General features: G+C 44.5%; 1 long non-coding RNA gene across 9 annotated transcripts; it reads left to right on the forward strand.

Annotated features, from left to right (window-relative positions):
- The first annotated feature begins 24,918 nt into the window (after window positions 1–24,918).
- On the forward strand, window positions 24,919–30,145 carry LOC119329121. Of its 9 annotated transcripts, XR_005159308.1 has the most exons (11): window positions 24,919–25,345; window positions 25,436–25,498; window positions 25,589–25,691; window positions 26,015–26,087; window positions 26,195–26,271; window positions 26,591–26,698; window positions 27,026–27,085; window positions 27,326–27,662; window positions 27,843–28,023; window positions 28,878–29,000; window positions 29,858–30,145. It is a non-coding gene; the product is annotated as an uncharacterized LOC119329121 (long non-coding RNA). The 9 variants fall into 9 exon arrangements; XR_005159305.1 differs by having other exon boundaries at window positions 25,436–25,691; window positions 27,319–27,662; XR_005159302.1 differs by having other exon boundaries at window positions 25,436–25,691; window positions 27,791–28,023.
- Window positions 30,146–72,089: the final 41,944 nt, after the last annotated feature.

The raw sequence follows: 72,089 nt of genomic DNA on the forward strand, positions 1-72,089 counted from the left end.
TAAATTGCCATGCTATTAAGAGACTTCAAAATAATTTAAGTGAAGCATGAGAGATCAATAGTTTCTTTAAAACAAATCCACCACCGTGCTCTAAAAGATCTAAGTGAAGCACATAGAGCAAAATTATAACGCTCAAAAAGATATAAGTTAAGCGCATAGAGCAAAATTACTTAGCTCAAAAGATATAAGTGAAGCACATACAGTATTCTATCAAATTTTAATTCATGTATGGCTCTCTCAAAAGGTATGTACATCAAGGATGATTGTGGCATACTAAGACACAAAGACACAAATAATACAAGATGCTCCAAGCAAAACACATATCATGTTGGTGAATAAAAATATAGCTCCAAGTAAATTACCGATGGAAGTGGATGAAAGAGGGGATGCCTTCCGGGGCATCCCCAAGCTTTGAATTTTTGGTGTCCTTGGATTATCTTGGGGTTCCATGGGAATCCCCAAGCTTAGGCTCTTGCCACTCCTTGTTCCATGATCCATCAAAAGAATTCACCCAAAACTTGAAAACTTCACAACACAAAACTCAAAATAGAAAACTCGTGAGCTCCGTTAGCGAAAGAAAACAAAAGATCACTTCAAGGTACTGTAATGAACTCATTATTTATTTATATTGGTGTTAAACCTACTGTATTACAACTTCTCTATGGATCATAAACTATTTTACTATCCATAGATTCATCAAAATAAGCAAACAACACACGAAAAACAGAATCTGTCAAAAACAGAACAGTCTGTAGTAATCTGTAGCTAGAGCAAGATCTGGAACCCCAAAAATTCTAAAAAAAATTGCTGGACGTGAGGTATTTATATATTAATCATCTTCAAAAAGAATTAACTAAATAGCACTCTTAAAATAAAAATGACAGAAGTTCTTGTGAGCGCTAAAGTTTCTGTTTTTTACAGCAAGTTCAACAAGACTTTCCCCAAGTCTTCCCAACGGTTCTACTTGGCACAAACACTAATTAAACATAAAAACACAACCAAAACAGAGGCTAAATAATTTATTTATTACTAAGCAGGAGAAAAAAGCAAGGAATAAAAATAAAATTGGGTTGCCTCCCAACAAGCGCTATCGTTTAACGCCCCTAGCTAGGCATAAAAGCGAGGATAGATCTAGGTATTGCCATCTTTGGTAGGCAATCCATAAGTGGCTCTCATGATAGTTTCATATGGTAATTTTATTTTCTTTCTTGGAAAGTGTTCCATGCCCTTTTTTAATGGAAATTGAAATCTAATATTCCCTTCCTTCATATCAATAATCGCACCAACCGTTCTAAGGAAAGGTCTACCAAGAATAATAGGGCAAGAAGGATTGCAATCTATATCAAGAACAATGAAATCAACGGGCACATAATTCCTATTTGCAACAATAAGAACATCATTAATCCTTCCCATAGGTTTCTTAATAGTGGAATCCGCAAGATGCAAGTTTAGAGAGCAATCATCAAAATTACGGAAATCTAGCAAATCACACAAAGTCTTGGGAATAGTAGAGACACTAGCACACAAATCACACAAAGCATAAAACTAATGATCTTTAATTTTAATTTTAATAGTTGGTTCCCACTCATCATAGAGTTTTCTAGGGATAGAAACTTTCAACTCAAGTTTTTCTTCATAAGATTGCATCAAGGCATCAACAATATGTTCGGTGAAGGCTTTATTTTGGCTATAGGCATGTGGAGAATTTAGCACGGATTGCAACAAGGAAATAAAATCAATTAAAGAGCAACTTTCATAATTAAATTCCTTGAAATCCAATATAGTGGGTTTAGCAACATCTAGATTTTTATTTCTTTCAATCCCACTTTCATCAATTTCATCATTAAGATCTAAATACTCCGAATTTTTAGAACACCTTCTAGGTAAAGGAAGATCATATTCAGTTTCATCAAGATTCATATTGCAAAACAAAGATTTAATAGGGGACACATCAATAACTTTTAGATCTTCATCTTGATTTTCATAGGAATTGGAGGAACACGCTTTAATAAAGGCATCTTTGGAAGCACGCATCCTAGCGGTTATTTCCTTGCACTCATCAATGGAAATTCTCATGGCTTTGAGAGACTCATTGATATCATGCTTAGGAGGAATAGATCTAAGCTTTAAAGAATCAACCTCAAGAGAAATTCTATCAACGTTTCTAGCCAAATCATCAACTTTAAGCAATTTCTCCTCAAGCAAAGCATTAAAATTCTTTTGTGAATTCATAAACTCTTTAACACTATTTTCAAATTCAGAGGGCATCTTATTATAATTTCCATAAGAGTTGTTGTAGGAATTCTCATAATTATTAGAAGGGTTACTAGGATATGGCCTAGGATTAAAATTCCCTCTATAAGCGTTGTTACCAAAATTATTCCTACCAACAAAATTCACATCCATAGATTCATTGTTATTCTCAATCAAAGTAGACAAAGGCATATCATTAGGATCAGAAGAAACACTCTTAGTAGCAAATAATTTCATAAGTTCATCCATTTTTCCACTCAACACATTAATTTCTTCCATCGCATGCACTTTTTTATTAGAAGATCTTTCAATATGCCATTGAGAATAATTAACCATAATATTATCTAGGAGTTTAGTAGCATCTCCTAAAGTGATTTCCATAAAAGTGCCTCCCGCGGCCGAATCTAAAAGATTTCTAGAAGCAAAATTCAATCTGGCATAAAAATTTTGTATGATCATCCACAAATTCAAACCATGAGTAGGGCAATTACGTATCATTAATTTCATTCTCTCCCAAGCTTGTGCAACATGTTCATGATCAAGTTGTTTGAAGTTCATAATATCGTTCCTAAGAGAGATGATCTTAGCGGGAGGAAAATACTTAGAGATAAAAGCATCTTTGCACTTGTTCCATGAATCAATACTATTCTTAGGCAAAGAAGAAAACCAAGCTTTAGCACGATATCTAAGCGAAAAAGGAAATAGCTTCAATTTAACAACATCATTGTTGACATCTTTTTTCTTTTGCATATCACATAAACCAACGAAGCTATTCAGATGAGTAGCGGCAACTTCACTAGGAAGGCCGGCGAATTGATCTTTCATAACAAGATTCAACAAAGCAGTATTAATTTCACAAGATTCAACATCGGTAAGAGGAGCAATCGGAGTGCTAAGGAAATCATTATTATTGGTATTGGGGAAGTCACACAATTTGGTAGTATCTTGAGCCATCGCGACAAACAAGCAATCTAACACACGAGCAAACAAAAAGGCAAGCGAGCAAAAAGAGGCAAATAGAGATGGAGGATAGAGAGAGAGGGTGAATAAAACGGCAAGGGTGAATTGGGGGAGAGGAAAATGAGAGGAAAATGGCAAATAATGTAATGCGAGAGATAGGGATTGTGATGGGTACTTGGTATGTTGACTTTTTGCATACACTCCCCGGCAACGGCGCCAGAAATCCTTCTTGCTACGTCTTGAGCTTGCGTTGGTTTTCCCCGAAGAGGAAGGGATGATGCAGCAGAGTAGCATAAGTATTTCCCTCAGTTTTTGAGAACCAAGGTATCAATCCAGTAGGAGGCCACGCTCAAGTCCCTCGTACCTGCACAAAGCGATAGCTACTCGCAACCAATGCGATTAGGGGTTGTTAGTCCCTTCACGGTCACTTACGAGAGTGAGATCTGATAGATATAATATTTTTGGTATTTTTGGTATAAAGATGCAAAGTAAAAAGTAAAAGCAAAGTAAAAAGGCAAAGCAAGATTAAAGTGATCGAGATTGATATGATGAGAATAGACCCGGGGGCCATAGGTTTCACTAGTGGCTTCTCTCAAGAGTATAAGTATTCTACGGTGGGTGAACAAATTACTGTTGAGCAATTGACATAATTGAGCATAGTTATGAGAATATCTAGGCACGATCATGTATATAGGCATCATGTCCGTGACAAGTAGATCGAAACGATTCTGCATCTACTACTATTACTCCACTCATCGACCGCTATCCAGCATGCATCTAGAGTATTAAGTTAAAAACAGATTAACGCCTTAAGCAAGATGACATGATGTAGAGAGATAAATTCATGCAATATGAAATAAACCCCATCTTGTTATCCTCGATGGCAACGATACAATACGTGCCTTGCTGCCCCTTCTGTCACTGGGTAAGGACACCGCAAGATCGAACCCAAAGCTAAGCACTTCTCCCATGGCAAGAACTACCAATCTAGTTGGCCAAACCAAACGGATAATTCGAAGAGACTTGCAAAGATAACCAATCATACATAAAAGAATTCAGAGAAGATTCAAATATTATTCATAGATAGACTTGATCATAAACCCACAATTCATCGGTCTCAACAAACACACCGCAAAAAGAAGATTACATCGAATAGATCTCCACAAGATTGAGGGAGAACTTTGTATTGAGATTCAAAGAGAGAGAAGAAGCCATCTAGCTACTAACTATGGACCCGAAGGTCTGAGGTAAACTACTCACACTTCATCGGAGAGGCTATGATGATGTAGAAGCCCTCCGTGATGACGGCCCTCTTTCGACGGAGCTCCGGAACAGGCCCCAAGATGGGATCTCGTGGATACAGAAAGTTGCGGCGGTGGAATTAGGTTTTTGGCTCCTCTTCTGATCGTTTGGGGTACGTGTGTATATATAGGAGGAAGAAGTACGTCGGAGGAGCAACGAGGGGCCCACGAGGCAGGGGGCGCGCCCCCCACCCTCGTGACCACCTCTTTTGTTCCTTGGAGTAGGGTCCAAGTCTCCTGGATCATGTTCGGTGAGAAAATCACGTTCCTGAAGATTTTATTCCGTTTGGACTCCGTTTGATATTCTGTTTATCTGAAACACAGAAATAGGCAAAAAAAAGCAATTCTGGGTTGGGCCTCCGGTTAATAGGTTAGTCCCAAAAATAATATAAAAGTGGAAAATAAAGCCCAATATAGTCCAAAACAGTAGATAATATAGCATGGAGCAATAAAAAATTATAGATACGTTGGAGACGTATCAATAGCTCATGTATCAACTAGGGTTGTCTATATCTTCCATGTTAGGCGGGTTATTCTCAAGAGGAGTGGACTCCGCTCCTCACTCACGAGAAAATGGCTGGTCACCGGGATGCCCGGTCCCATGCTTTATGGAAATCAAATCAAAACCAAAACTCCCCCGGGACTCTTGTTAGTTGGAGGCACTCGTTGTTTCGAGCAAGCCATGGATTGATGCTTGTTGGTGGAGGGGGAGTATAAACTTTACCATTCTATTTGGGAACCGCCTATAATGTGTGTAGCATGGAAGATATCGAGATCTCTTGGTTGTTATATTGACAATGAAAGTATACCGCTCAAAATATTATTCATATCTATTTCAAAACCGAGCTGTGGCACCTCTACAAATCCCTGCTTCCCTCTGCGAAGGGCCTATCCATTTACTTTTATATTGAGTCATCATCCTCTTATTAAAAAGCACCAGCTGGAGAGCACCGATGTCATTTGCATCCATTACTGTTAGTTTACATTGAGTATGACTTGACTGGATCTCTTTTACCATGAATTAAGATGTCTAGTCAGTCCTTGATCTTTAAAGGTGTTCTGCATTTATGTTTTGCGGTCTCAAAAGGGCTAGCGAGATACCATCTTGTTATATCATATTATGATTGTTTTGAGAAAGTGTTGTCACCCGAGATTTATTATTATTGCTCGCTAGTTGATTATGCCATTGATACGAGTAAATATTAGACCTAAATGTTATTGTGAATATGGTTAATTCATAATCTTTGCTGAAAACCTGAATGCTGGCTTTACATATTTACAACAACAAGAGCAAACAGAGTTTGTAAAAGTTTTTCTTTATCACTTTCAATTTATCAACTGAATTGCTTGAGGACAAGCAAAGGTTTAAGCTTGGGGGAGTTGATACGTCTCCGTTGTATCTACTTTTCCAAACACTTTTGCCCATGTTTTGGACTCTAACTTGCATGATTTGAATGGAACTAACCCGGACTGACGCCGTTTTCAGCAGAATTGCCATGGTGTTATTTTTGTGCAGAAATAAAAGTTCTCGGAATGACCTGAAAATCAACGGAGATTATTTTTGGAATATATAAAAAATACTGGCGAAAAGATCCACGTCAGGGGGCCCACACCCTGTCCACGAGGGTGGGGGCGTGCCCTACCCCCCTAGGCGCGCCCCCTACCTCGTGGGCCCCCTGACGCTCCACCAACCTCAACTCCAACTCCATATATTCGTGTTCGGGGAGAAAAAAATCAGAGAGAAGGATTCATCGCGTTTTACGATACGGAGCCACCGCCAAGCCCTAAACTCTCTCGGGAGGGCTGATCTGGAGTCCGTTCGAGGCTCCGGAGAGGGGAATCCGTCGCCGTCGTCATCATCAACCTTCCTCCGTCACCAATTTCATGATGCTCACCATCGTGCTACAGGTGTCTCCAAAGGTACTTGTTGGGTTGGCGTATTTCGAGATTAGGATTTGTCACTCCAATTGTCGGAGAGGTATCTCTGGGCCCTCTCAGTAATGCACATCACTTAAGCCTTGCAAGCATTGCAACTAAATGAGTTAGTTGCGTAATGATGTATTATGGAACGAGTAAAGAGACTTGCCGGTAACGAGATTGAACTAGGTATTGAGATACCGACGATCGAATTTCGGGCAAGTAACATACCGATGACAAAGGGAACAACGTATGTTGTTATGCGGTCTGACCGATAAAGATCTTCGTAGAATATGTAGGAGCCAATATGAGCATCCAGGTTCCGCTATTGGTTATTGACCGGAGACATGTCTCGGTCATGTCTACATAGTTCTCGAACCCGTAGGGTCCGCACGCTTAATGTTTCGATGTCGGTTATATTATGAGTTTATGAGTTTTGATGTACCGAAGGTTGTTCGGAGTCCCGGATGTGATCACGGACATGACGAGGAGTCTCGAAATGGTCGAGACATGAAGATTGATATATTGGACGACTATATTCGGACACCGGAATGGTTCCGGGGGTTATCGGATATATACCGGAGTACCGGGGGGGTTACCGGAACCCCCCCGGGGGTTATTGGGCCTCATGGGCCCAAAGTAGTGGAAGAGGAGAGGCAGCAGGAGGTGGCGTGCAGCCCCCTTGCCCCAATCCGAATTGGGAAAGGGAAGGGGGCGCGGGCCCCCTTCTCCTTCCTTCTCTCCACCTCCTCCTTCCCCCTTCTCCTAGTTGGAATAGGAAAGGGGGGCAAAACCTACTTGGAGTAGGATTTCCCCCCCTTGGGTGCGCCTCCTCCTCTTGGCCGGCCCCCTCCTCCTCCACTCCTTTATATACGTGGCCAGGGGCACCCCATAGACAACAATTGATCTCTTGATCTCTTAGCCGTGTGCGGTGCCCCCTTCCACCATAATCCACCTTGATCATATCATAGCGGTGCTTAGGCGAAGCCCTGCGACGGTAGAACATCATCATCGTCACCACGCCGTCGTGCTGACGGAACTCTCCCGTAAAGCTCTACTGGATTGGAGTTCACGGGACGTCATCGAGCTGAACATGTGCTGAACTCGGAGGTGTCGTGCGTTCGGTACTTGGATCGGTCGGATCATGAAGACGTACGACTACATCAACTGCGTTGTGCTAACGCTTCCGCTTTCGGTCTACGAGGGTACGTAGACAACACTATCCCCTCTCGTTGCTATGCATCACCATGATCTTGCGTGTGCATAGGAATTTTTTTGAAATTACTATGTTCCACAACAGTGGCATCCGAGCCAGGTTTTATGCGTTGATGCTATATGCACGAGTAGAACACAAGTGAGTTGTGGGCGATATAAGTCATACTGCTTACCAGCATGTCATACTTTGGTTCGGCGGTATTGTTGGATGAAGCGGCCCGGACCGACATTACGCGTACACTTACGCGAGACTGGTTCTACCAACGTGCTTTGCACACAGGTGGCTGGCGGGTGTCAGTTTCTCCAACTTTAGTTGAACCAAGTGTGGCTACGCCCGGTCCTTGCGAAGGTTAAAACAGCATCAACTTGACAAACTATCGTTGTGGTTTTGATGTGTAGGTAAGAACGGTTCTTGCTAAGCCCGTAGCAGCCACGTAAAACTTGTAACAACAAAGTAGAGGACGTCTAACTTGTTTTTGCAGGGTATGTTGTGATGTGATATGGTCAAGACATGATGCTAAATTTTATTGTATGAGATGATCATGTTTTGTAACTGAGTTATCGGCAACTGGCAGGAGCCATATGGTTGTCGCTTTATTGTATGCAATGCAATCGCCCTGTAATGCTTTACTTTATCACTAAGCGGTAGCGATAGTCGTGGAAGCATAAGATTGGCGAGACAACAATGATGCTACGATGGAGATCAAGGTGTCGCGCCGGCGATGATGGTGATCATGAAGGTGCTTCAGAGATGGAGATCACAAGCACAAGATGATGATGGCCATATCATATCACTTATATTGATTGCATGTGATGTTTATCTTTTATGCATCTTATCTTGCTTTGATTGACGATAGCATTATAAGATGATCTCTCACTAAATTTCAAGATAAAAGTGTTCTCCCTGAGTATGCACCGTTGCCAAAGTTCGTCGTGCCCAGACACCACGTGATGATCGGGTGTGATAAGCTCTACGTCCATCTACAACGGGTGCAAGCCAGTTTTTGCACACGCAGAATACTCGGGTTAAACTTGACGAGCCTAGCATATGCAGATATGGCCTCGAACACTGAGACCGAAAGGTTGAGCGTGAATCATATAGTAGATATGATCAACATATTGATGTTCACCATTGAAAGCTACTCCATTTCACGTGATGAGCGGTTATGGTTTAGTTGATTTGGATCATGTGATCACTTATAAGATTAGAGGGATGTCTTTCTAAGTGGGAGTTCTTAAGTAATATGATTAATTGAACTTAAATTTATCATGAACTTAGTACCTGATAGTATTTTGCTTGTCTATGTTTGATTGTAGATAGATGGCCCATGCTGTTGTTCCGTTGAATTTTAATGTGTTCCTTGAGAAAGCAAAGTTGAAAGATGATGGTAGCAATTACACGGACTGGGTCCGTAACTTGAGGATTATCCTCATTGTTGCACAGAAGAATTACGTCCTGGAAGCACTGCTGGGTTCCAGGCCTGCTGCAGGAGCAACATGAGATGTTATGAACATCTGGCAAAGCAAAGCTGATGACTACTCAATAGTTCAGTGTGCCATGCTTTACGGCTTAGAATCGGGACTTCAACGACGTTTTAAACGTCATGGAGCATATGAAATGTTCCAGGAGTTGAAGTTAATATTTCAAGCAAATGCCCGAATTGAGAGATATGAAGTCTCCAATAAGTTCTATAGCTGCAAGATGGAGGAGAATAGTTCTGTCAATGAACATATACTCAAAATGTCTGGGTATCATAATCACTTGACTCAACTGGGAGTTAATCTTCCTGTTGATAGTGTCATTGACAGAGTTCTTCAATCACTGCCACCAAGCTACAAGAGCTTCGTGATGAACTATAACATGCAAGGGATGGATAAGACGATTCCCGAGCTCTTCGCAATGCTAAAGGCTGTGGAGGTAGAAATTGAGAAGGAGCATCAAGTGTTGATGGTCAATAAGACCGCTAGTTTCAAGAAAAAGGGCAAAGGGAAGAAAGAGAACTTCAAAAAGAACAGCAATGTAGCGACCCGACCCGAGTGGATCAAGTCTCTGTGCTTAAGTGTCATCCCTGGATCAGTATGCTGACACACACAGTACTCGAGGATTTATAACAGAGGTAAATCACATGTATAAAATAACATAAATACTATTACATCAATCCAAATAGCGGAAGTAACAAAGGTTGTGGATTCCCATCAAGACCAACGGCAAAGTTGAGTGTAGAAATCGTAACCCTAACGTATCACTTACTCGTCGTAAGAAGTCCTGCAACATGAGACGTTGCAACCACAAAGGGTCAGTACATTGAATGTACTGGCAAATTTACACCATAGAGAATGATGAATAAAGGCTATCACTACATGCATATTTGGCTAGTGGAAAAGCTCTATGGTTATAGTTTTGCGTAAAGCCAATTTTTCCCTACTCCAAAGGAATAAATTTTATTTCACTACCATGGTGGTTGTTAAACATTGAGAATGGTTGACAGCATTCTCAATCCTAAGCATCATCATTAAAACCCAACCAATTATTTAAGTAACGTGATGAGATCAACAAGATAATCCAAGAACTAGATACTCAAGATGTCCATAACCGGGGACACGGCTAACCATGATTAGTTTATACACTCTGCAGAGGTTTGCGCACTTTTTTCCACAAGACTCGATCGCCTCCGTTTGGTTTCTCGCACTACATGGTGTTTGAGAAGACGGATGACCGAGACATAGTCTTTCAGAAGCGCTAGCACCTTACGATGGATAGACCGTTACACCTACTTTCCCCTGCATTTGCTAGTCTACCCTGTAAGAGTTCGCATGACTTAATCAACTATGCTAGAGCCCATAATAGCTTGTGGCTGCACACGGAAGTTTCTAGCATGAATAATCTTATGATCCCTTTGAGCCTGGGTGGCGGTCCAAATAAAAACAGGCAATCCTGGTCTACCCAAGTGCCTAGACAGGCAATCCTGGAATACCCAGGTGCCTCAATCCACCCAGATGTGTGTTTAAGTTCCCACCTTTAAGTAAACCATTAATTAACAATCTCACATCTGTCATGAATACTCTCAAAACCCAATTCACGTCTACGAGCATAGCATGGCAATGTAAGCATAACGTAATAATAACTCCCAAGGGTTTGATAATAAACACGTAATAGGTACTACCTCAACTACTTCTCATCCCACAATTTAATTAGATCCTAATCATGCAATGTTGGAGGTTTGATCTAATGCAATAAAAACTGGGTATGAAAGAGGTATGATCAAAGTGTGAACTTGCCCGCAATATTGATGAAGATGATTCGCACTCAAAAATCTTGATAGCTCTACTCGTCACACTCCGGTCAATCTATCGTAATCAAGCAATAGTAACCGCACATAAGCAATCACTCAAAGTATCAAAAAGATCGAAGAAGACAATTGAGAAAACATCAAACCAAGCAAATAACTCTTGCAACATAAAACAATTTTTAACAGTACCAAAATTATATGAATTTGGCCTTATCAGAAAGTTTAGGTCAAGAGCTTCGATTTGCAAAAAGAATCAACTCAAACGGAGCTACGAAACTGAAGTTATGATCAAACGAAGTTTGAATTCAAATATGATCTAATTTAAATTTTAAACTTTTCAAAAACATGTTTGAGTTGGATTACTGGATACAGGAGATCATAACGAAAAAAGTGGGCGTTGGTTTCATTGGATTTGGACAAACGAGTAAAAAGTTATGACTATTTGAAAAATCAGAGCCAAGTTGTTTTACGGAAGAAAAAATAGCTACGGGCTAGGGTCTAATGTATAAATACGTAGACTAATTGATAATCTAATTATTTTATCATATTAGTCTAAAAATAATAAACTACGGAGGTATAAGAAGAAGAAAAATAAAGAAAGATACCTTTATAAGGCAGAGAAAAGACAACTTTGGAGAAAGGAGACAATTTCCAAAAGTCGCGCCGGAGAGGACAAATATATTTTTCTTAAATGAATCTAGTCAAAACAAAATATTGATTTAACCCGAATCGGATGATTTTTGGAGGCTCTATGGATTTATATTTATTGATGGAAAAGAGGCTTAGGGGTCAAAGGCTAGGCAATGTGGGACTAAACGTAGACGAAAATATACGAAACAGAGAAGAAAAGAGGCGGACGGGCCTAAAGGCCTTCGGCCGGCCGAGCGCACGCTGCGGTGCAGTTTTATTTTTGTTTACAAAATTCGGCCTAAGAGGAAAAAAAAGGCTGGCTGGGCCTGGCCTATTTAAGAGAAAAACAATGGGGCGCCAGAAGCTACTATACTGCGCATGTAGCCGATAAATAAATATGGGCCGCACGTACAGTTTTTTTTAAATAGAAACAGAAGGAAAACTGAATAACAAAATAAAATAAAAAACTATATAGGCTTATTATATATAAAAAAATTCAGAAAAAGATTTTCTAGGACATGAACATTTTTCTGGCATTAAATGAAATACACACAAATTCTAATAATTCTAACAGTGCTCCTGCTCTAATAAGATCCAACAAAAATCATTTTAAAAATACCAAAATGAAATCAAATTTATTTCTCTCCAATTTTCTGTTGTAGGGAATCATGTTACCCTATTTTCCATGTATTTTATTTTTCAAGGAAAATGATTTGAATAAAATCCAAATAACTCCAAATTGAAAAATAATTTCAAAAAGACTTTGAATTTGATCCTTTGAAACTCCCAACTCATATTTCATATAATTTGAAGAAGTCATTTTATCTCCTCTCGTGAAAATCATTGAGTTCCATAAAGTTTCAGAATTGGAAATATTTTCCAAATGAAATTCAAATATTTTCAACACCCCTTGTCATTTAAATAAATGGAAGAAGTCATGTCATCTTCTCTCCAGGGTTTCGTGGTGAAAAGAATTTGAATTCACGGAGATCACGAATGAAAAATGAAAGTTCAGGAAAGTCCTTTTATTCCCTCTCATTTAACTTTCAAAAAGGTTTAGAATTTCACTCAATTTCACACAATCAATCAAATCTGACTATTTATTATAACATTCCAAAATTTAGAATTTTGGGATGTTACAAACCTACCACCCTTAAAAGGAATCTCGTCCTCGAGATTCGGAGAGGATAGAAAGAAATAGGTTAGGTTCGGGGTCTCTTCAAAATTTCATCAATCGTCTCCGGGGTCTGGGGTGCTACCACCCTTAGAAGCATGGTTACGGTTCCATCAAAACTCATATACTTCATCCATATTGTTAATAGTGTCGGTCTTCTCAGATTTTTAGGATAATTCCTTATCTGGGCTCTTTCGGTAGTGGCATAACCTTTTCCTCAATTCTTCTGTCTTTCATCTTGGTAAGGTTCTTCTGTGACTGGGTCTTCTTAGCTGACGGGTCTGGCACCAATACTAATCAACTATCGATATCTCATGGTGGTCAACAATTTATGATTTCTCCTGCAGGAAATGTGTCTAGTTGATCCTCACCGTATAACCTACGGTTGGCAAAAGCTGCCTTGTACAAGGGAAAAATTTCTTATACCATTCTAAGGTTCAAACAAGGTTTAATACCGTCGTCTCTCTACTATAGGTAAGTCACTCAGATTTACCATCCCATATAGCAAGGCGAATAATAAGAGTAAGTCGGTATGGTGATCAATCCATCCCGCACCCAAATCATTACCTTGTATACGGTTTAGCGAATCTCGCATTCTAACACTCGGTCATCCTCACAAGCATTGCAGAATTTCTCTTGTCGACGAACCAAGTTCGGATAAATCCATAGATTCTGCATGCCAAACAACCATTTAGCGTTCCTTTACAACTCTCAGGTTTTGCGTTACTCCTATAAGATCGTCTATTGATAAAATCGAACTTCTTCCAGGGTTTTCCTTCAGGAAGAATGTGCTTGCTTCTGGGCAGGTCCTGGGGCCTGTGGGTTATGGCCCATCTCATCACTTCTAGTCCTTGAACTTATCATCAGGCAACTGATCATTATTCCCACATCCTGCTTCCTAGCATTCTTAAATCCATCCAATTGTACCGTCTCCCTTCCTTCTATTTGTACCAAACTAAGACGTGATTACTCAGACTCATCATCGAGTTTCCATTGATCCATATTTCCAACATCATACCTCCTTTATATCCAATAGTAATTTATCTATTCATCCCCGTGGGATATCCCTCATACCGAGATAAAAACTTATACTTATGAAGTCCATATTCCACTTCGTGGAACATCATTATCCTTTCCAGGGTCAAGCGTCCTTACAGGAGAATATTGGCCATCTCTGCATGGCACTTCTTCAACTTGGAAACGTGAAACACATCATGAACTCCTGACAGTCCTTCGGGTGACTCCAACTTGTTGGCCACTTCTCCCATATGCTCCAAAACTCGGTATGGTCCTACAAATCTCGGGGCTAACTTTCCCTTAACTCCAAACCGTTTAACTCCTCACGGAGGGGACACACGAAGACATGCTCTATCTCCAATTTCATAGACTACCTCCTTGAGTTTTTGAGTCTACATAACTCTTATGCCTGGACTAAACTACCTTCAGTCTATCTCGAATCAACTTAACATTCTATTCTAACTCCTTTGATCACATTTGGTCCAAACAACTGACGGTCTCCAACTTCATCCCACATACTCTTGGGGTATCACACATATCGAGACAAAACTCGTATTCATTTTGTCCGAAATCCACTCAATGGAGTATCCTTATCTTTTCCAGGGGTCAACGGTTCTTACAGGGTACTACCACCCTTAAAATGCACAAATCTTCCATAGACCATATTTCTCATATCCTCAAAAATGGTCAAAATCCTTCTTCATAGAGTAACAACTCATAAAACCCAAATCTTTACCAACGATGCTAACTTTATTGATTCTCCAATGATTACAATCTCTTGCTTTTCCATTACATGTCTCAACTCAACACCTCAATATAAAAGAAAGTGTTCTCACTTCTACTACTCCATTTCTTTTGTTGCAGACTCAACTATCTAGCACAAGTTTCCTTCTCCTTAGGGCATTCTCTGGCAAAGTGCCCTGCTCCATTACAACTAAAACATATTACTTCTGACAAGTATCGAGGTTTCCTTTTTGGGCAATTGTTGAGGTAGTGCCCTGACTCCTTGCACCTGTAACAGATGATATGACTCAGGTCCCTCCTGGGCTCCAATCGGTTTCTCTTCCTGGACTTTTCCATTCCAATCAGGGCTTCTATTTCCTGTGGGTCATATTCTAATTATTTTATCATATTAGTCTAAAAATAAAGGTATAAGAAGAAAAAAGCAAAGAAAGATACCTTTATAAGGCAGAGAAAAGACAACTTTGGAGAAAGGAGACAATTTCCAAAAGTCGCACCGGAGAGGAGAAATATATTTTTCTTAAATGAATCTAGTTAAACCAAAATATTGATTTAACTCGAATCGGATGATTTTTGGAGGCTCTATGGCTCTACATTTATTGGTGTAAAAGAGGCTCAGGGGTCAAAGGCTAGGCAATGTGGGACTAAACGTAGACAAAAATATACGAAACAGAGAAGAAAAGAGGCGGATGGGCCTAAAGGCCTTCGGCCGGCCGCGCGCACACTGCGGTGCAGTTTTTTTTTTTACAAAATTCGGCCTAAGAGAAAAAAAAAGCCTGGCTGGGCCTGGCCTATTTAAGAGAAAAACAATGGGGCGCGAGAAGCTACTATACTGCGCATGTATGCGAAAAATAAATATGGGCCGCACATACAGTTTTTTAAATAGAAACAGAAGGACAACTGAATAACAGAATAAAATAAATTTTTTTATATAGGCATATTATATATCAGAATTTTCAGAAAAAGATTTTCTTGGACATGAACATTAAATAAAATACACACAAATTCTAATAATTCTAACAATGCTCCTGCTCTAATAAGATCCAACAAAAATCATTTAAAAAATACTAAAATGAAATCAAATTTATTTCTCTCCAATTTTCTGTTGTAGGGAATCATGTTACCCTATTTTCCATGTATTTTATTTTTGGAGAAAAATGATTTAAATAAAATCCAAATAACTCCAAACTGAAAAATAATTCCAAAAAGACTTTGAATTTGATCCTTTGAAACTCCCAACTCATATTTCATATAATTTGAAGAAGTCATTTTATCTCCTCTCGTGAAAATCATTGAGTTGCATAAAGTTTCAGAATTGGAAATATTTTCCAAATGAAATTCAAATATTTTCAACACCCCTTGTCATTTAAATAATGGAAGAAGTCATGTCATCTTCTCTCCAGGGTTTCGTGGTGAAAAGAATTTGAATTCACGGAGATCACGAATGAAAAATGAAAGTTTGGGAAAGTCCTTTTATTCCCTCTCATTTAACTTTCAAAAAGGTTTTGAATTTCACTCAATTTCACACAATCAATCAAATCTATCTATTTATTATAACATTCCAGAATTTAGAATTTTGGGATGTTACAAGCAAGAAGTTGCTGCTCAGGAGAAGAAACCCAAGTCTGGACGTAAGCCTGAAACTGAGTGCTTCTACTGCAAGCAAACTGGTCACTGGAAGCGGAACTGCCCCAAGTATTTGGCGGATAAGAAGGATGGCAAGGTGAACAAAGGTATATGTGATATACATGTTATTGATGTGTACCTTACTAGAGCTCGCAATAGCACCTGGGTATTTGATACTGGTTTTGTTGCTAATATTTGCAACTCGAAACAGGGACTACGGATTAAGCGAACACTGGCCAAGGATGAGGTGACGATGCGTGTGGGAAATGGTTCCAAAGTCGATGTGATCGCGGTCGGCACGCTACCTCTAACATCTACCTTCGGGATTAGTTTTAGACCTAAATAATTGTTATTTGGTGCGAGCGTTGAGCATGAACATTATATCTGGATCTTGTTTGATGCGAGACGGTTATTCATTTAAATCAGAGAATAACGGTTGTTCTATTTATATGAGTAATATCTTTTATGGTCATGCACCCTTGAAGAGTGGTCTATTTTTTATGAATCTTGATAGTAGTGATACACATATTCATAATGTTGAAGCCAAAAGATGCAGAGTTGATAATGATAGTGCAACTTATTTGTGGCACTGCCGTTTAGGTCATATCGGTGTAAAGCGCATGAAGAAACTCCACACTGATGGACTTTTGGAACCACTTGATTATGAATCACTTGGTACTTGCGAACCGTGCCTCATGGGCAAGATGACTAAAACGCCATTCTCCGGTACTATGGAGAGAGCAACAGATTTGTTGGAAATCATACATACAGATGTATGTGGTCCGATGAATGTTGAGGCTCATGGCGGATATCATTATTTTCTCACCTTCATAGATGATTTAAGCAGATATGGGTATATCTACTTGATGAAACATAAGTCTGAAACATTTGAAAAGTTGAAAGAATTTCAGAGTGAAGTTGAAAATCATTGTAACAAGAAAATAAAGTTTCTATGATCTGATCATGGAGGAGAATATTTGAGTTACGAGTTTGGTCTACATTTGAAACAAAGCGGAATAGTTTCGCTACTCACGCCACCCAGAACACCACATCGTAATGGTGTGTCCGAACGTCGTAATCGTACTTTACTAGATATGGTGCGATCTATGATGTCTCTTACTGATTTACCGCTATCGTTTTGGGGTTATGCTTTAGAGACGGCCACATTCACGTTAAATAGGGCACCATCGAAATCCGCTGAGACGACGCCTTATGAACTGTGGTTTTGCAAGAAACCAAAGTTGTTGTTTCTTAAAGTTTGGGGCTGCGATGCTTATGTGAAAAAGCTTCAACCTGATAAGCTTGAACCCAAATCGAAGAAATGTGTCTTCATAGGATACCCAAAGGAGACTGTTGGGTACACCTTCTATCACAGATCCGAAGGCAAGACATTCGTTGCTAAGAATGGATCCTTTCTAGAGAAGAAGTTTCTCTCGAAAGAAGTGAGTGGGAGGAAAGTAGAACTTGATGAGGTAACCGTACCTGCTCCCTTATTGGAAAGTAGCTCATCACAGAAACCGGTTCCTGTGACAACTATACCAATTAGTGAGGAAGTTAATGATGATGATCATGAAACTCCAGATCAAGTTATCACTGAACCTCGTAGATCAAGCAGAGTAAGATCCGCGCTAGAGTGGTACGGTAATCCTGTTCTGGAAGTCATGCTACTGGATCATGATGAACCTACAAACTATGAAGAAGCGATGGTGAGCCCAGATTCCGCAAAATGGCTTGAAGCCATGAAATCTGAGATGGGATCCATGTATGAGAACAAAGTGTGGACTTTGGTTGACTTGCCCATTGATCGGCAAGCAATTGAGAATAAATGGATCTTCAAGAAGAAGACTGACGCTGATGGTAATGTTACTGTCTACAAAGCTCGACTTGTTGCAAAAGGGTTTCGACAAGTTCAAGGGATTGACTACGACGAGACCTTCTCACCCGTAGTGATGCTTAAGTCTGTCCGAATCATGTTAGCGATTGCCGCATTTTATGATTATGAAATTTGGCAGATGGATGTTAAAACTGCATTCCTGAATGGAGTTCTGGAAGAAGAGTTGTATATGATGCAACCGGAAGGTTTTGTCGATCCAAAGGGAGCTAACAAAGTGTGCAAGCTCCAGCGATCCATTTATGGACTGGTGCAAGCCTCTCGGAGTTGGAATAAACGCTTTGATAATGTGATCAAAGCATTTGGTTTTATACAGATTTTTGGAGAAGCCTGTATTTACAAGAAAGTGAGTGGGATCTCGGTAGCATTTCTGATATTATATGTGGATGACATATTACTGATTGGAAATGATATAGAAATTTTGGATAGCATAAAGGGATACTTGAATAAGAGTTTTTCAATCAAAGACCTCGGTGAAGCTGCTTACATATTGGGCATTAAGATCTATAGAGATAGATCAAGACGCTTAATTGGACTTCCACAAAGCACATACCTTGAAAAAGTTTTGAAGAAGTTCAAAATGGATCAAGCAAAGAAAGGGTTCTTGCCTGTGTTACAAGGTGTGAAGTTGAGTAAGACTCAATGTCCGACCACTACAGAAGATAGAGAGAAAATAAAAGATGTTCCCTATGCTTCAGCCATAGGCTCTATCACGTATGCAATGCTGTGTACCAGACCTGATGTGTGCCTTGCTATAAGTCTAGCAGGGAGGTACCAAAGTAATCTAGGAGTGGATCACTGGACAGCGGTCAAGAACATCCTAAAGTACCTGAAAGGACTAAGGATATGTTTCTCGTTTATGGAGGTGACAAAGAGCTCATCGTAAATGGTTACGTTGATGCAAGCTTTGACACTGATCCGGACGATTCTAAATCGCAAACCGGATATGTGTTTACATTGAACGGTGGAGCTGTCAGTTGGTGCAGTTCTAAACAAAGCATCATGGCGGAATCTACATATGAAGCGGAGTACATAGCTGCTTCAGAAGCAGCAAATGAAGGAGTCTGGATGAAGGAGTTCATATCCGATCTAGGTGTCATATGAAAATCTTTTGTGACAATACTGGAGCAATTGCCTTAGCGAAGGAATCCAGATTTCACAATAGAACCAAGCACATCAAGAGACGCTTCAATTCCATCCAGGATTTAGTCCAGGAGGGAGACATAGAAATTTGCAAGATACATACGGATCTAAATGTTGCAGACACATTGACTAAGCCTCTTCCACGAGCAAAACATGATCAACACCAAGGCTCCATGGGTGTTAGGATCATCACAGTGTAATCTAGATTATTGACTCTAGTGCAAGTGGGAAACTGAAGAAATATGCCCTAGAGGCAATAATAAAGTTATTATTTATTTCCTTATATCATGATAAATGTTTATTATTCATGCTAGAATTGTATAAACCGGAAACATAATACATGTGTGAATACATAGACAAACAGAGTGTCACTAGTATGCCTCTACTTGACTAGCTCGTTGATCGAAGATGGTTATGTTTCCTAACCATAGACATGAGTTGTCATTTGATTAACGGGATCACATCATTAGGAGAATGGTGTGATTGACTTGACCCATTCCGTTAGCTTAGCACTTGATCGTTTAGTTTGTTGCTATTGCTTTCTTCATAACTTATACATGTTCTTATGACTATGAGATTATGCAACTCCCGTTTACCGGAGGAACACTTTGTGTGCTACCAAATGTCACAACGTATCTGGGTGATTATAAAGATGCTCTATAGGTGTCTCCAAAGGTACTTATTGGGTTGGCATATTTCGAGATTAGGATTTGTCATTCCAATTGTCGGAGAGGTATCTCTGGGCCCTCTCAGCAATGCACATCACTTAAGCCTTGCAAAGCATTGCAACTAAATGAGTTAGTTGCGGAATGATGTATTACGAAACGAGTAAAGAGACTTGCCGGTAACAAGATTGAACTAGGTATTGAGATACCGACGATTGAATTTCGGGCAAGTAACATACCGATGACAAAGGGAACAACGTATGTTGTTATGCGGTCTGACCGATAAAGATCTTCGTAGAATATGTGGGAGCCAATATGAGCATCCAGGTTCCGCTATTGGTTATTGACCGGAGACATGTCTCGGTCATGTCTACATAGTTCTCGAACCCGTAGGGTCCGCACGCTTAACATTTTAATGTCGGTTATATTATGATTTTATGAGTTTTGATGTACCGAAGGTTGTTCGGAGTCCCGGATGTGATCACGGACATGACGAGGAGTCTTGAAATGGTCGAGACATGAAGTTTGATATATTGGACGACTATATTCGGACATCGGAATGGTTCCGGGGGTTATCGGATATATACCGGAGTACCAGGGGGTTACCGGAACCCCCCCGGGGGGTTATTGGGCCTCATGGGCCCAAAGTAGTGGAAGAGGAGAGGCAGGAGGAGGTGGCGCGCAGCCCCCTTGCCCCAATCCGAATTGGGAAAGGGAAGGGGGCGTGGCCCCCCTTCTCCTTCCTTCTCTCCATCTCCTCCTTCCCCCTTCTCCTAGTTGGAATAGGAAAGGGGGGCAAAACCTACTTGGAGTAGGATTGCCCCCCCTTGGGCGCGCCTCCTCCTCTTGGTCGGCCCCTCCTCCTGCACTCCTTTATATACGTGGCCAGGGGGCACCCCATAGACAACAATTAATCTCTTGATCTTTTAGCCGTGTGCGGTGCCCCCTTCCACCATAATCCACCTCGATCATATCGTAGCGGTGCTTAGGCAAAGCTCTGCGACGGTAGAACATCATCATCGTCACCACGCTGTCGTGCTGACGGAACTCTCCCGTAAAGCTCTACTGGATTGGAGTTCGCGAGACGTCATCGAGCTGAACGTGTGCTGAACTCGGAGGTGCCGTGCGTTCGTACTTGGATCGGTCGGATTGTGAAGACGTACGACTACATCAACCGCGGTGTGCTAACGCTTCCGCTTTCGGTCTACGAGGGTACGTAGACAACACTCTCCCCTCTCGTTGCTATGCATCACCATGATCTTGCGTGTGCGTAGGAATTTTTTTGAAATTACTACGTTTCCCAACACGTGCGTGAGTAATTCCATCATAGGCTTGTTGGACGGTGATGGGTTGGATGAGATTCATCATGTAATCGAGTTAGTTTTGTTAGGGTTTGATCCCTAGTATCCACCATGTTCTGAGATTGATGTTGCTATGACTTTGCTATGCTTAATGCTTGTCACTAGGGCCCGAGTGCCATGATTTCAGATCTGAACGTATTATGTTTTCACTATGTGAGTTCTTGATCCTATCTTGCAAGTCTATAATCACCTATTATGTGTTATGATCTGTTAACCCTGAAGTGACAATAATCGGGATACTTACCGGTGATGACCATAGTTTGAGGAGTTCATGTATTCACTAAGTGTTAATGCTTTGATCCGGTACTCTATTAAAAGGAGGCCTTAATATCCCTTAGTTTCCAATAGGACCCCACTATCACGGGAGGGTAGGACAAAAGATGTCATACAAGTTCTTTTCCATAAGCACGTATGACTATATTCGGAATACATGCCTACATTGCATTGATGAACTGGAGCTAGTTCTGTGTCACCCTATGTTATAATTGTTGCATGATTGATGGCATCCGACATAATTCTCCATCACCGATCCATTGCCTACGAGCTTTTTATGTATTGTTCTTTGCTTATTTACTTTTCCGTTACTATTTTCACAATCACTATAAAACCCAAAGATATTACTTTTGCTACCGTTACTTTTTGCCATCGTTACCACTACTATCATATTACTTTGCTACTAAACACTTTGCTGCAGATATTAAGTTATCCAGGTGTGGTTGAATTGACAACTCAGCTGCAAATACTTGAGAATATTCTTTGGCTCCCCTTGTGTCGAATCAATAAATTTGGGTTGAATACTCTACCCTCGAAAACTGTTGTGATCCCTTATACTTGTGGGTTATCATGGGTCATCAGAGCACCATACCCGTTCCAGCCGTACCATCATATGAATATGATTTGTTAGTGTTCAGTTTGACCCAACCGGATTGAGGTGGAGTCCATCTAATAGGAGCAGGTTGCAATATCACATCTGGGTGATGTAAAAGTTTATCATAGGTGACAATTTGCTTCCCCTTGAAAGGATCTGAAGAGAGGTCCGGTTTAATACCAATTAGGGAATCAAGATACCTGACCACAAACCTCTTGGAAGCTTCCATAGGCGGCGGGGGTTTATGATGAACAATCTCATTACGTTTATGCCACGCTCGCCAAAGTGTCATCAGCAGCATGCAACGCTCGATGTCAGGTTGGGGTTCAATGATGTGCAGTATTCTTAATTGCAACAAGGTCCGGTAGTGTGCATACCTCTGACATGGTGTACCACAACTCTCGCGACAATGGGCAGCGACAGAGAGGGTGAAAGTTGTCTTCCCCTCAATAGAACATCTTGGACACAAATCATTGATATCCAAACCCCTACTATTCTTCTTCTGCCAAGTGGGAAGCGAATTGGTGGCAACTTTCCATGCAACCTTTTTATAGACAGAGGGACATTAGACCAAATCAACTTCCAACGATTCCTGCTCCCATCGGGGCGTGAACTAGAACCAATAGTCGTTTGCATGTGAGCTTCATCAAAGGCAAGCTTGTAAGCACTCTTAACTCGTGTCCTCCAAAGGTGAAAATGGGTTTGTTGTGGTAGATAGTCAAAACACATGTCTAGAACATCGAAGAGAAACTGAAAAGAAATACTAACATATACACAAATAGATACCGGTATTGCCATGGACTTTCCAATCCATATCATTACAAACAAAAAAAGAAAAATCCAACTGCGGATATCGCCCATTCAAATTTCTGCATGGTGCCATGGTTATAGTATTAGCTATCACTTTTATCTTTTTTGTTTGTTTCGAGATAGTATGTAGATTAATTTTTTATTCAAAAGTTTGAAGCATGGTAGATGTTTGTTGTGTAAATGTTAAAAAAATAGTTTTACCTATCATTACTAAAAATAAGTTATCACTTATCTAGCACATTTTTTATCTGACTTGACCTAGTACCTCTCTATTTCCTTTTATTCCGTATATAATTTTTTAATTCAAACTATACAAACTTTGACCAAAATTATATTGACAAAAAATCAAGATCTACAATACTAAGCTGTACTAGCTATGCCCGCGCGGCGGCACGCCGCGCCCTGTCGATACATTACGTCTATATATGATATTTTTATCTCATGTGGTATAAAATAAGAGCATATAACTTTGTAGTCACACAAAAGCAAGCTATGCACATGACCAATTTGGAAAGGATACATTTGGAGTACATTTTGCAAGATGGAGAGTATACATTGTCATTTCTTTCTAACAAGACTAAACACATTACATTCATTGACAGCTTATATCATTCTAGTGGAGCCTCCTAGATTGGTATCTGTACTGAAATGATACAAAGATTTTAAAAATTGTTGCATGCGATCTATAGGTGGCTTAGTACCATTGTAAGAAATGATTGGATCATCAGTCTATAACTGTCATTGCTTGGTGCGTACCTTGTCTATCGTTAAAAAGAGGCTCCTTTTTGTGACTTCAAATGCATGATAGTTATGATCATTGATGGCAATTTTATAGTGATCACGTATTAATTCCAAGGTTGCTTAAGATACATTCTCCTCAGCTGCATATAGTGTTTCAGCTAGTTGGTCCTTGAACGTAATCTGCTTGCTTTCAAATTAGCATGGCATATATACAAACTTGTGTTTGTAGAAACATATAGATATCCCCTAAAAAAAGAAACATATAGATATTGGAAACCTTTAACCAGACAGTCCGGCAACAATGACAAATAATAAATAAACCTGCGTTCTTAAATGATAGTATATGAGATGCGTGCCCAAAATTTACAAACTCAGCACCTGATCACTTTGAATAAACCTAATAATACACATCAGACTCTATCATTACAACCATCCAAAATATCAAAAGGATCAACACTAATCCACTACACATCTTAATACGACCATCGACGCTAAACGGCTTGTGAAAAAAATCGTCCACACCATGTATGGAAGCATTTAAAAAACTGCTCACGTTGAACGGTCGAACGAAAGATCTCTCAAATAGGCAAAGAAAAACTGGGAATCAAAACGGTGTATTCTAGTGGCCTATGCTAATTAGCCCAAAAAGTATGCCTGGAAAATATCTCTACTTCTAATGAAGCGGTTGGTAGTCTCCGTCGGTCAATTTTCGTCCCATCTCAGCTAGTTTTTTTTCGTCCTAAAAAAATCTATGAAATTTTGTAGGTTAACCAGGGACAACTTCCACCTCTCAGGTTTTTTTTCGTCCCACCTTTCATGGTTTTTTTTGGTACCTCGTCCCACCTCACACTAAGCCGCCACGAACCGCAAAAACCGCCTACCTTAGCCAAATCAATAAATCTCTCTCATTAATGCAATTTTCTTTAGGAAACAAATAATAGATTCTTTCCTACCTTAGCCAAATCAACGGATCTCTCCCATTAATGCAATTTGCTTTAGCAAACAAATAATAGATTATTTTCTACCTTAGCCAAATCAACGGATCTCTTCCATTAATGCAATTTGCTTTAGCAAACAAATAATAGATTCTTTCCTACCTTAGCCAAATCAACGGATCTCTCTCATTAATGCAATTTGCTTTAGGAAACAAATAATAGATTTTCAGGAAACAAATAATCTCTAATCTCTAATCTCTAATTCTCTAATAATCTCTATTCTTAATGGAGCAGTTGGTAGTCTCCGCCGGTCAAATTTCGTCCCACCACTTTCGTCCGGGTTTTTTTTCTAAGTTAACCTTCGTAGGTTTTTTTTGGTTCCGTCCACCACCTCCCCTCCGCTGGTTTTTCCGTCGCGGCAGAACCAATCCCTCGCTAGCCCTACCTCGTCTCCCGTCTCCAGTCGCAGCCGCCGCCGCACCCCAATCCAACCCCGCCGCCGGCGATCTCCTCGCCCCCCTGCGCCGCCGCCCCCAACCTTCTATTCTTCTCCCAAGGGAATCCCAAGGGAAGGGAAGGGAAGGCAAGGGAAGGGAAGGGAGAGGGAGCGCCCAGATCCACGGCGGCATCAGCGCGCCGTCGTCACCTGATCCGCGTCCGTCCTCGAGGGAGGTCGGCCATGGAGGTCCGACCCAGCCCGGCAGCAGCCATGGACGGACGGAGATGCCCCAAACCCTACCCTCAAGGACGACGCCTCAACCTTCAAGGACGCGCGCCGGCGACCGCGGATCTCCGGTGACGGCTATGGTGAGTGTGTACCTACGGACGTTCTTCCTCGGATTCATCATCTCCCCCTGCTCGTGATTCCTTCCTTGGTTTCTTTTCTTTTATGTGCAGGATGACTGCCCCGGATCTGGACGCACAACCTGCAGCTGCAGCAGCAGCTGGACGACCGCTTATGTCCTGGATTTCATCTTTTCTCCTTTCTCTGATTTACTCATACACAACTCCTGACTTGCTGCATGTGGCTGCTGAATCTTCCTACTGCAGGTGTGCCTTACACATGTTCGTTGAGTTGCTTAATGACATAAAAAAATTTTGAAACCTGGAGTTATGCAACTGCAGCAACAAGGACGGATGGCCATCTTCACAGGTTATGCCCCTTACTGTAATTTGCATTCAGTTATGTGCAGTAATAATGCCATATTTGTTAGCCTGCTAGCTGTTTCCAGATTTTTTAGACATGATTGACTGCTTCTACAGAAAAGGAGTTTCTCGAAGATAAGAGCAATCCCATTGTTGCTACAGAGCCTGAAGATTCTTTGCCTTTCTTTGAACTGTTTCAGTTTTTTCTTTCATATGGCTACAATTATTTGATTGGTCCATGTAGATTTAGGCAACATGAGATGAGCCGATGATATATATTGTAATATACGATGTCTATTGCTACAAGTGTTGATGTCTTGGTGATGGCAGGTTTTGCAAGTAATTGAAGCGCTTTTTGAGTAGAGGATAATTAGAGATATAAAGTTCTACCTCAGATCTTGGGGTATGTGAAAGTGAACTCGGTGATTTCGAGTAATTCTAAGAGTATACATCTCATCTATCAGGTATCCTTTTTTGAGTAATGCTAAGAGGATACATCTCATCTATCAGGAATTAATCCATCTCGCTGTACTACCAACTCCGTCAGCCGCTCCTGCTCCATACGCACAATCTCGTCGATGTACCAGGTACGATTGATCTCATGCGAGCTACATTCAGTTCTGTCCTTTTGATTTGCAAGCTAAATTCCCTTCTGCCGTGTTGAGAGACTTAATATTATCTGTGTGTCTGCAAGCGTAGCTGCCATCATCATTACCTTGCCCATATACGAACAGTCTATTACCTGAGTCGGGTTTCTACTCAAATTGTGGGAATTACATATATTAACTGCTTGTTGCCTGCTCTGTTCCTACTTGGTGTGGCCACATATAAGTCTTCTGATTGTTTGGGTTAATTTTTGAGAATCCACTCAATATTATTCCTATGTGATTGTGTGCTGTCGATCAGATTTCTTTAAGACCCACTGAATATTAGACGGACGTGCTCTACCTTGGCCTCAAGGGTGTTCATCTACTTGTTGCCGTGCTCTGGAATCTGGACGATGCACTAATGCAGGTTTGATTTTATTTTCTTGCATATCCCTGAATTTTTAGAGCCGTGATTTAAATGCTGCCGTGTGTGCCATCGTGTACTGTATAATGATTCTTATTGAGGCACTGCTGCAACCCAGTTTGCTTATCAAATTGATGCAAGAAACGAACTAATACATAGAGAGTACAAATCACTATTACTAATCTATATATGCCCTGCAGTACGTGTGTGTCTGGATAGGTAGAGATGGATAAATTTTGTATGTTTTTGTTCCTGGTTTTTCCCATCGATTATGGATTTGTAAGCTAATCCTTGAATGTTTCTATTGCCTGATATATTATGGATTTTCAGTGAGCACAAGCCTGCAACCTTGAAGGAAAATCCATTGCCGCTGATGACATGATACTATGGGTGAGATTTTTCATGTTTACTTTGTTATGTTAGTATGTTGCCTCGAAAGGTACAACTGATTTAGTAGATGTACTGCACTCCTTACAGTCGAGTGTGAGTAGTTCTGCTTGAAGAGGCCATGGTGATTTTGGTTCATTTATTGTAAAATCTTGTGATGGCTTGACACAACAGAGTGAAACCACATGAATTCCGTTACACTAAATTCTTATCATTTGCTCGCCTTATTTGACAAGGTGACAGGCATCTTGGCAGCCGCCACTAGAGCAACACATCCCTGAGCGAGCAGATGATGCATAGGGGCACCTATGGAAGAAGAGGTCGGGGATGGTAGACAAGGGCGTGGACGCCGGTGCGGGCTCCTTAAAGCCTTCGAGGAGGATGTCGCGGTCGGGCCCGGGGGCGGCTGCACTAGAGACACCATGGTCATTGCATTCTAACAGTATCTGCATGAGCAGAGAAGACCAAGACCAAGTGAAGGTCACATGGACGTGTGAATCAGTGGGCAAGCCTCATTTTTCTTCTATACATTAGAGCAGCCCAAGATACTTGGCATCCGTGAGACCCATAGATCAGCTAGGTAAGTACAAAGCTACCAATTTTCATGTACCTATGTGAGTTTTGTGATGTTTCCTTAATAGAACAGAAGCATCCTACTTATCAGTCTAAGTAAGTTTGTGAGTTGATCCACTGCTGAAAACAATTCAGTTGAACATGTTTGTTCCAACAGTTTTGAATGTACATGAATGTACATATGCAGTTTGATTCCATGTGAAGCCCTGGACAAATAGCACATGTATCACATGGGCGGCCCAGAGGTACCATCTGTGTTGCGGTGCTGGTGCAGCGTCACAACATGATGGTGCCTAAGGCTGAGCCAATGCAAGCAAACACAAAATAGTGAAGTGGAACTAAAATAGGTATTTGGGGGAACATCAGTTGTAAGTTATTCTCCATGTCCACTCTTCTTCCTTTTAGCTACTTTATCCCCTCCCTTGAAATTTTATGGGCTGCTGGGTGCAATTCTCCTTATAATACCGAGACTCATACAATATGTATTTGTTGGTGAATTCTGCTGTTCTGGAGGTCCGCGGATGTGTTTATTCAAAGCTTTGATGAGAAATTTTGATCATTGTTGTTCATCGGTGTCCAATTAGGTTTAGTTTTAGAAATCTCGAATATGTATTTATAAAATATTCAGATGGAACAACTCAGATTAAACTATCTAAAAATTCTGGGCCCCCTCTATAATAGTTGCATGAATAGAAGTGAGGAGACTGAGTGTTAGTAGGTCATAAGTACCTTACTATATTCCCCTTCATTACTGCTTTGTTTTGGTTGAACACCTCGCAACCGTCGCTCCTCCAAGTCTGAACTCCACCGCCGTGGCTCGCATGACACATCGGTGATAATGTGTTTGGTTGTAATTGTACACCACACACGTAATCATGAGTATGTCTTTCCTGTGGCACCAGAGTTCCAATTTTGTTGTAGATTTATCTTTTTCACGAATCCGTTGTACAAATGTTCATTGGTTGGAGGAACAGGAGTGAATTCCTGGTTTAAAAAATTGATAATGTCGATTGATGTGCATGATGATCCTCCATGTATAATATGTATGCCCTGGTTCCGGTATTTTTCTTTAGTTAACTGTTGGTCAGTTCGCCAAGAAGCTTTGTATTCCTGTTAACTATTCCTTTGGGCGACAGTAGCTTTTCTTTTGTTTCTCCAACCTATTTCATAATGTAAACAATTTTCACACTAACTCTTAAAATTTTGGATGACTTCGTTTCAGATCTTCAGCCTCAATTGGTTGGCCCATTTATGCTTTGCAAGATTTATTTATGCCGTTTCCTCCCAAGAGTAATAATTTCGGTTTCAGATGTGCTAAAATTCTCATCGTCACAAACCTTTCAAGGTATCCAATATTACACTCATTTTGTTTCAGCATAATCCTATATATACTCTGCTATTTTTATGTTAAACATATATGCTTGCTCTCCTCGGAAGTTAATTGCTCTAGACAAGCAGCAATAGACATTTTTTAATGTCCTACTTACGTGCAAATTTTCGTCAAGAGAAAACATTCATAATGCACAATAATTTAAAATAAATTTTTCATTGAGAGAGAAGGTAAAATAAAATCAGTGTTGTTTTCTCACAGTAAGTTAGTTGGAGATGAATTGGGATGACTCGGGCATTACAACGAACAGTTTGTAAATGATGTACCGGTCAGCTGACTTATGTATCTTGCAGTGTCGGCGTCATACTTCTGTACATAGAAGGATGGATTCAGTAACAATCACTTGAATAGTTCTACTAATTTGGGTTTCCTGTATACGTACCTTGACCCTTTGTTCCTCTACACCAGCAATGCTTGAGGATTGACTGGATGTATTGAGCTCAAATTTTGGATGCCAATTTGGATACTCAGATTACACGACCATCTGTGCATGCATAGATGAGATGTTTTTTCATGGAATGTTTTGACGTATGGTGGTTTTTCATACACTCTTTTCATTTTTTATCTGGCTAGGGTGAACAATACTATCTAGGTGATTGTGAAAATGCAGGCTACAGTACTAAATTTTCATAAGGTTTGTGAAAATACAATTTTCTACACTAAGGATGTGCCATGGCAGAGTTAAGTTGGTTAGTACATTAGTGGGTGTGTTATGTATTCGCAAGGTTATGTCCAGTATAATACTTAATTCCTTGTAACCATAAATGTGAGCTAGGAAGAATAAAATTTGTGCTTTATTGAACTTACTGTAGAGCGGAGCAAGACGATCGAAGAGAGGGAGGGATTACAAATATTTCATTCATGGCAGAGTTAGAAGTAGAACGAGCAATGTAGATGGACAATTATGCTTTCTTAAGAGTATATATTTTTCATGTGAACTATATTTATTTTTCCGTGGCAACGGCAGTTGGTATTGAGATTGACAAAGTCGCAAAAACATCGCCTCCCATTGAAAGAATATTTCCCTGCCACCACAATTGTTACTATTGTCAATTGTATGTGATAGTGAGAGAATATTACTTTGAGGTGTTTTAATGCACTATCATTGGTGGATAATAAGAGTATGAACCATGACAAACAAGAGCAATGAATGTGATAGCAAGGTCAGAGGTGAGGTCGAAGGGCTATCAGAAAATAGGAGGTAGGCAGGGAGAATGAAGATGATGTCATGTCTTGTTGCGGTGGTGACCCATAAGTAAATACTCTTGTTGCGGTCATGTCTCGCGATGATGCCAAGAGTAATTTTGTCCTACCTTGTCTATAATCGTGTGCCTTGGTCACCGTGCCAAAAATAATACACCTTAGATAAAGAAACAGGGGGAGTAGAAAGGAACAAAGAGATCAAAAGATTATGTTATGTCTTCCCAAAATTTTGATATGTATCTAAAAGTATATTAGCTATGTATGTACTCCTAGAAAAGCTGAGGTACTCCATCTTGGTGGAGAAGATAAAAATGCCCACAATTTATGGTCTTGTGCTCATCTATTTTTGTATTGCGCCCGTAGCAACGCACGGGCATTATGCTAGTTTATATAAACAGCCAGCTCACATGCAAAAGCCATGCACTTAGTCACATCGCCTCTTAAAATCCCATGTGTCCCATGGATCGACTAGTACATTATAAGCAACCTGTGCATGCGATCTTTCTGTACATCAGGCTGCAGGCATGCAAATCACAACTACTGGGACACCGCATGTAAACCTCCAAACAAACAGGGAACTGCCAATCCAATCCAAATGTAGTCAAATCAGATCCATACAGCGGCAAAAGGAATGTCCCAGCCAAATAGCTAAAGCCACGCCGAATTACATGACCATTTAAATTTAAACTGGCCTGCTTATTATTAGCCAATTACCCAAAAATAGATTAGTATACAAAAATATCGATAGAAGCTCAAAAGCATAGCAACCACACACATCAAATTACTCAACCTGAAGCAGACCTGATCTGCTGGTTACCCATAATATTAGCATGTTCTAATAAGAAATGTACTATATAGAAGATGGGTGATCGAACACACTTGTTCAAATGCACAAAGAAATATAAACAGTTAGGCATTGAAGAAGACAATTCATCAGCTCCCAACTATGTACATGCAGTCACTCCTTAGGTTCAAACTTCTCTTCTTTCTTCAAAGAAATAATACAAATCATGAGACCGATCAAAACTGACATGTCTCGCTTATCTCATGAGAGCCCGTGTGGAAGCAATCTAGATTTTATCTATTTAAAATAAGGACTAAAAGAACACTACTTTGAACTAATTTGTCCAGCCTACTTTAGTCTTCCAAATCCTATTTTTTTGCAAAAAAAAGGGGGAAAGAGAAGCCAAGCTTTCCAGATCTCAGCGATCATGAAACAACATGTGGTGTATAGGTTCAGACCAAACACACAAATAATTCGTCAACTCGTGCAAGGGTGCTTGATAAAGGGTGAGCGCCACCACACGGGAGCTTCGCTATGGCGGCAACAAGAACTTTCAGGGTGCGCTCCCGCCGGTGACCAACAACTGCTCGAACCTCACCATGCTCGACCTCGCGGGGACCAGCATCTCTACCCCTCTCTCGGCGAGCCTTGGCCAGCTCAAGGCCACTACACGACGCTGCTCTCACGGCCACCGCGCGCACGCACCAACCGCCGTCGCGCCGCGAGCTCCGCCTGGCCGCGCACCACCGCAACCACACGTGAGCTCTGTCGACGCCCACCGCGCATGGTCGACTTGTGAGCCACCTGCACCGCCACAATGCACTGCGTGAGCCCCTCCATGGCCACGCTTGCCCTGCGTTGGCCGTCACCATAGCAGTGAAGCGCGAGCTTCCGGGCGTCCTCGAGACCTCGCCTACCGTCGGCACCACCGCGTACGGCCCCACTGGCCGGAGGCCACCCGCATCCATCGCCTCCAGTCGCGGAACCCGCCGCCATGCTACCGCCTCGGATCGATGTCCGAAGGCCTCTCATACCCGTCTCGCCTGCTGGATTCCCCGCGCGGACCATGCGATTGGTGGCCTAGCCTGCACGCACATCGCGGCCTGCATGCGCACCTCGCACCTTGTGTTCCAAGCATGCCCGCCATAGGCCGGAGCAGTACCCAGTGCAAGGACAAAGAGGTACGGTGCATCGCCGGGACTCAGGGATAGGGTCGCCTTCGAGTGAGGTGACATGCGGCCGGAGCACCGGAACTCCACCCTCGTCGGGCAAATCACGCACGCAAGCACACGACATAGCGGCCAGCCACAGGAGCGAGGAGGCTAGGTAACAAGGCGAATGACCGGGCTGGGAGAGACACCCAGAGGAGAGATGGGGGCTGGATGCATGGTAGGTCGGGGAGGAGGCATGGAAATCCAGTATTTATAGGCACACGACCGCTCGAGAAAGTACTCTCTCCTTCCCCAAAGTAGTTCTACACCACCAGGTACCAAACTAATAGCACGTGTCACATGCGGAATTCATCATATATCATTTTCACACAAGTGGCTAAACCTCACGGCAAAAACTTTGGCTGGAATAGATGCTTGGGTATAATATGAAATTATTTTCATGATGATGTATCTAATAATATTGATTTCATATTGTGTATGTTGATATTTTTTCAATAAAGTTGGTCAAACTTTACGAAATTCGTCTGCAGACAACTTTTATATGCAAACTAAAAATGAATAGAGAGAGTACATTACTAAACATATGATCAGTCAGTGCACGAGTGATTTCTTATTTATACTACCTTCGTCTGGATTTATTAGTCCCACAACGTATTTTGGATCAAAGATACCACATACTCCTATTTGACAAGAAAAATGTTAGCACACATTATAAGAAAAACTTGTTGGATTTGTATTTGAATGTAGTTTTTTAATGATATTATTTTTGCTATGTAATGACTTAAAATTTATATTAATTAAAATCATGGTCAAAGTATGACACAAAATACAGGGACAAGTTTTTTATTTGTATACAGGACTATTAAAATTATTTTTTGAGCAAAACCTACTTGACTTTATTGATCAAAGTTCACAAAAACAGGTAAAACACTAAATACGGGACTAGTAAATGATGACGGGTGTATCTAGTGTATGCCTGAGTATACCTTTCCATGGGAAGCCCGGCCGGCCCGGCCCGAAAAAGCCTGACCCGGCCCGGCCCGACGCTGCTCCCAGGCCGAGCTCGGCCTAGATTTTGAGCCCGATGGCCGAGCCAGACTCGTCATTTTTGCGATTTCCTGAAGGGGCCCGGCCCGAGGCCCGAGGCCCGCCGGGCTCTTACGTGTTCGGGCCGGGCTCGGGCCTAAAAACCAGATCCTGGTCGCCAAAGACGAGAGCTTCGCCTTTGGAAGCGCCAGTAGCCTAGGGCGACCGGGCCAGCCGAGCCCCTCTGAATTAGTTGATGGCTTTGATGACTCGACAGTGAATATTAAGGCACTAGTAGAAAAAGGGTCAAACGTGAAGCACATTAGTGCTGGTTTGAATTTGAGCCGGCACTAATGTGTACATTAGTACCGGTTCCAATGGCTAGCCAGGCCGCTCTCATTAGTACCGGTTCGTGGCGAACCTTTAGCACCGGTTCGTGCCACGAACCGGTACTAAAGTGAGTGGTGGCAGGATGTTGTCAGTCCGGGGTCCCTCCAGCACCTTTAGTACCGGGTCGTATCACGAACCGGTACTAAAGGTCGTCCTACATAGACCCTTCGTCCACCCGAGCTCGCTCTGTTCTTCCCCTTTCCCCTCTCCTCTCTGTTCTTTTCCATCTTCCTCTCAAGCTCATCACACATTTTGCCCAAGATTTGAAGGCCCCCATCCATTCAAATGATCACAAAGGTTAGCAACTTTTTCCTTTCATCTCTCATTGCTAGATTAGCTCGTGCAATGCTTTATATAGTGATTGATTTTTGAGTTTAGTAATTTGGGAGGAATTATATATATATATGTGTGCTAGTATTTGATTTATATGCAATTTGAGGTCAAAAATAACACTTAGTTTTGCATATGTAGGTGTGGTTTACTTAGTACCTTCTAAATCTCCGTCGTAACCACCAGCGATCGCTCGCAACGTCCCGTCGCCGGCACCACCTTGTGGTGAGCCTCTTGTTCATGAAGTTTTATATAAAAAGATGATGTTTGTGTGATTTGGATATATAGTTACTCGTATAATTATCTTACCCATACGTTGTTTGTTCTGCATAGTGCCATGGTTTTGATATCCGTCCCCATCGGTCTTCGTCCGGGTTATGATTCGGATGTGGTATATTCTCTTTTAAAACTATTCATTGCATTTCGTGTTTATGACAAATTATGCCCATCAAGTTGACATAGATATTTGTATATAGGAGGTAGTTGAACCGGAAATTCCAACCGACCCTATTGTCGAGAGGTTAAATTTAGTTGAAAGAGAAAATGAGGATTTGAAAGAAAAATTGAAAAGAATTGAGGGGGAGAAGATGGAATTGGAGTTGCATGTTGTCGATGTCGTCGATGATCACAAGATTAAGATGGAGAAAATGCGCTTGAAGATTAGAAAGATTAGAAAATATGCCATTCATAGTGAGGCTTGGTATCATTATGCTGTTGGATCAATTGTTACCTTAGTTGCGATCTTGATCACATTTGTTGTTGCATTTAAATTCTTTAGCTAGAGAGTTATTTGTTTGTTGCATTTAAGTGGTGTATGATCTTTATGTATGAACTTTATGTATTGTATTAATTTGATGTTTTCGGTGCTGTGTATTGAAGATGAGCCGGCAATGGATGTACGATGACCGATGCTCTCCCGAGTTCATTAATGGCGTGCGTACTTTTCTGCTTGCGGCTGAGGCAAACAAGCAAGCGGATGGTTTTATGCATTGTCCATGTGCTGGCTGTAAGAATGGTCGCAATTACTCTACGTCAAGAACCATTCACGCCCACCTGTTTGAGTCCGGTTTCATGCCCCACTATAATGTTCGGACCAAGCATGGAGAAAGAGGGGTTATGATGGAAGACAATGAAGAAGAAAAGGACGACGACAACTATCCTGGCCATGGGTTCCCTGAATACGGTGATACAACAATGAGGGAAGAAGCTGAGCCGGTAAGGCGGGAAGAAGCTGAGCTGGCAATGCGGGAAGAAGCTGAGCCGAAGAAGCTGAAGAAGAGGCATCGGATGAGCCCGTTGATGATCTAGGTCGGGCCATTGCCGATGCAAAGAGAAACTGCGCAAGTGATTTGGAGAAGAAGAAGTTGCAGCGCATGTTAGAGGATCACAAAAAATTGTTGTACCCGAATTGCGTAGGTGACAAGAAAAAGCTGGGCACCACACTGGAATTGCTGCAATGGAAGGCAGAGAATGGTGTATCTGACAAGGGATTTGAAAAGTTGCTGGTAATGATAAAGGATATGGTTCCAAAGGACAACGAATTGCCCTAGAGTACGTACCAAGCAAAGAAGGCTGTCTGCCCTCTAGGGTTAGAGGTGCAGAAGATACATGCATGCTGAGGGAGTCCTGGATTAGGGGGTGTCCGGACGGCCGGACTATATCCTTTGGCCGGACTGTTGGACTGTGAAGATACAAGATTGAAGACTCCGGCCCGTGTCCGGAAGGGACTTTCCTTGGCGTGGAAAGCAAGCTTGGCGATACAGATATGAAGATCTCCTACCATTGTAACCGACTCTATGTAACCCTAACCCCATCCGGTGTCTATATAAACCAGAGGGTTTTAGTCTGTAGGACAACGTACACATCAACAATCATACCATAGGCTAGCTTCTAGGGTTTAGCCTCCTCGATCTCGTGGTAGATCTATTCTTGTACTACCCATATCATCAATATTAATCAAGCAGGACGTAGGGTTTTACCTCCATCGAGAGGGCCCGAACCTGGGTAAAACTTCGTGTCCCTTGCCTCCTGTTACCATCTGGCCTAGACGCACAGTTCGGGACCCCCTACCCGAGATCCGCCGGTTTTGACACCGACATTGGTGCTTTCATTGAGAGTTCCTCCGTGTCGTCGCCATCAGGAAGGATGCCTCACCCCATCTTTAAAGACGGCACCGTTGCTAAGGGAGCTTTGGCTGTCGGCCAAACCCTCCGGCTAGGTGGTTTTCTTATGACCGCCTATTCGACTTCTGCGCCGACGATGACCTCTTGAGCCATCAAAAACAATCTTCATGTCAGCTCGGAACTTGCCGAACAGTTAGATCCAATGGAGCTTTCCTCCATAAACGAGCTCTTGGATCGCTTCGCCGCCCTGGGAGTCGCTACGGATTACGACCAGATCAAGCCTAAAACCGATCTAAGAGAGATTAACTCTCCCCAAGTCACCCATCACGTTGCCGTGGTAGAGGGACAGTGCGGCGACCCTTCATCTATCTTAAGGACTCGCTACGTCCAGATTCCCGATCCCTCCAAGCCGGATACCCGCGAAGGGGAGGGTATCACTCAAGACCTGAACTTAGAGTCAGGCGACGGGCTGGATTCATTAGAGAACATCCAGGAATCCAAATTTTCGAGTTCGGAAATTCCTCGGCCTCTGAGCCTTAGATGGGGTGAGGCTTCGGATTTAATTCCACCCACCCACCCCAACATAAGCGATCTATCCAAAATCAGGCAAGAACCCGATGAAACAGTACATCATTACTGGGCCAGATTCCTCTTAGTTAAGAACATGCTAAGGGACTGCTGCGAGGAAGACGCAATCTCAATCTTCTGCGATAATTGCACGGACGAGGGAATACTCAACGCCATAAGTCGCCGTGATATTACACGCTTCGTTGACTTGGCGTCCATTGTACGAAAGTACTGTGCGATGGAAAGCGCCTGGAAAACCGAAATAAAATTTTGGGACAATCCGGCCATGAATACAAACCCAGTCCGAAATAAAAGAGTGCATCATCACCAGTCACCTGGGCCAAGCACTAAAAAGCAAAAACCCTCTACAGGGCATGGAACCGTACTGGAAGGATGGCTTAATGGACCCTGTAAAATTCACAGTATAGAGGACGCCACACCAACTCACAGCCTCAGAGCATGTTGGATACTCCGGTAGGTGGCCAAAATTGGCGAAAATCTCCTAATTCCGGAGGCCACAGAAAGCCACCCTAGAGACACCAATACTGTATTAACAGTCTTCAAGACTTTCGCATCAAATAATATGCGAAAAAGGACACTCCGCAACCTTGCCGAAGTCTACCAAGTAGCAACAATAAACCCATGGAGTGACAAGGCTATTACCTTTAACGCCAGTGATGAACCTAAATTCCGAACAGTCCGAGCACCAGCCGCATTGGTCCTCAGTCCAATAGTGGACGGCTTTCGTCTTACCAAGGTACTCATGGACGGCGGCAGCGGATTGAACCTCATTTATGAGGAGACCCTTCAAAAAATGGAAATAGACTGGAACCGCATTGAGCGAAGCAGCATAACCTTTAGAGGAATAATCCCCAGTCGGGAAGCGCGCTGTACAGGAAAAATCACACTAGATGTGGTGTTCGGCACGCCGGATAATTACAGGTCCAAAGAGATCACGTTCCAGGTGGCTCCGTTCAGCAGCGGTTATCACGCTCTGCAAGGGCTGGAAGCGTTCACAATCTTCGAAGCAATACCCCATTACGGGTACATGAAGCTCAAGATGCCCGGACCTAACGGGATCATCACTCTCGCTAGTGATCCGGACATAGCACTCCGCGCCGAAAACAAGACAGCCGCACTGGTCCTCGAGGCACTATCCGAAGCCCTAGCGGCTGAGGAGCTGACTGCGCTGCGCTCTACGGTGAATAGGGCGATGTGGTACTCGACAAAAGTTCCAAGTCCACCTCCTTTAAACCGGCGGACGAAATAGTCAAATTCCAAGTCCATCCAACGGACCCCAATAAAATAGCTTCCATTGGGGCACAGTTAAACCCTGATGTCGACGCCGCATTGCGAGAGTTCCTACGAGAGAACTGGGACATTTTCGCCTGGCACCCTTCAGACATGCCAGGAATCCCACGCAGGCTGGCCGAGCACAACTTAAATATCCAAACAGGATTCAAACCTGTTAAACAGGCTCTTCGGCGTTTTTCCGAACCTAAGAGACAGGCCATGGGAGAGGAGCTAGCAAAGCTATTGGAGGCCGGATTCATCAGAGATATAAAACATTCGGACTGGCTAGCAAACCTGGTGATGGTACCAAAGAAGGACAAATCCTGGCGCCTGTGTGTCGATTTTAAAGACCTTAACAAGGCTTGCCCAAAGGATCCCTTCCCCCTCCCCCGCATCGATCAAATTATCGACGCTACCGCAGGACACGATTTGTTGTGTTTCCTCGACGCATATTCTGGCTACCATCAAATCAAGATGGCAGAACCAGACCAAGCCGCAACGGCATTTATCACACCATACGGGCCATTCTGCTTCAACACGACACCCTTCAGGCTCAAAAACACCAGCGCAACATATCAGCGCATGATTCAGACATGTTTGGCAAGCCAGATCGGCAAAACAGTGGAGGCATATGTAGATGATGTGGTCGTCAAAACAAGACATGTTGAATCTCTAGTAGACGACTTGAGGCTCACATTTGATAACCTCCGAACATACGACATCAAGCTCAACCCGGAAAAATGCGTTTTCGGCGTTCCAACCGGAAAGCTCTTGGGCTTCATTGTATCCGATAGAGGAATTGAAGCAAATCCAGCCAAGATCCGAGCTCTGTCACAAATGGATATCCCAAAGGACCTCAAAAAAAATACAAAAGTTAACCGGATGCGTGGCGGCTCTAAGCCGCTTTATTTCCCGCTTGGGAGAAAAGGCCCTACCCCTTTACCGCCTCCTTCGGCGCACCGAACACTTCAAATGGACGGATGCAGCCACGACCGGACTCGACGAAATAAAAGCCATACTGGCAACAAACCCAGTCCTGGCCGCGCCAAACATCGGCGAACCAATGCTATTATACATTGCAGCAACACATCAGGTTGTAAGCGCAGTGCTCGTCGTCGAACGAGAAGCGGACGGACACAAATTCCCCCTTCAAAAGCCGGTCTATTATGTGTCCACTGTCCTCACTCCCTGCAAATCACGGTACCCGCATTATCAAAAGATTTCGTACGCGGTATTCATGGCATCCCGGAAGCTACGACACTACTTTCAAGAGTGTTCAATAACAGTAGCCTCGGAAGTACCACTTAACGATATTATAAACAACCGTGACGCAACGGGCCGGATTGCAAAATGGGCCATTGAGCTCCTCCCGTTCGACATAACTTATAAGCCACGACGATCCATCAAGTCGCAAGTCTTGGCCGACTTCTTCGCAGAATGGACGGAGGCCGAACTCCCTAAAGAGTACGTCACATATTCAAATTGGATCATGCATTTCGACGGCTCCAAGATGTTGGCCGGACTGGGGGTTGGCGTCGTTTTGACGTCCCCCACAGGAGACACAGTTCAATACGTACTATAGATTATGTACACTGACTCCAACAACGCAGCCGAATATGAGGCCCTTTTACATGGTCTCCGGATGGCAGTATCCATGGGCATCCAACGCCTAGAGGTGCGCGGGGACTCGAACCTCGCAATATCCCAAATAAATGGAGACTTTGATGCCAAGGATCCAAAAATGGCAGCTTACCGCAATGCCATCCTAAAAATGTCAGGTCGGTTCGAGGGGCTTGAATTTCACCATATAGCCCGGGAAAATAATCAGGCGGCAGATGTCCTGGCACGCATCGGCGCAAAACACGATGTAGTCCCCCCCAACATCTTCTTGGAAAGGCTGTTCAAGCCATCCGTAGTATGGGAAGGGGAGCCGAACAATAACAGCCCGAACCCAACCGCACTGCCCGACACCGAACATTTTGACACAATCGGAGGCTCTGCCAATGAAATAACACCTTCAGCCCACGTAATAATAGCCGTTATCGCCCCGTGGACAGAACCATTCCTCGCCTACCTTACTAGGAAGGAACTCCCCGAGGACCAAAATGAGGCACGCTGCATAGTGCGGCGATCCAAAGCCTACAAAGTCCACGAGGGAGAGCTTTATAAGAAAAGCACTACCGGAGTCCTTCAAAGGTGCATCTCCGAAGAGGAGGGGCGAAACCTCTTGGCTGAAATTCATGCCGGACTTGGCGGTCATCACGCTGCAGCCCGGTCCCTTGTAAGCAAGGCCTTCCGTACAGGCTTTTATTGGCCGACGGCCCGGGCAGACGCTCAGGACTAAGTCCAACGATGCACCGGTTGCTAGCTCTTTGCAAACCAAAGCCATATGCCACCCACCACCCTCCAAACTATCCCCATTACTTGGCCCTTCATGGTCTGGGGACTTGACATGGTTGGACCCCTTAAAGGCGTAACCCACAAGCAAAAATACTTACTGGTCATGGTGGATAAGTTCACCAAATGGATAGAAGCCAAGCCTGTTAAGACGGCCGAATCCGGACCGGTGATAGACTTTATATCCGGGGTTGTACACCGTTACGGCGTCCCCCACAACATCATCACTGATAACAGCACGAACTTCACGACCGACGAGGTAAAACTCTGGTGCAAAAACATGGGCATCAAGCTCGATTATGCTTCCGTCTATCACCCACAAACTAACGGCCAGGTCGAACGTGCAAATGGTCTTATCATGAGCGGTATCAAACCCAGATTAGTGCGGTCCCTCAAGGAATCTAACACGCACTGGGTAGAGGAGCTTGTTGTGTTTCGTAGTAATTTCAAAAAATTTCCTACGCACACGCAAGAACATGGTGATGTATAGCAACGAGGGGAGAGTGTTGTCTACGTACCCAACGCAGACCGACTGCGGAAGCGATGACACGACGTAGAGGAAGTAGTCGTACGTCTTCACGATCCAACCGATCAAGCACCGAAACTACGGCACCTCCGAGTTCGAGCACACGTTCAGCTCGATGACGATCCCCGGACTCCGATCCAGCAAAGTGTCGGGGAAGAGTTCCGTCAGCACGACGGCGTGGTGACGATCTTGATGAACTACAGCAGCAGGGCTTCGCCTAAACTCCGCTACAGTATTATCGAGGTATATGGTGGCAGGGGGCACCGCACACGGCTAAGGAATAGATCACGTGGATCAACTTGTTGTGTCTTTGGTGCTAGCCCTGCCCCTCTATTTATATGTTGAGCCCCGGGGTCGAAACTTGGAGCAAAAGCCTCCTCAAAGTCGGTTTTGCCCAAAAGGCAAGAGTCCCACTCGGACTCCAGGACCAAACGCCACAATCCTTGGCGTCTGGCCCAGACGCCATGGGCCTCGGCGTCTGGCCCAGGGCCAGACGCCAGGGTCTCCGGCGTTTGGCCCCCTGGCCTCCGCAAAACTCCTTTTTGCACCGATCTAAAGCCTCATGGGCTTGACCCCTTGGCCTAACCATATCATCCAATATATGAATCTTTACGTCTCGACCATTTCGAGACTCCTCGTCATGTCCCCGATCTCATCCGGGACTCCGAACTCCTTCGGTTCATCAAAACATGTAAACTCATAATATAACTGTCATCGTAACCTTAAGCGTGCGGACCCTACGGGTTCGAGAACAATGTAGACATGACCGAGACACGTCTCCAGTCAATAACCAATAGCGGGACCTGGATGCCCATATTGGCTCCTACATATTCTACGAAGATCTTTATCGGTCAGACCGCATAACAACATACGTTGTTCCCTTTGTCATCGGTATGTTACTTGCCCGAGATTCGATCGTCGGTATCCAATACCTAGTTCAATCTCGTTACTGGCAAGTCTCTTTACTCGTTCCGTAATACATCATCTCACAACTAACATATTAGTTGCAGTGCTTGCAAGGCTTATGTGATGTGCATTACCGAGAGGGCCCAGAGATACCTCTCCGACAATCGGAGTGACAAATCCTAATCTCGAAATACGCCAACCCAACATCTACTTTTGGAGACACCTGTAATGCTCCTTTATAATCACCCAGTTACGTTGTGACGTTTGGTAGTACCCAAGGTGTTTCTCCGGCAAACGGGAGTTGCATAATCTCATAGTTATAGGAACATGTATAAGTCATGAAGAAAGCAATAACAACATACTAAACGATCAGGTGCTAAGCTAATGGAATGGGTCATGTCAATCAGATCATTCAACTAATGATGTGACCTCGTTACTCAAATAACAACTCTTTTTGTCTATGGTTAGGAAACATAACCATCTTTGATTAACGAGCTAGTCAAGTAGAGGCATACTAGTGACACTCTGTTTGTCTATGTATTCACACATGTATTATGTTTCCGGTTAATACAATTCTAGCATGAATAATAAACATTTATCATGATATAAGGAAATAAATAATAACTTTATTATTGCCTCTAGGGCATATTTCCTTCAGTCTCCCACTTGCACTAGAGTCAATAATCTAGTTCACATCGCCATGTGATTTAACAGCAATAGTTCACATCACCATGTGATTAACACCCATAGTTCACATCGCTATGTGACCAACACCCAAAGGGTTTACTAGATTCAGTAATCTAGTTCACATCGCTATGTGATTAACACCCAAGGAGTACTAAGGTGTGATCATGTTTTGCTTGCGAGAGAATCTTAGTCAACGGGTCTGCCACATTCAGATCCTCATGTATTTTGCAAATTTCTATGTCAACAATGCTCTGCATGGAGCTACTCTAGCTAATTGCTCCCACTTTCAATATGTATCTAGATCGAGACTTAGAGTCATCTAGATTAGTGTCAAACTTGCATCGGCGTAACCCTTTACGACGAACCTTTTTTCACTTCCATAATAGAGAAACATATCCTTATTCCACTAAGGACAATTTTGACCGCTGTCCAGTGATCTACTCCTAGATCACTATTGTACTCCCTTGCCAAACTCAGTGCAGGGTATACAATAGATCTGGTACTCAGCATGGCATATTTTATAGAATCTATGACTGAGGCATAGGAAATGACTTTTATTCTCTTTCTTTTTTTTTGCCGTGGTCGGGCTTTGAGTCTTACTCAACTTCACACCTTGTAACACAGGCAAGAACTCTTTCTTTGACTGTTCCATTTTGAACTACTTCAAAATCTTGTCAAGGTATGTACTCATTGAAAAAACTTATCAAGCGTCTTGATCTATCTCTATAGATCTTGAAACTCAATATGTAAGCAGCTTCACCGAAGTCTTTCTTCGAAAAACTCCTTTCAAACACTCCTTTTATGCTTTACAGAATAATTCTACATTATTTCCGATCAACAATATGTCATTCACATATACTTATCAGAAATGTTGTAGAGTTCCCACTCACTTTCTTGTAAATACAGGCTTCTCCGAAAGTCTGTATAAAACCAAATGCTTTGATCACACTATCAAAACGTTTATTCCAACTCCGAGAGGCTTGCACCAGTCCATAAATGGATCGCTGGAGCTTGCACACTTTGTTAGCTCCCTTTGGATCGACAAAACCTTCCGGTTGCATCATATACAACTCTTCTTCCAGAAATCCATTCAGGAATGCAGTTTTGACATCCATCTGCCAAATTTCATAATCATAAAATGCGGCAATTGCTAACATGATTCGGACGGACTTAAGCATCGCTACGGGTGAGAAGGTCTCATCATAGTCAATCCCTTGAACTTGCCGAAAACCTTTTGCGACAAGTCGAGCTTTGTAGACAGTAACATTACCATCAGCGTCAGTCTTCTTCTTAAAGATCCATTTATTCTCAATTGCTTGCCGATCATCGGGCAAGTCAACCAAAGTCCATACTTTGTTCTCATACATGGATCCCATCTCAGATTTCATGGCTTCAAGCCACTTTGCGGAATCTGGGCTCATCATCGCTTCTTCATAGTTCGTAGGTTTCATCATGATCTAGTAGCATGACTTTCAGAACAGGATTACCGTACCACTCTGGCGCGGATCTTACTCTGGTTGATCTACGAGGTTCAGTAGTATCTTGTTCTGAAGTTTCATGATCATCATCATTAGCTTCCTCACTAACTGGTGTAGGTGTCACAAAAACAGTTTTCCGTGATGTACTACTTTCCAATAAGGGAGCAGGTACAGTTACCTCGTCAAGTTCTACTTTCCTCCCACTCACTTCTTTCAAGAGAAACCCCTTCTCCAGAAAGTTTCCGAATTTAGCAAAAAAAGTCTTGCCTTCGGATCTGTGGTAGAAGGTGTATCCAATAGTTTCCTCTGGATATCCTATGAAGACGCACTTCTCAGATTTGAGTTTGAGCTTATCAGGATGAAATTTTTTCATATAAGCATTGCAACCCCAAACTTTAAGAAACGACAGCTTAGGTTTCTTGCCAAACCATAGTTCATATGGTGTCGCCTCAACGGATTTAGATGGTGCCCTATTTAATGTGAATGTAGCTGTCTTTAATGCATAACCCCAAAACGATAGTGGTAGATCCGTAAGAGACATCATAGATTGCACTATATATCTAATAAAGTACGGTTATGACGTTCGGACACACCATTATGCTGTGGTGTTCCATGTGGCATGAGTTTGTGAAACTATTCCACATTGTTTTAATTGAAGACCAAACTCGTAACTCAAATATTTGTCTCCGCGATCAGATCGTAGAAACTTTATTTTCTTGTCACGATGATTTTCCACTTCACTCTGAAATTCTTTGAACTGTTCAAATGTTTCAAACTTATGTTTCATCAAGTAGATATCCCCATATCTGCTCAAATCATCTGTGAAGGTCAGAAAATAATGATACCTGCTGCAAGCTTTAATATTCACCGGACCACATACATCAGTATGTATGATCTCCAACAAATCTGTTGCTTGCTTCATTGTTCCGGAGAACGGCGTTTTAGTCATCTTGCCCAAAAGGCATGGTTCGCAAGCATCAAGTGATTCATAATCAAGTGATTCCAAAATCCCATTAGCATGGAGTTTCTTCATGCGCTTTACACCAATATGACCTAAATGGCAGTGCTACAAATAAGTTGCACTATCATTATTAACTTTGCATCTTTTGGTTTCAATATTATGATTATGTGTATCACTACGATCGAGATCCAACGAACTATTTTCATTGGGTGTGTAACCATATAAGGTTTTATTCATGTAAACAGAACAACAATTTATTCTCTTACTTAAATGAATAACCGTATTACAATAAACATGATCAAATCATATTCATGCTCAACGCAAACACCAAATAACACTTATTCAGGTTCAACACTAATCCCGAAAGTATAGGGAGTGTGCGATGATGATCATATCAATCTTGGAACCACTTCCAACACACATCGTCACTTCACCCTTAACTAGTCTCTGTTTATTCTGCAACTCCCGTTTCGAGTTACTAATCTTAGCAACTGAACTAGTATCAAATACTGAGGGGTTGCCATAAACACTAGTAAAGTACACATCAATAACATGTATATAAAATATACTTATGTTCACTTTTCCATCCTTCTTATCTGCCAATCACTTGGGGTAGTTCCGCTTCCAGTGACCAGTCCCTTTGCAGTAGAAACACTTAGTCTCAGGCTTAGGACCAGACTTGGGCTTCTTCACTTGAGCAGCAACTTGCTTGCCATTCTATTTGAAGTTCCCCTTCTTCCCTCTGCCCTTTTCTTGAAACTAGTGGTCTTGTCTACCATCAACACTTGATGTTTTTCTCGATTTCTACCTTCGTCAATTTCCGCATTACGAAGAGCTTGGGAATTATTTCCGTTATCCCTTGCATATCATAGTTCATCACGAAGTTCTACTAACTTGGTGATGGTGACTAGAGAATTCTGTCAATCACTATCTTATCTGGAAGATTAACTCCCACTTGATTCAAGCGATTGTTGTACTCAGACAATCTGGGCACATGCTCACTAGTTGAGCGATTCTCCTCCATCTTTTAGCTATAGAACTTGTTGGAGACTACATATCTCTCAACTCGGGTATTTGCTTGAAATATTAACTTCAACTCCTGGAACATCTCATATGCTCCATGACATTCAAAACGTCGTTGAAGTCCCGATTCTAAGCCATTAAGCATGGTGCACTAAACTATCAAGTAGTCATCATATTGAGCTAGCCAAACGTTCATAACGTCTGCATCTGCTCCTGCAATAGGTCCGTCACCTAGCGGTGCATCAAGGACATAATTCTTCTGTGCAGTAATGAGGATAAACCTCAGATCACGGATCCAATCCGCATCATTGCTACTAACATTTTTCAACATGATTTTCTCTAGGAACATATCAAAATAAACACAGGGAAGCAACAATGCGAGCTATTGATCTACAACATAATTTGCAAAATACTACCAGGACTAAGTTCATGATAAATTAAAGTTCAATTAATCATATTATTTAAGAACTCCCACTTAGATAGACATCCCTCTAATCCTCTAAGTGATTACGTGATCCAAATCAACTAAACCATGACCGATCATCACGTGAGATGGAGTAGTTTTCAATGGTGAACATTGTTATGTTGATCATATCTACTATATGATTCACGCTCGACCTTTCGGTCTCCGTGTTCCGAGGCCATATCTGTATATGCTAGGCTTGTCAAGTTTAACTTGAGTATTCTGCGTGTGCAAAACTGGCTTGCACCCGTTGTAGATGGACGTAGAGCTTATCACACCCGATCATTACGTGGTGTCTGGGCACGACGAACTTTGGCAACGGTGCATACTCAGGGAGAACACTTCTTGATAATTTAGTGAGAGATCATCTTATAATGCTACCGTCAATCAAAGCAAGATAAGATGCATAAAAAGATAAACATCATATGCAATCAATATAAGTGATATGATATGGCCATCATCATCTTGTGCTTGTGATCTCCATCTCCAAAGCACCGTCATGATCACCATCGTCACCGGCGCGACACCTTGATCTCCATCGTAGCATCGTTGTCGTCTCGCCAATCTTATGCTTCCACGACTATCACTACCATTTAGTAATAAAGTAAAGCATTACATCGCGATTGCATTGCATACAATAAAGCGACAACCATATGGCTCCTGCCAGTTGCCGATAACTCAGTTACAAAACATGATCATCTCATACAATAAAATTCAGCATCATGCTTTGACCATATCACATCACAACATGCCCTGCAAAAACAAGTTAGACGTCCTCTACTTTGTTGTTGCATGTTTTACGTGGCTGCTACGGGCTTAAGTAAGAACCAATCTCACCTACGCATCAAAACCACAACGATAGTTTGTCAAATAGACTCCGTTTTAACCTTCTCAAGGACCGGGCGTAGCCATACTCGGTTCAACTAAAGTTGGAGAGACAGTCGCCCGCAAGCCATCTATGTGCAAAGCACGTCGAGGGAACCGGTCTCGCGTAAGCGTACGCGTAAGGTTGGTCCGGGTCGTCTCGTCCAACAATACCGCCGAACCAAAGTATGACATGCTGGTAGGCAGTATGACTTGTATCGTCCACAACTCACTTGTGTTCTACTCGTGCATATAACATCAACATAAGTCACCTAGGCTCGGATGCCACTGTTGGGTTTCGTAGTAATTTCAAAAAAATTCCTACGCACACGCAAGATCATGGTGATGTATAGCAACGAGGGGAGAGTGTTGTCTACGTACCCAACGCAGACCGACTGCGGAAGCGATGACACGACGTAGAGGAAGTAGTTGTACGTCTTCACGATCCAACCGATCAAGCACCGAAACTACGACACCTCCGAGTTCGAGCACACGTTCAACTCGATGACGATCCCCGGACTCCGATCTAGCAAAGTGTCGGGGAAGAGTTCCGTCAGCACGACGGCGTGGTGACGATCTTGATGAACTACAGCAGCAGGGCTTCGCCTAAACTCCGCTACAGTATTATCGAGGTATATGGTGGCAGGGGGCACCACACACGGCTAAGGAATAGATCACGTGGATCAACTTGTTGTGTCTTTGGTGCTAGCCCTGCCCCTCTATTTATATGTTGAGCCCCGGGGTCGAAACTTGGAGCAAAAGCCTCCTCAAAGTCGGTTTTTCCCGAAAGGCAAGAGTCCCACTCGGACTCCAGGACCAAACGCCACAATCCTTGGCGTCTGGCCCAGACGCCATGGGCCTCGGCGTCTGGCCCAGGGCCAGACGCCAGGGTCTCCGGCGTTTGGCCCCCTGGCCTCCGCAAAACTCCTTTTGCACCGATCTAAAGCCTCATGGGCTTGACCCCTTGGCCTAACCATATCATCCAATATATGAATCTTTATGTCTCGACCATTTCGAGACTCCTCGTCATGTCCCCAATCTCATCCGGGACTCCGAACTCCTTCGGTACATCAAAACATGTAAACTCATAATATAACTGTCATCGTAACCTTAAGCGTGCGGACCCTACGGGTTCGAGAACAATGTAGACATGACCGAGACACGTCTCCGGTCAATAACCAATAGCGGGACCTGGATGCCCATATTGGCTCCTACATATTCTACGAAGATCTTTATCGGTCAGACCGCATAACAACATACGTTGTTCCCTTTGTCATCGGTATGTTACTTGCCCGAGATTCGATCGTCGGTATCCAATACCTAGTTCAATCTCGTTACTGGCAAGTCTCTTTACTCGTTCCGTAATACATCATCTCACAACTAACATATTAGTTGCAGTGCTTGCAAGGCTTATGTGATGTGCATTACCGAGAGAGCCCAGAGATACCTCTCCGACAATCGGAGTGAAAAATCCTAATCTCGAAATACGCCAACCCAACATCTACTTTTGGAGACACCTGTAATGCTCCTTTATAATCACCCAGTTACGTTGTGACGTTTGGTAGCACCCAAGGTGTTCCTCCGGCAAACGGGAGTTGCATAATCTCATAGTTATAGGAACATGTATAAGTCATGAAGAAAGCAATAGCAACATACTAAACGATCAGGTGCTAAGCTAATGGAATGGGTCATGTCAATCAGATCATTCAACTAATGATGTGACCTCGTTACTCAAATAACAACTCTTTTTGTCTATGGTTAGGAAACATAACCATCTTTGATTAACGAGCTAGTCAAGTAGAGGCATACTAGTGACACTCTGTTTGTCTATGTATTCACACATGTATTATGTTTCCGGTTAATACAATTCTAGCATGAATAATAAACATTTATCATGATATAAGGAAATAAATAATAACTTTATTATTGCCTCTAGGGCATATTTCTTTCAGAGCTCGACTCCGTACTCTGGGGGCTGCGGACCACGCCGAATCGCACCACCGGATACACACCATTCTTTATGGTGTATGGCGCAGAGGCAGTTTTGCCTTGCGACATAATTCATGACTCACCTCGAGTGCGCATGTACGAAGAAAGAGAAGCCGAGCTAGATCGGCAGGACAGCTTGGACGCATTGGAGGAGGAGCGTGATGTGGCAAAAGCCCGTTCCGCATTCTATCAACAGCAGGCTCGAAGATACGAAAGCAGAGAAGTACGGGCCAAAAATTACAATGTTGGCGAATTAGTTCTACGACTACCGGACAAGAAAAAGGACAGACTCAAGCCCAAGTGGGAAGGTCCCTTCATAATTGACCAAGTCCTGACTGGTGGAGCGTACCGCCTTCGGGATGCATCGGATAACCGACTCGAGCCAAACCCATGGAACGCAGCCCGTCTCCGAAGATTCTATGCCTAGTGTCGGACTCTATGTTCGTCTCCTTCCTCTGTCCATTTTTTATATTTTCTATCTTACATTTCTCTTATTCTCTCTCTCTCTCTCTCTCTCTCTCTCTCTCTCTCTCTCTCTCTTATAGCCTCTAAAGGCTCATAAAGTGACGCGCTATGCGCGCTCATTAAACCTGGGGGCTTCTTTAAACAGAAGCTTATTCATGCGGGCTTCATGCCCAACACATGTGTCACACTTCCGCGTGTATCTTTTATTCACCATTACATGCATCGATATGACTTAAGTTTTGGCCAAGCTGGGTTGCCTGGCTCCTGTGCTTACCCCTACGTTCCCGATTGTTCGGCTGGGTGGTAAAGGGAGCACCTCTGCGATTGTTACTGCCGGGTCAGCCGGACGTGTACCTCAGACTGGGTGAAGCCGAAAGCTAGCGTTCTTAAGGGAATATTCGGTCGGTGAACTAAAGATAATCTTTTTTTATTTTTATCTATATGCCCCTAGATGTTTTTCCTGCGTTTCTTTTCGCAACATGGACATGCACCTTAGGGCATGCCTCCCAGGGAAAGGAACCCCTAACGGAACTATTCTCCCTGGAAGATGTTTCTTACTAACCATGTAATATAACATACCTAGCCGGGCACTTGTCTGTTCACGCCCTAATGACCCCTACGCCTGGTCTCCATGCATTCCCCGGTTCCTATATAACCGCATGGGAATTCGGACACACTCCAGACCGTCAGGTCCCGAGGCTGAAGCGAAAAGGTCGGCCATGACAAATGATCTACAATCCGGCTAGAAGGCATTATAAATGTCAATTAAATTACATAGTCATTTTGACTGGTTGTATTCCTCTTCAATACCATCTAACGGGCTGTCTAATTTACAGTCCTGCTGGGAATACTTTGCGGCCAACTCTACTTGGCCGTATACTAAGCTTACAGGGATCTCCTTCCCATCGGGCCCTACAGGACCGACCTCGGCCATGTGGTTGGGGTCAGCCTTTGCGTACCGCGTCTTCACCATGGCCCAGGCCTCCCTAGCGCCTTGACGGCAGGCTGATATCTTCCACAATCGGAAGCGCCGCCGTGCTCCCTTTAGCTTCTCCGCAAGCTCTCCAAGACCTTCGGGCATGGAGACGGATGGCCACAGGGCCTGGGCGACGCCTTGCATCGCCTGCCGAACTCGATCGAGCAGTTGCGAGAGCTTGGGAAGAAGGTCACCCGTAGAACCGGGCATCTCCTCTGCAGGACGACCTGTTAGCACACCTACAGACATTGCTCTATTAGTCGACTTCCCCGCCGAACTTTCTTTCAAAAGGTTCGTTCAAGCACTTACTAAATATGCCATGCCGAAGCCGAAAATTCTCCTTCACGGAGTTTGACAGCTGGGCACGAACATCTTTCAGCTCGACGCCCAGCTTGGTGTTGGCATCTTGGAGATTGTTCTTCTCCCGCATCACCTTTATCAGCACCCTCTCACCAGCCTTTAGCTGGCGTAGGAGGTGTTGCCTTTCCGGATTCAATCCGGCGCCATCTGTAATTTCATTTGTCAGATTCGCACCAAAGTCGTGCTTCGCAAAATACTTATCTTTCGAAGTGTATATTACCAGAGGGGGTCTCCTTAGGCTCCCCTGCCGCGGCTAGTGCGGCCTCAAGTTGGGCTTTGCACTCTTCCAGCTCCTTGGGCAGTAGAGAATTCTTTTCCGTAAGAACCTGCATCACAAATGATCCTTAAATCAGTTATTCTAACTGTTTCAAGCCTCGGGGGCTACTGGTATATACATATAATTACCAGAATTTTCTTACCCGTATGTCTTTTACATACTGCTCCGTGGCTCTGGCTAGACCATTTTGAGCGGCACGGAGATACGCATCTCCTGAGTTGAAGGCATCTAACGCCCCTTGGGAGAAACAAGCGCCGCGAAGAACTGTTCGGCGATGCATGTGGTTCATGGCACTCTCCACCTCAGAGTTGGTGGCAGACAACCCATCCACATCCTCCGTCGGAGGAGCGTCTGGCGCGCGCCTTGTGTTCTCCTCCGCCTCCTGACCAGGCTTTGGAGCCTGGCTGGTGGGGGCGCGATTGGTAGCCTCTCCGGATGTAGTCCGGCGAGGTCTCTTTGTCCTGAAAAGAGCGCGAGTGTCAATATGCCTCTAAGGTATAACACCTGGGATAAGGGGGCGTGCCATACCTTTGCGCTGACGCCTCGGTCTGGACTGCACTTCTTTTCTGCCCGCGGGGCCCTACGGCCCCTCGTTGGCTTGTCGCCGCAGGTTCGGCCTTCCGCCTTAAATACCTCCCCTGCAAAGTTCGGTTGCAATCAGGAAACTGAACACGAGTGGGCGGACACCTATTCGGGGTACTGGGACTTTGATCTCAGGTACCTAGGGGGTCAGGATTAGCCCTGGGTAAGCGGCCATAATGGCCACCAAGGCATTGTCCTTGCTCAATTGATGGAACACTCCATCAATCAGCTCCACAGATATGTCCGGATCCTCTTGGGAGGCCGGGTCGAGGGACCGTCCTGGGTCCTCGGGTTGTGGAGGAGGGCTGCTTATTTCCTTAATAGCCCGGTGCAGTTCCTGCATTGAAGTCGTCAGACTGAATATTTAACAATGGAACAGATGGACAAGTAAATACGGCCGCTTACCCAGCTTGGGGGATTGTGCATGGAGAATCCACCCTGAGGGTTGACGCGGAGAAATTCCTCCTCTTCTCCCTTATACAAAGTGGACAAGATCCTTAGTAGAGCGGCAGCTGAATCTGGCCCCTTACGGCCGTAGCGGGTGGCGTCGTCCTCCCCGTTGAAGTCCCACATGGGGTGGCTTCTATACTGAAGCGACTGCACCCCCCGCATAATGCATTCGGCCAAAACCCCGATCATGGTTAGTCCGGAATGGGCTAACAATCTTATTCGGCCCATCAGGTAAATGATGTCCCTGTCACCTCCCCTCTGAGGGCTCCATGGGCGCCAGCTTAGGCGCTTCTTTAAGGGAGCACTGTTGAATTCAGGGAGGCCGATCCGGACAGGATCTGGCAGCGGGACATCTTCTATATAAAACCACTCCGAGGGCCAGTCTTCGGACGCCTTCTTTGGGGTTCCGGACAGATATCCGGTCCCGGCGATGCGCCACACTTCGGCTCCGCCCACTTGATACATTGACCCCTTCTTGGAATGGGGCACGAGGCAAAATAGCTCCTTCCACAGTCCGAAATGAGCTTCGACACCCAAGAATAGCTCGCAGAGGGCTACAAAGCCCGTGATATGCAGTATTGAGGCAGGCGTGAGATTATGTAGCTGGAGGCCGTAGAACTCCAGCAACCCCCGGAGAAATGGATGGATTGGAAATCCGAGCCCCCTTATTAAGTAAGGAACAAGGCACACCCGCTGTCGGTGTCAAAACCGGCGGATCTCGGGTAGGGGGTCCCGAACTGTGCGTCTAGGCCGGATGGTAACAGGAGGCAGGGGACATGAAGTTTTACCCAGGTTCAGGCCCTCCCGATGGAGGTAAAACCCTACGTCCTTCTTGATTAATATTGATGGTATGGGTATTACAACAGTTGATCTACCACGAGATCAGAGAGGCTAAACCCTAGAATCTAGCCTATGGTATGATTGTTGATGTGTATGTTGTCCTACGGACTAAAACCCTCCGGTTTATATAGACACCGGATAGGGTTAGGGTTACATAGAGTCGGTTACAATGGTAGGAGATCTGAATATCCGTATCGCCAAGCTTGCCTTCCATGCCAAGGAAAGTCCCTTCCGGACACGGGATGAAGTCTTCAATCTTGTATCTTCATAGTCCTGGAGTCCGGCTGAAGGTATAGTCCGGCCATCCGGACACCCCCTAATCCAGGACTCCCACAGTAGCCCCTGAACCAGGCTTCAATGACGACAAGTCCGACGCGCAGATTGTCTTCGGCATTGCAAGGCGGGTTCCTCCTCCAAGTACATCATAGAAGATTTTGAACGCAAAGATAGTGTCCGGCTCTGCAAAATAAGTTTCCACATATTGCCATAGAGAGAATAATATTTACACAAATCTAATCTGCTGACGTATTCCGTAATGTGTCACACCACGGCCAAGCCTTTATCCGAGTCATTTTTTTACCCCACCTCAGCGCGTCATGCGAGGCGGTTTCCATGGTACGTCTTGTTAAAGCAGAGATCGTGTCCCCTTATTCCGGGATTCTCATCAATACGGGCGTGGGTAACCCAACCGCTTCTAGGACTCCTAGATTATAGGCAAGTCCAAATGGACACGGAGAGGATGCTTGATATTCACCCTCTTTATAAAGGGGACAAGGCTTTTATTTGTCCCTCCCGTGCTCAATCAAATCCTTCCCCCACCTCGAGCTCAAACGCCCAAAGTACAGGTCAGGTGCTCCGAACCTTTAGTCATGTCCGGATCTAGCTTTCAAGGTTAATGGGTGCCTTCCTCCGTCACGGAAGAGGACATCAAAAAGTTGAGGGAGGCCAGATATCTGACAGCCGAAATTTTGCATCGGCTGCCTCCTCGAGGGCAGGCCGTTCCCACCCCCGAACCCAACGAGAACGTCGTGTTCGTCTCCCACTTCCTCTGAGGTCTAGGCCTTGCTCTGGATCCTTTTGTCAGAGGTTTGATGTTTTATTACGGGCTAGACTTCCATGATCTAGCTCCGGACTCCTTTCTTCATATCACGACATTTATTGTCGTGTGCGAGGCCTTCCTCCGGGTTACCCCTCACTTTGGCCTCTGGCTCAAGACCTTTGAAGTGAAGCCGAAGATGATCGAGGGGCAACATGCAGCGTGTGGAGGTGCCTCAATATGCGGGATGACGGGAGCCCCGTGGCCCAAAGGTTCCATCCCAGAGGTGTCTGAATTGTGGCAAAGGGAGTGGTTCTATATCACGGCTCCTAGAAGTGCCAAGTGGGCGGCCGCCCCTGTTTTCCGCTCGGGCCCTCCACCACAACTGATGTCATGGATCAGTAGAGGTCTGAGCTGGGGGCCGGCCAAGGACGTGCCCATACTGCAAAGCCGCATTCGAGATCTCTTCAATGGAGATTTCAGTTTGGTTGCGGTAATACAAGTTATGCTAGTTCGTCAAGTCCAGCCTTGCAAATGCCGGCCTCTTCGCCTATGGGAGTACAATCCCGAGGGACCGCGTGTCATTCAAGATTTTCTCGGCCTGACGCACGAGGAGATGTACAAGTCATTCTTCGGACCTCAGGTGGAGTGTCCAGAAATCACCGAGGATGTGGGCCTGAGTAGTAACCGCGCCGCCGAACAGGTAAGGTATCCTCCAGCCGAACATACTATCTCTCTTTTGTTACGAAGTTATTTTTTTGGAGAGTTCGCTTTTTGACCAGGACTGGCTAACAAAGGCGAAGTTGATTCGGTGTTCGGCCCCCCTCCCTGAGGGTTTGGAAAACCCGGTATTGGAAAAGATGCTCCAGACCGCACCTTGCCCGGAGCCCTTGAAGGAAGATACTGTGGAGGATAATGCGGGCGGACGCGGGCCCCCAACGCTGCCCAATCTAACCGAGGGAGCGAGCGTCTCCATGAAGGAATACGACCTGAAGAGGAAAAGGACTGCGCCCGGGGATTCGGAAGCCGAAGCTTCCAAACGGGAGAAAAAGTCTCCCACAGAGGGTCCTGCCTTGGGGGGCGCTGTTGCCGCAAACAGTCCACGGGGGGATCAATTCTCCCGCAAGTCGTAAGTGACTCAAAATACTTTAATAGTACAGATATGCCATCTTTTTCTTTTGAGAAGATAACCACCGCATATATTTTTGCAGTTCGGGCCTTAGCCCCTCTCAAATGAGCTCGTCTTCTGGGGATCTTCTTCTAGAGATGATGGAGAGCGAAACGCCTCCTCCGGACTCCTCCGCTCCGGAAGTGGGCGACCCTGAAGTGTCGTCGCGGAGGGCCTCTCCGAGTCCGGTGAGGCCAGAAGATAATCCCCCGAAGCTCCCAGTGTCCGGCTCCCTAAGAGAGCAGACAAAAGAGTCCGACACCGTCTAGTGTGCGATCGGATGTTCTGAGGGAGTTGGTGGGGCGAGCGGCCATCTCAGATGAACACCGTATGCTGATGAGTACGGTGATGGAGAGAATATCGTCCGCCAAAAGCGGATTGCATGAAGCTTTTATGAGTCTACTGGCAGGCTTTGAGGTACGTAAAAGAATGTATGATAGTCCCGCACATACTAGGTGTGCCCTGTGTAGATAGTAGCCCTTGAGACTCTGGTTGTCGTCGGAAACGACGACGAACAGAGGATCATATTCCCAGGTAATAACCATACTGCCTCTATGTGCAGGTGATGGAAGCTCCGGTGGCTAGCCGGACTAGCGAGTTTGCCCATTTAGAACGGCAGTTGGATGCGGCAGACGCCGACATCGAGCTTGTTAACAAAAGGCTTGACGAGGCATAGGGTAAGTGTCATTATCTGATAAATGCCACAATAGGAAGAGCAGTATGATGCCAGCATCTTTAATATGTTGTGACTGCAAATGGAGCTGCCACTGTTGAAGCCTTGCGGGCAGAACTTGCCCGAGCCAAGGAACAAGCGAGGTTGGGTAATGCGGCTGCTTTGAAGGCGGCCGAAGAGTTGCAAGCCGAGAAGGCCGCACATGGCGAGAGCCGAGACAAGATGGCCAAGATAGCCAAAGAATTAAAAGCCGCCGCCAACCGTTGCCGGGTTCTTGAAAAGGAAAACCAGGCGAATGCATTGGACCTTGAGAAGGCTGCTGCGACGAGAAAAGACCACCGCTCTGCTATGAGGGCAAAGAAGGAGGAGCTGCGGGAAGCCGGGGATATTGTAGCTAGGAAATCCTTTATGTTGCAGAGGAGGTTCGGAGATCCACGGTATGCCCCTCTGGATCGGCTGTGGAGTTCGGAGGATGTGTATATGGATTTAGCGGCGAGCGCTGCCCATGCGGCCAAGTACTTCCAGGGTCAGACGGACCGTGAAGTAGATCGGCTGTTTTGGAGACAATTCCATTCTCCCGAGTGTCCGCTATCATTGACTGACCAATTAGCCGAATGGGCCGAACTAAATAGGTTGTCCGGACTATCCATGAGGTCTGTTGTGGATCAGTTATGGCCGGAAGGGTCAAAACCGAACAGCTATTTCAGCTTGGTGCAGCAGTTACTTGATGTGGTGCCGCGCATTGATGTGATGAAGAGGTCGGCGTGCATAGAGGGCGCACGGATGGCCTTTGCCCGTGTCAAGGCATACTGGGCGGAGATGGATGCTACCAATGTTGCAGCGCGGGATTCGGCCATAGGCCGAAAGGCTGCTGAGCACTACTTTGAAGAAGTTCTTGAGGGTGCCCGTTTGGTAGAGGCCCAGTGCTCAAAAAATATTATGTTTGAGTGATATGTAATCTCATTGTAAGCGAAATGCTTTTATAGAGTTTGATAAGGCTATTTTTATACTTTTGCCTGAAAGTAATATGATGCCTCCTGGGCGGCCGTTTTTGTATACGTGTGTATAACCTGAAAGATTGCAGTCATCGGCTTCAACCCCCACGCATATAATGCGGAGATGCTAGCAAAAACGCGCGTTCACACTTAACCCAACATCTTGGTCCTATTAAGGAGGTGATAGCGGAGCGAGCGAGGCAACCGGACTATAATGCTTTAACACTTTCACTTAGCCATAGGAGTTTGATAGTGGGGCTACTAGATAGCCCCTGGTGGCTCCGCACTCTCCCGATCTCGGGGTGCGTACATGCCTGGCCGGAAAACGGCCCTTCGTTTAGGCGGAGGAATTCTAGCATTCTCATAGGTCATCGAGTGGTTGACCAGTCTCACGCTATATCATGACAGACAGTTTTCGGCTTTCTCTACTGAGGTTCTCGTCTGGATGAACCAGGGCACAATCGTAGTAGTTCTCCTGGTGCTACCTTAGCCGGTAAAGCGGAATGTAAGGCACCAGAACACAGGAGCCGGGCAAACCCAACATTTGACCAAAGACAATGATTCGGAGCTGATGCATATAGGGCCAAACTCGCGATGCCGAACACTCCCTAGGGTATTCGGTCTTTGTGGTATAAACCGGGCCTAAATAATGGCCTTTGTAAGAAGCCCCTTGTGTCCATGTACGTGCATTGTTCTGGCGTGGCCACATGCCAAGACGTCAGCATCCTTCACAACAGTGGATATGTATCAACAAGAGACAGTAAAAAAGGTTTACGCAGGGTCTTAATCTAAAAAGAATCCTTTGAACGGGTCCCTGCTGCACGTCTGCGCCTGTGTCTCCGTTGTGCTGTATCCTGGACGGGTGTAGCACGATGATCGTCTGTAAAAGAGAGGAAGTTAAGTGAGAAAGTTGTCGTGCAAAAAGGTGGTTTTTAAAGAAACCATGTATAATTGAAGATGATAAGAAATTGCCACTTGTCTGCGCGCATTGAGCCCCTTGTATTGACAAATAGGGGTGTGGTCACTTATTCGGTGTAAATAGCGGCACCGGACTCGATCGCTGGTCCGAACGCCTTTAATGTTCGGCTGCCAAGGCAGCCTCACTCTCTTCGGTGCACAGAAGCGCTTGATATCTCCGTGCACTGTAATGATGCCACGTGGACCGGGCATCTTGAGTCTGAGGGAGGCGTAGTGTGGTATTGCATTAAAGCGAGCAAAAGCTTCGCGTCCGAGCAGTGCTTGATAGCCACTTTGAAACGGAGCGATGTGGAAAGTTAAATGCTCGCGACGGAAGTTATCGGGGGAGCCGAATGTAACTTGTAATGAGAGGGAGCCCGTACAATGGGCCCCTGGGCCTGGCGTTACTCCTTTAAAGGTAGTATTACTATGGCGAATTTGTGTTGGGTCTAACCCCATCCCGCGGATTGTATCCTGATATATTAGGTTTAGGCTACTGCCACCATCCATCAAGACTTGTGTGAAGTGATATCCGGCAATTACTGGGTCTAATACCAGGGCAGCCCATCCCGCGTGTCGGATACTTGCTGAGTAATCGCGATGGTCGAAAGTGATCGTTTGAGACGACCAGTGGCAGGACTTCGCAGTGACAGGCACTTGGGTATATGTTCCTGAGAGTGCCGCGTTGTTTTTCCCCTTGATCACGTGTAACACATTTACTATTTTGACTTCTAGTGGAAATTTCTTTTGCTCCGCTGCGTCTTGTTTGGGAGGCTCATCCTCGTCTTCACTTGGTGTATCCTCCCCCTTGTGTATGGCGTTGAGCTTGCCGGTCTGCTTGAAGACCCAACATTCTCTGTGGGTATGATTAGCGGGTTTACCAGGCGTACTATGGATCTGACATACTTGGTCCAGAATTTTGTTGAGGCTGGATAGTTCATCCCTGGTGCCTTTAGGGGGCGGCTTTTGACCTGGCCGAGAGCCTTTGAATCCGGCATTTACTATCGTGCCCTTCATGATGTCTTCTTTAATCCGGCGCTTGTTATTGCTGTTGCGCCGTGATTTCCCATTTCCATCTCTAACTTCAGATGTACTGGGGTCGCTGGTGCTGCATCTGGCTAGCCAGCTGTCCTCACCCGTGCAAAAGCGGGTCATGAGGTTTGTTAATGCGGCCATCATTCTCGGCTTATTTTGGCCGAGGTGTCTGGCGAGCCATTCGTCACGGACGCTATGCTTGAAAGCTGCCAAGGCTTCGGCATCCGGACAGTCGACAATCTGGTTCTTTTTAGTAAGAAACCTGTTCCAAAGCTTTCAGGCTGACTCTCCGGGCTGTTGAGTTATATGACTCAAATCATCCGCATCCGGAGGTCGGACATAAGTCCCTTGAAAATTTGCCCGAAAGGCGTCTTCTAGCTCTTCCCAACTTCCAATGGAGTTTTCGGGGAGGCCTTTGAGCCAGTGATGAGCTGGCCCTTTGAGCTTGAGGGTTAGATACTTGATGGCGTGGAGATCATCTCCTCGAGCCATATGGATATGAAGGATGTAGTCCTCAATCCAGACCCCAGGGTCTGTTGTTCCGTAGTATGCCTCTATGTTTACGGGCTTGAATCCCTCTGGAAATTCATGGTCCAGCACCTCATCGGTGAAACATAGGGGGTGTGCGGCACCCCTGTAGCTGGGTGTACCACGTTGTTCGAGTGTTTGTTGTGTTGCATTGTATGCTGGGGCGCGCTTGCGTGGTCCATAGATGGATCTTGTTGCGCCGTCCTTTGGGTGCGAGCCCTCGTATGGATTGCGTATTGTATTGTGAGTGGCGTTGTATGCCGCTCTGTGTTGGTAGAGGGGTTATCTATCCGACCAGGTGGCTGCTTTGATATTTGGTTGTGGGGGGTCTGAGGCCTCCTCATCGAATTCGGGTAGCAGCTTCCGCTTTGGGTAGCTCTTGGAGGGGCGATTGTCGCCATACCTCGCTGCTGTGTTGAGTATTTTGCTCCATCTAATGTGGAGTGTGTCTTGCGTAGCCTTGAGCCTTTGCTTCTGCTTTTTCAGACTCCTCGCGGTGGCAACAAGCCTTTTACGGGCAGTCTGCTGCTCCGGGTGTCTGTCCGGCGTTATGTCGTCCGGACCATTATCCTTGATAGGATTTGTTTGTTCGGTTTGATTATCTGGATTACCGTTGTTCGGCAGCGGTTCGCTCTGCTCCAACGCTGGGTCTGCGTGGTCGCTATTTCTGTCGAGGCGGGATTTGGTGCGGCGCTTGCGTCGCTGCTTTGACTGCTTTTCGAGGGAACAAGCCTTCGGTGCGTCCTTCCGCTCCTCGTTGTTATCTTTTGGCGCGTCCACCATGTATATGTCATATGACGAGGTGGCGTTCCAGGGCCCAATAGGCGCTGGTTCTTCCTCGTCTCCTTCATGGGCGTCCATACCGTTGATGTCTTCAGAGTCGAAGTCGAGCATGTCGGTTAAATCGTCGACAGTGGCAACAAAGTGGGTGGTGGGTGGGCTTTGAATTTCTTCATTGTCCGCATCCCAATCTTGCTGACCGTAGTCCGGCCAGAGCTCTCCTGATAAAGAGAGAGACTTCAGTGTCTTCAGAATATCGCCAAAAGGCGAGTGCTGAAAGATGTCCGCGGCAGCAAACTATATGATCGACGCCCAATCGGATTTGATTGGTTGGGGCGCGGAGGGTTCGGAGTCCGGAGAGGAGTCCGGCTCCTTGGAGTCACGAGTCTCGCGGAGTGCAGGGCTGGTGTTCGGCTCAATCACCATGGGGATCGCAGCCCCTGAGGCGGCGTCCAACCGCCCATCCTTGATCGGCGCAGTTGGCTCCGAATTAAGGATCGGAGCCGATGCGGGTGCGGCCTCCAGGGCACTGTTCGGCGGCAGAGCTAGATCATGCTCGTCGGGACAGTGCGGCGCGCTCGGCAGTGGCTCAAATCCGTCGAAGATCAAGTCCTCGCGGATGTCAGCCGTGTAGTTTAAACTTCCAAATCTGACCTGACGGCCAGGGGCGTAGCTTTCGATCTGCTCTAGACGGCCAAGTGAATCGGCCCGCAGTGCGAAGCCACCAAAGACGAAGATCTGTCCGGGGAGGAAGGTCTCACCCTGGACTGCATCGCCATTGATGATCGTTGGAGCCATCGAGCCTGACGGCGACGACACAGAGGAACTCTCAATGAAAGCACCAATGTCGGTGTCAAAACCGGTGGATCTCGGGTAGGGGGTCCCGAACTGTGCGTCAAGGCCAGATGGTAACAGGAGGCAGGGGACACGAAGTTTTACCCAGGTTCGAGCCCTCTCGATGGAGGTAAAACCCTACGTCCCGCTTGATTAATATTGATGGTATGGGTATTACAAGAGTTGATCTACCACGAGATCAGAGAGGCTAAACCCTAGAATCTAGCCTATGGTACGATTGTTGATGTGTATGTTGTCCTACGGACTAAAACCCTCCGGTTTATATAGACACCGGATAGGGTTAGGGTTACATAGAGTCGGTTACAATGGTAGGAGATCTGAATATCCGTATCGCCAAGCTTGCCTTCCACGCCAAGGAAAGTCCCTTCCGGACACGGGACGAAGTCTTCAATCTTGTATCTTCATAGTCCTGGAGTCTGGCTGAAGGTATAGTCCGGCCATCCGGACACCCCCTAATCCAGGACTCCCTCACCCGCTCTCCTTTGGAGGGATTAGGGACATTCTCTGCTTGCTCTCCGCCGTTGTAGACGGCAAGACCGGCTCGAACCGGGACCATATAGGCCGGGGGGAGAAATCCCTTGGTCTGGAGTGTCACTAGCTCGCTATGCGGGATGGAACATCTCTCCCAATATCCAGGCTTAGGGCTGGAAGGGCGAGGGGAGGAGTTGCGATGGCTGGCCATGGTGGAATGGACCTTTGTCGGATGCGCTTTGATGAACACTTGCGGAGGGGAGAGGGTGTGGATTGGATCTAAATCCTCGTCCCCTTAAATAGGGCAGCTCATTTACGCGGCTAGGGGTGTGAATGTAAAAACACTCAGACTTTTCATATTTGTTTGACACATGGGGAGCGGCCATTATTGGGCGTAGAAGCCAAGGAGCACAACATCTACAAGAAACCGGACTTTATTCAAACAGGTACACGGAATTTGGAGGAGAACCCGCCTTGCAATGCCGAAGACAATCTGCGCGCCGGACTCATTGTCATTGAAGCCTGGTTCGGGGGCTACTGAGGGAGTCCTGGATTAGGGGGTCTCCGGACGGCCGGACTATATCCTTTGGCCGGACTGTTGGACTGTGAAGATACAAGATTGAAGACTCCATCCCGTGTCCGGAAGGGACTTTCCTTGGAGTGGAAGGCAAGCTTGGCGATACGGATATGAAGATCTCCTACCATTGTAACCGACTCTATGTAACCCTAACCCCATCCGGTGTCTATATAAACCAGAGGGTTTTAGTCCGTAGGACAACGTACACATCAACAATCATATCATAGGCTAGCTTCTAGGGTTTAGCCTCCTCGATCTCGTGGTAGATCTACTCTTGTACTACCCATATCATCAATATTAATCAAGCAGGACGTAGGGTTTTACCTCCATCGAGAGGGCCCGAACCTGGGTAAAACTTCGTGTCCCTTGCCTCCTGTTACCATCCGGCCTAAACGCACAGTTCGGGACCCCCTACTCGAGATCCGCCGGTTTTGACACCGACACATGCCCTAATGATTGCATCCTCTACCGCGGTGAGTACGAGGATTTGAACGCTTGCCCGGTATGTAGTGCATTGTGCTATAAGATCAGCCGCGATGACCCTGGTGATGTCGAGGGCGAGCGCCCCAGGAAGAAGATTCCTGCCAAGGTGATGTGGTATGCTCCTATAATACCACGGTTGAAACGTTTGTTCCAAAATATAGAGCATGCCAAGGCGATGCGATGGCACAGAGAAGACCGTAAGAAAGACGGAAAGTTGAGAGTACCCGCTGACGGGTCGCAGTGGAGAAAAATCAAAAGAAAGTACGGGAAGGAGTTTGCAGATGACGCAAGTGAAGGAAATATGCCCTAGAGGCAATAATAAAGTTATTATTTATCTCCTTATAATCATGATAAATGTTTATTATTCATGCTAGAATTGTATTAACCGGAAACATAATACATGTGTGAATAAATAGACAAACAAAGTGTCACTAGTATGCCTCTACTTGACTAGCTCGTTAATCAAAGATGGTTATGTTTCCTAACCATGAACAATGAGTTGTTATTTGATTAACGAGGTCACATCATTAGTTGAATGGTCTGATTGACATGACCCATTCCATTAGCTTAGCACCCGATCGTTTAGTATGTTGCTATTGCTTTCTTCATGACATATACATGTTCCTATAACTATGAGATTATGCAACTCCCGTTTACCGGAGGAACACTTTGGGTACTACCAAACGTCACAACGTAACTGGGTGATTATAAAGGAGTACTACAGGTGTCTCCAATGGTACATGTTGGGTTGGCATATTTCGAGATTAGGTTTTGTCACTCCGATTGTCGTAGAGGTATCTCTGGGCCCTCTCGGCAATACACATCACATAAGCCTTGCAAGCATTACAACTAATATGGTAGTTGTGAGATGATGTATTACGGAACGAGTAAAGAGACTTGTCGGTAACGAGATTGAACTAGGTATTGAATACCGACGATCGAATCTCGGGCAAGTAACATACCAATGACAAAGGGAACCAATGTATGTTGTTATGCGGTCTGACCGATAAAGATCTTCGTAGAATATGTAGGAGACAATATGGGCATCCAGGTCCCGCTATTGGTTATTGACCGGAGACGTGTCTCGGTCATGTCTACATTGTTCTCGAACCGTAGGGTCCGCACGCTTAACATTACGATGACAGTTATTATGAGTTTATGCATTTTGATGTACCGAAGGTTGTTCGGAGTCCCGGATGTGATCACGGACATGATGAGGAGTCTCGAAATGGTCGAGACATAAAGATTGATATATTGGAAGCCTATGTTTGGACATCGGAAGTGTTCCGGGTGAAATCAGGATTTTACCGGATTACCGGGAGGTTACCGGAACCCCCCGGGAGTCATATGGGCCTTATTGGGCCTTAGTGGAAAGGTGAAAGGGCTGCCCATAAGGGCTGCGCGCCTCCCCCCCTCCCCTAGTCCTATTAGGACTAGGAGAGGTGGCCGGCCACCCCTCTCCCTCTTTCCCCCTTGGGAATCCTAATTGGAATAGGATTGGGGGGGAGTCCTACTCCCGGTAGGAGTAGGACTCCTCCTGCGCCCTCCTCCTAGTCGGCGCACCTCTCCCCCTTGGCTCCTTTATATACGGAGGCAGGGGGCACCTCTAGACACACAAGTTGATCTTCATGATCGTTCCTTAGCCGTGTGCGGTGCCCCCCTCCACCATATTCCACCTCGGTCATATCGTAGCGGTGCTTAGGCGAAGCCCTGCGACGGTAGAACATCAAGATCATCACCACGCCGTCATGCTGACGGAACTCCTCCCCGAAGCTTTGCTGGATCGGAGCCCGGGGATCATCATCGAGCTGTACGTGTGCTAAGAACTCGGAGGTGCTGGAGTAACGGTGCTTGGATCGGTTGGATCGGGAAGAAGACGTACGACTACTTCCTCTACATTGTGTCAACACTTCCGTTGCGATCTACAAGGGTACGTAGATCATACTCTCCCCTCGTTGCTATGCATCACCATGATCTTGCGTGTGCGTAGGAATTTTTTTGAAATTACTACGTTCCTCAACAGTGGCATCCGAGCCTAGGTATTATGGTTTGATGTTATTTGCACGAGTATAACACAAGTGAGTTGTGGACGATACAAGTCATACTGCCTACCAGCATGTCATACTTTGGTTCGGCGGTATTGTTGGACGAGACGACCCGGACCAACCTTACGCGTACGCTTACGCGAGACCGGTTCCCTCGACGTGCTTTGCACATAGATGGCTTGCGGGCGACTGTCTCTCCAACTTTAGTTGAACCGAGTGTGGCTACGCCTGGTCCTTGCGAAGGTTAAAACGGAGTCTATTTGACAAACTATCGTTGTGGTTTTGATGCGTAGGTGAGATTGGTTCTTGCTTAAGCCCGTAGCAGCCACGTAAAACTTGCAACAACAAAGTAGAGGACGTCTAACTTGTTTTTGCAGGGCATGTTGTGATGTGATATGGTCAAGACATGATGTTGAATTTTATTGTATGAGATGATCATGTTTTGTAACCGAGTTATCGGCAACTGGCAGGAGCCATATGGTTGTCGCTTTATTGTATGCAATGCAACCGCGATGTAATGCTTTACTTTATCACTAAGCGGTAGCGATAGTCGTGGAAGCATAAGATTGGCGAGACGACAATGATGCTACGATGGAGATCAAGGTGTCGCGCCGGTGACGATGGTGATCATGACGGTGCTTCGGAGATGGAGATCACAGGCACAAGATGATGATGGCCATATCATATCACTTATATTGATTGCATGTGATGTTTATCTTTTATGCATCTTATCTTGCTTTGATTGTCGGTAGCATTATAAGATGATCTCTCACGAAATTATCAAGAAGTGTTCTCCCTGAGTATGCACCGTTGCGAAAGTTCTTCGTGCTGAGACACCACGTGATGATCGGGTGTGATAGGCTCTACGTTCAAATACAACGGGTGCAAAACAGTTGCACACGCGGAATACTCAGGTTATACTTGACGAGCCAAGCATATACAGATATGTCCTCGGAACACGGAGACTGAAAGGTCGAGCGTGAATCATATAGTAGATATGATCAACATAATGATGTTCACCGATGAAACTACTCCATCTCACGTGATGATCGGACATGGTTTAGTTGATTTGGATCACGTGATCACTTAGAGGATTAGAGGGATGTCTATCTAAGTGGGAGTTCTTAAGTAATATGATTAATTGAACTTAAATTTATCATGAACTTAGTACCTGATAGTATCTTGCTTGTTTATGTTGATTGTAGATAGATGGCTCGTGCTGTTGTTCCGTTGAATTTTAATGCGTTCCTTGAGAAAGCAAAGTTGAAAGACGATGGTAGCAATTACACGGACTGGGTCCGTAACTTGAGGATTATCCTCATTGCTGCACAGAAGAATTACGTCCTGGAAGCACCGCTGGGTGCCAGGCCTGCTGCTGGAGCAACACCAGATGTTATGAACGTCTGGCAGAGCAAAGCTGATGACTACTCGATAGTTCAGTGTGCCATGCTTTACGGCTTAGAATCGGGACTTCAACGACGTTTTGAACGTCATGGAACATATGAGATGTTCCAGGAGTAGAAGTTAATATTTCAAGCAAATGCCCGGATTGAGAGATATGAAGTCTCCAATAAGTTCTATAGCTGCAAGATGGAAGAGAACAGTTCTGTCAGTGAGCATATACTCAAAATGTCTGGGTATAATAATCACTTGATTCAATTGGGAGTTAATCTTCCAGATGATTGCGTCATTGACAGAATTCTCCAATCACTGCCACCAAGCTACAAGAGCTTCATGATGAACTATAATATGCAAGGGATGAACAAGACTATTCCCGAGCTCTTCGCAATGCTGAAAGCTGCGGAGGTAGAAATCAAAAAGGAGCATCAAGTGTTGATGGTTAACAAAACCACTAGTTTCAAGAAAAAGGGCAAAGGGAAGAAGAAGGGGAACTTCAAGAAGAACGGCAAGCAAGTTGCTGCTCAAGAGAAGAAACCCAAGTCTGGACCTAAGCCTGAAACTAAGTGCTTCTACTGCAAGCAGACTGGTCACTGGAAGCGGAACTGCCCAAAGTATTTGGCGGATAAGAAGGATGGCAAGGTGAACAAAAGTATATATGATATACATGTTATTGATGTGTACCTTACTAATGCTTGCAGTAGCACCTGGGTATTTGATACTGGTTCTGTTGCTAATATTTGCAACTCGAAACAGGGGCTACGGATTAAGCGAAGATTGGCTAAGGACGAGGTGACGATGCGCGTGGGAAACGGTTCCAAAGTCGATGTGATCGCGGTCGGCACACTACCTCTACATCTACCTTCGGGATTAGTATTAGACCTAAATAATTGTTATTTAGTGCCAGCGTTAAGCATGAACATTATATCTGGATCTTGTTTGATGCGAGACGGTTATTCATTTAAATCAGAGAATAATGGTTGTTCTATTTATATGAGTAATATCTTTTATGGTCACGCACCCTTGAAGAGTGGTCTATTCTTATTGAATCTCGAGAGTAGTGATACACATATTCATAATGTTGAAGCCAAAAGATGCAGAGTTGATAATGATGGTGCAACTTATTTGTGGCACTGCCGTTTAGGTCATATCGGTGTAAAGCGCATGAAGAAACTCCACACTGATGGACTTTTGGAACCACTTGATTATGAATCACTTGGTACTTGCGAACCGTGCCTCATGGGCAAGATGACTAAAACACCGTTCTCCGGTACTATGGAGAGAGCAACAGATTTGTTGGAAATCATACATACAGATGTATGTGGTCCGATGAATATTGAAGCTCGTGGCGGATATTGTTATTTTCTCACCTTCACAGATGATTTAAGCAGATATGGTTATATCTACTTAATGAAACATAAGTCTGAAACATTTGAAAAGTTCAAAGAATTTCAGAGTGAAGTGGAAAATCATCGTAACAAGAAAATAAAGTTTCTATGATCTGATCGTGGAGGAGAATATTTGAGTTACGAGTTTGGTGTACATTTGAAAAATTGTGGAATAATTTCGCAACTCACGCCACCCGGAACACCACAGCGTAATGGTGTGTCCGAACGTTGTAATCGTACTTTACTAGATATGGTGCGATCTATGATGTCTCTTACTGATTTACCGCTATCATTTTGGGGATACGCTCTAGAGATGGCCGCATTCACGTTAAACAGGGCACCATCAAAATCCATTGAGACGACGCCTTATGAACTATGGTTTGGCAAGAAACCAAAGTTGTCGTTTCTGAAAGTTTGGGGCTGCGATGCTTATGTGAAAAAGCTTCAACCTGATAAGCTCGAACCCAAATCGGAGAAATGTGTCTTCATAGGATATCCAAAGGAAACTATTGGATACACCTTCTATCACAGATCCGAAGGCAAGACTTTTATTGCTAAATTCGGAAACTTTCTTGAGAAGGAGTTTCTCTCGAAAGAAGTGAGTGGGAGGAAAGTAGAACTTGACGAGGTAACTGTACCTGCTCCCTTGTTGGAAAATAGTACATCACAGAAAACTGTTTCTGCGACACCTACACCAATAAGTGAGGAAGTTAATGATAATGATCATGAAACTTCAGAACAAGATACTACTGAACCTCGTAGATCAACCAGAGTAAGATCCGCACCAGAGTGGTACGGTAATCCAGTTCTGGAAGTCATGCTACTAGATCATGATGAACCTACGAACTATGAAGAAGCGATGGTGAGCCCAGATTCCGCAAAGTGGCTTGAAGCCATGAAATCTGAGATGGGATCCATGTATGAGAACAAAGTATGGACTTTGGTTGACTTGCCCGATGATCGGCAAGCAATTGAGAATAAATGGATCTTCAAGAAAAAGACTAACGCTGACGGTAATGTTACTGTCTATAAAGCTCGACTTGTCGCAAAAGGTTTTCGACAAGTTCAAGGGGTTGACTACGATGAGACCTTCTCACCCGTAGCGATGCTTAAGTCTGTCCGAATCATGTTAGCAATTGCCGCATTTTATAATTATGAAATTTGGCAGATGGATGTCAAAACTGCATTCCTAAATGGATTTCTGGAAGAAGAGTTGTATATGATGCAACCAGAAGGTTTTGTTGATCCAAAGGGAGCTAACAAAGTGTGCAAGCTCCAGCGATCCATTTATGGACTGGTGCAAGCCTCTCGGAGTTGGAATAAACGCTTTGATAGTGTGATTAAAGCATTTGGGTTTATACAGACTTTCAGAGAAGCCTGTATTTACAAGAAAGTGAGTGGGAGCTCTGTAGCATTTCTGATATTATATGTGGATGACATATTATTGATTGGAAATGATACAGAATTTCTGGATAGCATAAAGGGATACTTGAATAAGAGTTTTTCAATGAAAGACCTCGGTGAAGCTGCTTACATATTAGGCATAAAGATCTATAGAGATAGATCAAGACGCTTAATTGGACTTTCACAAAGCACATACCTTGACAAGATTTTGAAAAAGTTCAAAATGGATCAAGCAAAGACCTGTATTACAAGGTGTGAAGTTGAGTCAGACTCAATGCCCGACCACTGCAGAAGATAGAGAGAAAATGAAAGATGTTTCCTATGCTTCAGCCATAGGCTCTATCATGTATGCAATGCTGTGTACCAGACCTGATGTGTGCCTTGCTATAAGTTTAGCAGGGAGGTACCAAAGTAATCCAGGAGTGGATCACTGGACAGCGGTCAAGAACATCCTGAAATACCTGAAAAGGACTAAGGATATGTTTCTCGTATATGGAGGTGACAAAGAGCTCACCGTAAAAGGTTACGTTGATGCAAGCTTTGACACTGATCCGGACGATTCTAAATCGCAAACCGGATACGTGTTTATATTGAACGGTGGAGCTGTCAGTTGGTGCAGTTCTAAACAAAGCGTCGTAGCGGGATCTACATGTGAAGCGGAGTACATAGCTGCTTCGGAAGCAGCAAATGAAGGAGTCTGGATGAAGGAGTTTATATCCGATCTAGGTGTCATACCTAGTGCATCGGGTCCAATGAAATTTTTTTGTGACAATACTGGTGCAATTGCCTTGGCAAAGGAATCCAGATTTCACAAAAGGACCAAGCACATCAAGAGACGCTTCAACTCCATCTGGGATCTAGTCCAGGTGGGAGACATAGAGATTTGGAAGATACATACGGATCTGAATGTTGCAGACCCGTTGACTAAGCCTCTTCCACGAGCAAAACATGATCAGCACCAAGGCTCCATGGGTGTTAGAATCATTACAGTGTAATCTAGATTATTGACTCTAGTGCAAGTGGGAGACTGAAGGAAATATGCCCTAGAGGCAATAATAAAGTTATTATTTATTTCCTTATAATCATGATAAATGTTTATTATTCATGCTAGAATTGTATTAACCGGAAACATGATACATGTGTGAATAAATAGACAAACAAAGTGTCACTAGTATGCCTCTACTTGACTAGCTCGTTAATCAAAGATGGTTATGTTTCCTAACCATGAACAATGAGTTGTTATTTGATTAACGAGGTCACATCATTAGTTGAATGATCTGATTGACATGACCCATTCCATTAGCTTAGCACCCGATCGTTTAGTACGTTGCTATTGCTTTCTTCATGACATATACATGTTCCTATAACTATGAGATTATGCAACTCCCGTTTACCGGAGGAACACTTTGGGTACTACCAAACGTCACAATGTAACTGGGTGATTATAAAGGAGTACTATAGGTGTCTCCAATGGTACATGTTGGGTTGGCGTATTTCGAGATTAGGTTTTGTCACTCCGATTGTCGGAGAGGTATCTCTGGGCCCTCTCGGTAATACACATCACATAAGCCTTGCAAGCATTACAACTAATATGGTAGTTGTGAGATGATGTATTACGGAACGAGTAAAGAGACTTGTCGGTAACGAGATTGAACTAGGTATTGAATACCGACGATCGAATCTCGGGCAAGTAACATACCAATGACAAAGGGAACCAACGTATGTTGTTATGCGGTCTGACCGATAAAGATCTTCGTAGAATATGTAGGAGCCAATATGGGCATCCATGTCCCGCTATTGGTTATTGACCAGAGACGTGTCTCGGTCATGTCTACATTGTTCTCGAACCGTAGGGTCCGCACGCTTAACATTACGATGACAGTTATTATGAGTTTATGCATTTTGATGTACCGAAGGTTGTTCGGAGTCCCGGATGTGATCACGGACATGACGAGGAGTCTCGAAATGGTCGAGACATAAAGATTGATATATTGGAAGCCTATGTTTGGACATCGGAAGTGTTCCGGGTGAAATCAGGATTTTACCGGATTACCGGGAGGTTACCGGAACCCCCCGGGAGTCATATGGGCCTTATTGGGCCTTAGTGGAAAGGTGAAAGGGCTGCCCATAAGGGCTGCGTGCCTCCCCCCCTCCCCTAGTCCTATTAGGACTAGGAGAGGTGGCCGGCCACCCCTCTCCCTCTTTCCCCCTTGGGAATCCTAATTGGAATAGGATTGGGGGGGGGGGGAGTCCTACTCCCGGTAGGAGTAGGACTCCTCCTGCGCCGTCCTCCTGGCCGGCGCACCTCTCCCCCTTGGCTCCTTTATATACGGAGGCAGGGGGCACCTCTAGACACACAAATTGATCTTCGTGATCGTTCCTTAGCCGTGTGCGGTGCCCCCCTCCACCATATTCCACCTTGGTCATATCGTAGCGGTGCTTAGGCGAAGCCCTGCGACGGTAGAACATCAAGATCGTCACCACGCCGTCGTGCTGACGGAACTCCTCCCCGAAGCTTTGCTGGATCGGAGCCCAGGGATCGTCATCGAGCTGTACGTGTGCTAAGAACTCGGAGGTGCCGGAGTAACGGTGCTTGGATCAGTTGGATCGGGAAGAAGACGTACGACTACTTCCTCTACATTGTGTCAACGCTTCCGTTGCGATCTACAAGCGTACGTAGATCATACTCTCCCCTCGTTGCTATGCATCACCATGATCTTGCGTGTGCGTAGGAAATTTTTTGAAATTACTACGTCCCCAACAGCAAGGAACGTATGGTTTGGTCTAAGCGCAGATGGCATTAATCCTTTTGGGGAGCAGAGCAGCAACCATAGCACCTGGCCTGTGACTCTATGTTTGTATAACCTTCCTCCTTGGTTGTGCATGAAGCGGAAGTTCATTATGATGCCAGTGCTCATCCAAGGCCCTAAGCAACCCGGCAACGACATTGATGTGTACCTAAGGCCATTAGTTGAAGAACTCTTACAACTGTGGAATGGAACAGGTGTACGTGCGTGGGATGAGCACATGGGGGAAGAATTTGACCTAAAGGCGTTGCTGTTCGTGACCATCAATGATTGGCCTGCTCTCAGTAACCTTTCAGGACAGACAAACAAGGG

This window comes from Triticum dicoccoides, chromosome 7A (genome assembly GCF_002162155.2).
Source record: "Triticum dicoccoides isolate Atlit2015 ecotype Zavitan chromosome 7A, WEW_v2.0, whole genome shotgun sequence".
Classification (NCBI taxonomy): domain Eukaryota; kingdom Viridiplantae; phylum Streptophyta; class Magnoliopsida; order Poales; family Poaceae; genus Triticum; species Triticum dicoccoides.